The 56,311-nt window shown below is 37.4% G+C and overlaps 6 protein-coding genes and 1 pseudogene across 7 annotated transcripts; 4 read left to right on the forward strand and 3 right to left on the reverse strand.

The window, feature by feature from the left end:
* The first annotated feature begins 9,415 nt into the window (after nt 1-9,415).
* On the forward strand, nt 9,416-12,109 carry LOC125468766 (annotated as a pseudogene).
* Nucleotides 12,110-15,730: 3,621 nt separating this feature from the next.
* Nucleotides 15,731-18,773, forward strand: LOC103948411 (heat shock cognate 70 kDa protein 2). The gene is made up of 2 exons (XM_009359442.3): nt 15,731-16,073; nt 16,739-18,773. Exons 1-2 carry the CDS (start codon nt 15,860-15,862, stop codon nt 18,475-18,477), a joined length of 1,953 nt encoding a protein of 650 aa, XP_009357717.2. The 5' UTR covers nt 15,731-15,859; the 3' UTR covers nt 18,478-18,773.
* Nucleotides 18,774-19,175: 402 nt separating this feature from the next.
* On the reverse strand, nt 19,176-22,680 carry LOC103948409. The gene is made up of 9 exons (XM_009359441.3): nt 22,464-22,680; nt 22,314-22,375; nt 21,754-21,844; nt 21,414-21,500; nt 21,139-21,192; nt 20,366-20,550; nt 19,794-19,876; nt 19,598-19,698; nt 19,176-19,503 (listed from the first exon to the last, which is right to left on the reverse strand). The coding sequence occupies exons 1-9, from the start codon at nt 22,509-22,511 to the stop codon at nt 19,288-19,290; spliced, it is 927 nt and encodes a 308-aa protein (XP_009357716.2). The 5' UTR covers nt 22,512-22,680; the 3' UTR covers nt 19,176-19,287.
* A 2,104-nt stretch (nt 22,681-24,784) lies between these two features.
* Nucleotides 24,785-27,627, forward strand: LOC103948408 (geranylgeranyl transferase type-1 subunit beta). 2 transcript variants are annotated; one of them, XM_048565814.1, is made up of 11 exons: nt 24,785-25,002; nt 25,087-25,162; nt 25,294-25,358; nt 25,514-25,656; nt 25,752-25,807; nt 25,876-25,979; nt 26,099-26,144; nt 26,346-26,470; nt 26,713-26,780; nt 26,861-26,948; nt 27,378-27,627. In XM_048565814.1, the coding sequence occupies exons 1-11, from the start codon at nt 24,844-24,846 to the stop codon at nt 27,525-27,527; spliced, it is 1,080 nt and encodes a 359-aa protein (XP_048421771.1). In that variant the 5' UTR covers nt 24,785-24,843; the 3' UTR covers nt 27,528-27,627. The 2 variants fall into 2 exon arrangements, with proteins under 2 accessions (XP_048421771.1, XP_009357715.2); XM_009359440.3 differs by having other exon boundaries at nt 25,903-25,979.
* Nucleotides 27,628-29,267: 1,640 nt separating this feature from the next.
* On the reverse strand, nt 29,268-31,145 carry LOC103948407. The gene has a single exon (XM_009359439.3). It carries the CDS (start codon nt 30,398-30,400, stop codon nt 29,558-29,560), a length of 843 nt encoding a protein of 280 aa, XP_009357714.2. The 5' UTR covers nt 30,401-31,145; the 3' UTR covers nt 29,268-29,557.
* A 3,728-nt stretch (nt 31,146-34,873) lies between these two features.
* On the reverse strand, nt 34,874-42,219 carry LOC103948468 (E3 ubiquitin-protein ligase RING1-like). Its single transcript, XM_009359498.2, has 2 exons — nt 41,973-42,219; nt 34,874-35,274 (listed from the first exon to the last, which is right to left on the reverse strand). The coding sequence occupies exons 1-2, from the start codon at nt 42,217-42,219 to the stop codon at nt 34,874-34,876; spliced, it is 648 nt and encodes a 215-aa protein (XP_009357773.2).
* Nucleotides 42,220-51,895: 9,676 nt separating this feature from the next.
* Nucleotides 51,896-54,543, forward strand: LOC103948406. Its single transcript, XM_009359438.3, has 2 exons — nt 51,896-52,049; nt 52,529-54,543. The coding sequence occupies exon 2, from the start codon at nt 52,775-52,777 to the stop codon at nt 54,269-54,271; it is 1,497 nt and encodes a 498-aa protein (XP_009357713.2). The 5' UTR covers nt 51,896-52,049; nt 52,529-52,774; the 3' UTR covers nt 54,272-54,543.
* Nucleotides 54,544-56,311: the final 1,768 nt, after the last annotated feature.

Genomic DNA, 56,311 nt, shown 5'->3' on the forward strand with positions numbered 1-56,311 from the left:
AGATTAACCCCTATCCTCCTCCATTTTAGGAGAGATATTAATATCCCATAAAAATGTATAATAATAAGAAAATACAATAAAAAACGCAGGATGATTGTAAACATGAAAATAAAAGTAAAAAAGGGATGTGATGAACCCTCAATATAAAAAAATTCGAACATAGAAGATCGAAAAACTGCACCCACGTTGAGCAAAAAGTAATTTCCATTAAACTGAATTGCCGATATATCCTTCCAAAAATCTTATTTCAATCCAGGAATTAGAAAAAATAAACGTGCATAGAGTCTTCATCTTACAAAATTCTCAATTTCTTCTCAACGAGGTTTGCTACATATTATTTGATTACATGAATATAATTTTTTAAAATAGAGAATTATTTCTCTATTTATATGCCTCCGTAAATTTATTGTCTAAATTGGGTTATGATTTTTGTGTTTGTATAGTTTCAGTGGCGGAGCCACATAAAGGCCAGTGATGGCCTGTGCATATCTTGAAATTTCAGGTCTTATATATATTGTTTGCAAGCGTTTACAAAAAGGGATATGCTATCAACACACCCCTTTGTACTTTTCACACACTCCTTGTTAATTTCTGTCCGTTGATCTTCTTCAATTCATCTGATCCGACGGCTGAAAACTAAAAAGGTTTGGGAGAAGTAAAAAGAGGTGTGTGGATATCACACCCCTACAAAAATGAGCATGAAACTCATTGGATTTGTGTTTTGCATATCCAAATGGTCTCGGTTCGAGACTTGCTTGTGTTCCGACACTTTTTAGATTTTTTTAAACTGGAAGCAAAAATCCTTATCATTTTGCCTTATTTTTCCCCATAATAAAACTAACCTTTTTTTTTTTGGTTAGAATTTGCCTTATGTTTTACCATATAAAAATCATACTTTTTTTTTTTGGCTAGTTGATATAAATCAAAGGCCTAAACAGTCCAGAGAAAAATCTAATTTTAAGTTATGATCTTAGATTTTTGTTCGATTCTATTTTTTAATTTTTATCAAAACTCGAAACAAGTTTTGTTCATATGAAATTGTTTCAATACTAAGTTTTCCGTACAAAATGTAAAGCTCTACCATTCTTGTTTATTAGAATTTTCCATGCCAATACAAAAAACAAAACCTTTAATTTATCTTCATTAATTATATTTCAAAGGCTAATTTCTTTCTATGCCTAAAAGGCCCCTCATGTGACATCCCACATCGGCCAGGGGAGTGGAGTGGATCCTGTAAGCTTTATATGACAACCCATCCTGAAATTTACCTTCGATGGCGTGGAATGACGATTTTGCCCTTGGACGTTAGTTGGTGTTTGGGTGATTTGTTTTCTTTTGTTTTGGGTTGGCTGCCATCAGGACACACACACACACAGACACACCTAAACCAACCAATAGACCCTCCCTCTCTCTTCTGCCTCTCGGATTTTTTTGTAAATTCCTTACAAGTCGTATGGATAACCTTTGATTCAGCCATTTTCTGCACGGATCGAGACCTTGAAGGTGGATTTCATGTTCCTTGCAAGCTCCTGAGTACATCCATACCATTTTTAGAACTTGAAACCCTTAAAAACCCGAGATCTTCGTTCAAGGTATTGTTCATGCATACGTAAATACGAAGGTTTCAGAGGATTCTAAGGTTATAGTGAGCTTTAAGACACTCTCACGAAGCTCGGAGAAGAATTTTGGAAGAAATTGGACGTCAGGAAACTCGAGAATAGTGAGTTACAGAGGTGACCGAAATATCGTGATTTTTCCGGCAATATTCCATCGTTTTTTTGGGCTTCAAACAGGTAAGGGAATGTTCTACTCGTTGTGAGCTTCAATTTGGTACTGATTTCAAGATATTTGGATGAAAAACGACTGAGATATAAAGGTTTAAAGTTTTTCCCAGTTTCCAGCGACGGCAACGGAGTCCAGCGACTAGCCGAAGAAGAAAGGGGAATATTCCGTTAATCTTAACGGAATATTCATAACGGCAGTTAACGGTGTCAGGTTAATTTTAACGGAATATGCTTGCTTTTGGATGGAATATTCCTAACAGCGTTAACCACCGCCGTCAGTGTGCCAGGCACGTGCCTGTTCGTGGGCTGCGCGTGTGGCCATGCCTTGGCCGGCACGTGGGTGGTCGAAAAATTATTTTAAAAATATGGGGATGTTCGTGAGGTTAAGTAGATCACGTTGGTATATTCAAACACCCCATTTGAGCAATGTATGAGAAGTTATTACCTAGTTTTGGGTTATGTGCGTTAACTTGACGTTTATATAGTTGTTTCACATATAGGTGAGACCTATCATGAGGATGAGTGCAGTCACTCGAGGCTAGGAGGCTACGATCCTTCCATATACCAGTGAATGGGTCTTTTCCTTTTATCGTATGTATATATGACTGATAATTCCACAAACGTTTACAAATTGAATTTCATATAATTTCTGTTAATGCTTTGGAGGACTAGTGTGAACTACGAATGGCTTGATCTCTGTTTAAGGTACGTAGGCAGTCTAATGAGACTTTAGATGCAGCCATACAATAAACGAGACTAAATAATTGAGACAATAGCCTTGCTTGTGGAATTGAGCAGTGTGAGGGACATTGGTGAAAAATGTGAGATTTAACCTTAGGTTTTGGTATAACTAGTGTTGGTCATAAATTAAGATGTGAAGAATCAAGAAATTGAGGTAAGGTAAGGTAAGTAGTGATAGTTAATTTAATTGGTATCTATTTGGACTTATCACTGATGATTATTCTCGAAAGTAAATAGTTCGGGAGTGCGGCGTTACAGTTATGCATTTCATGCCATTTGTGTATATGATTATATATCTGGTAATATTATATATATTTGGAAGCACTCCGAAATGTTTGGGTTTAGATTGTATCATGGCATATTCATACATATATTACCTGAATCTAATTATTGTGAATGCTTTGAAGTGCCAAATGACGCTGCGGACGCTTAGGTAAGATTCAGGTATGTACACTTTGATGGTAATGATGGTAGTGAGTACGATTGTATTCAGATATGTTAGAGCTCATAAGCATGCACCCCAATGTTAGTGCTCCCGCCCATGGCTAAGGCCTAGCCTTTATGTGATCGTTCACCTCCTGCAGCACACGTTCACCTTGGATCCAAGGTAGGTGTCAGCCTATCGTACAGACCACTTTAGGTGGTTCCGACTCGTATGTGACTTGCGATACTTTGCACAGACTTCATGTGATCGTAGCACTTGAGCGTATTTATTTACACCCAAGCTATCGTACATACCACTTTAGGTGGTTCCGACTCGTGTGCAGGATTTGGTAGATGAGTTATTGGCTAGCATATTATTGAGCTATTAGCTAGCATATTGTTGAGCTATTGGCTAGCATGTTGATGAGTTAATGGCTAGCATGTTATTGAGCTATTGACTAGCATTGATTGATGAGATACAGATAAGTCGTACAGGTCACGATAGGTGACTCTGACTTATATGTTAGTATTGATTGATGTGATATTGTACAGTTGTACAGGTCACCATAGGTGATTCTGATTTGCATGCTAGTATGGTTTATTAAGCATGTGATTATTTGTATTGCTACTGAGATGCTGGATAGTGGTATATTTCCAGGTTTACTATTAGTATACTTTTGATTTCATACTCTTACATAGTATGATTTGTTGGAAACTATACAGGTCTTATGGCGAAGGGTTACTACATTTGATAATGGAAAATGATTTTGAAAATCCTTGTTTCGATCATTCACTCACATTTTCTATTTATGCACGCTTCCAGGTACTAGCAGCAGAGTTTCCGTATCGATGAGGATTTGTGGCACTTCCTAGTACATGTGGCTTCTTTTGATGGTATAATCATTATCTTACCTTACTGTACTATACCAATGCTCTGTATCACATGTGAAATGGGTCCAGACCCGCTCACCGCGCACTTGTGTACTTAAGCACCTTAAGATTTTAATGTATTCACATTTTTAGATTATCACACTTTATGGCTTCATCACCTTCCTCGTGTCGGCCAGCACGCCTTGATTTAGGGTCATAATGGACATTCTAGGTCGGGGTGTGTCACCTTATATGTATATTCCCATCTCTGCCTAGCACGAGACCTTTTGGGAGCTCACTGGCTTCGAATTCCATCGGAACTCCAAAGTTAAGTGAGTAGCACGCGAGAGCAATCCCATGATGGGTGTGACATCCCACATTGCCCAGGGGAATGATCCTTATATGTATATTCTCATCTCTACCTAGCACGAGGCATTTTGGGAGCTCACTGGCTTCGGGTTCCATGGGAACTCTGAAGTTAAGCGAGTAACGCGCGAGAGCATTCCCAGGATGGGTGACCCATCGGGAAGTTCTCCTGTGAGTTCCCAAAAACAAAACCGTGAGGGCGTGGTCGGGGCCCAAAGCGGACAATATTGTGCTACGGTAGAGTCGGGCCTGGGGAGTGATCCCGCCCGGGCCGGAATGTGACAATTTGGTATCAGAGCTTAACCCTGGTCACGTGTGTGCCGACGAGGACGTCGGGCCCCTAAAGGGGGTGGATTGTGACATCCCACATCGCCAAGGGGAATGATCCTTATATGTATATTCTCATCCCTACCTAGCACGAGGCCTTTTGGGAGCTCACTGGCTTCGGGTTTCATAGGAACTCCGAAGTTAAGCGAGTAGCGCACGAGAGCACTCCCAGGATGGGTGACCCATTGGGAAGTTCTCGTGTGAGTTCCCAGAAACAAAACCATGAGGGCGTGGTCGGGGCCCAAAGCGGGCAATATCGTGCTACGGTGGTGGAGCGGGCCCGGGAAGTGGTCCTCCCTGTCGAGATGTGACAATGGGTGACCTACTGGGAAATTCTCGTGTGAGTTCCCAGAAACAAAACCGTGAGAGCTTGGTCGGGGCTCAAAGCTTATCGTGCTACGGTGGAGTCGAGCCTAGGATGTGGTGGGGGCCTAAGCCAGGATGTGACACCTCCTGCTTTGGTTTTCTGGCTCCGCCACTGTAGAGATTTGTTGCGAAGTTGGAAACTTTACCTGATAGGACGGTTAATTTTGGTGTTAAATTGCATGATTCCTGGCAAGACCGATATTTTTAGTTTGTATCTCTTTTGATTAATTCAAAAGGTTGTTTATGCTCCTCTTGCGCATTAGTTTATTTTAATTAATTTAGTAGAAATTTTCATTTTTATGTTCCTTTTGCCAATGAGTTTATTTTAATTTAATTTAATAAATTTTCTATTTTTGGTTTCTGGGTAATTGAATGTTTTTTTTTTTTTTGTCAAACAATAGGTTTGGTTAGATTAGATCCTAAGTACACGTGTATGCTAAAATGAAACTCAAAATTGCTGATGCTAAAATGAAACTCGATACTGGATAGGACTCAGCTTTTGCAAACTGCTTGAGTTTCCCAAGCCAATATAGCATACATGTATACTTAGCATCGTTCATTTTGAGTTTCATTTTAGCATCTAAAATATGGATTACATATTTGGACCAGTAGTGGGTGTACGTTTCATTTAGTTCTTTGCATTTACTAATATTAATATCCTGTCTACATTCTCCTCATTTCTTTTTGGTTTAATAGACTTTGGTGCAAGTCATTTTGTTTGTATTTACAATAGGTTTTCTATTAACTTCTTTATTATATACTAATTTATTAGTTAAATAATGGTTTAATTTAATAGGCTTTATGTGTCTTTCTCTTTTCAAGATGAGAGGCTTGCAGTATCTTAATTTAAATTTAACGGTGCAAAAGTTCATACAAATTTTCAACTAAACAAATTAAGATGAAAGAATGTCTCTTCATAAGAATGTCTTTATGCGTGAACAAATGTAAAAAAATAAAAATAAAAAAAATTAACTCTACATGCCGTGCGTAGCGTGCCGTGATGTGAAAAAAGGTATTTCACCTTCACATGCAGAAAAAAGTAATGTTAGGGAGACCAAATTTATATATTAAATTTTGGAAACTAAAGGACATGGAAGTTGATGATTGGTTTATTACTTAAGTGTTGATAAATGTGTTCATTTTTATTGGTGACACATCATTTAGTTTACAAATTTTATCTCCAAATTTAATCTCTTAGCATTACCCTGCAGAAAAGGAGGGAAACTTTTACAAACTGATATTTCTTCCTAGCTAAGTTTCTTTACCTATCACCCAAAGCTCTCAAAAGCTCTCAAAAGCTCTTTACTTTTCTCTGCGGTTCTTTGCTTGTTTGATTGATTGAATCTCAACGGTTGCAATGACAGTCAAGGGAGAGGGGCCATGGATCAGTACAAATCTCGGAACTAATGATCGGAAATGCTTTTGGGGGATTTAAAACTTAAATTTTAAGTTTTAACCCAACCATTGCACTCGGACTAAAAACACTTGTATACTGACTTATCATAATGATACAAAATCTATACCACATTATTGAAACCTTCTTTGTCAACCAAAATAATGTGAAAAGACATTTGTTTTCCATCACAACAAAAAAGTTAAGGACAGTAACGTAATTTCACAAAACAAAATTTTGCTGTTTTTGGTTTAAACCTCACATACATATGATTTTATCATCTCTAAATTAAAAAAATATATAAAAAAAATAAACATATTTCCTTCTCTCCCCATTCCCACGTTTTCTTTCACCCTCTTCCTCTCTCCTTCAATTTTAAAAACAAAAGTAAAAAATTTCACAAATTTGTTTGTGGGCATATACTAGTATATGAAAAAAACGTAAGGGCAATTGTGTAAAGAAAAAGTTTTAAAATTCGTTTTATTGGAAGGAAAAAAAAAGGGGAAAAAAAAAAAAGGAGGGGGAGGGGGAGGGCCGGAGGGGGGAAGACGTGCTGATTAAGGAGAGATTGACCCTACTGCTCCTTCATCTAAGACGTGCTGATTAAGGAGAGATTAACCCCACTCCTCCATTTTAGGAGAGAGATTAATATCCCATAAAAATGTATAATTATGTATAATAATAAGAAAATACAATAAAAAATGCAGGATGATTGTAAACATTAAATTAAAATTAAAAAAGGGAAATCATGAACACTCAATAAAAAATAAAAAATAAATCGTGGAAAAACTGCACCCATGTTGAGCAAAAAGTAGTTTTTTTTCAAACTGAACTGCCGATATATCATTCCACAAATTTCATTTCAATCCAAGAATTAGAAAAAACAAACGTGCACAGAGTCTTCATCTTACAAAATTGTCAATTTCTTCTCAACGACGTTTGCTACATATTATATGATTGCATGTATAGAAAATTTTAAAATAGCGAATTATTTCTCTATTTATATGCCTATGTAAATTTATTGTCTAAATTGGGTTATGATTTTTGTGTTTGTATGGTTTCAGTGGCGGAGCCATATAAAGGCCAGCGGTGGCCCATGCATATCTTGAAATTTCAGGTCTTATATATACTGTCGGCAAAGATTTATGAAAATGGGCATGCAGCTCATTGGATTTTTGTGTTTTGCATATCCAAATGGTCCCGGTTCGAGACTTGCTTGTGTTCCGGCTCTTCTTAGTTTTTTTTTAAATTGGAAGCAAAAATCCTTATAATTTTGCCTTATTTTTCCCCATAATAAAACTAAGCCCTCTTTTTTTTTTTTTTTTGGTTATAATTTGCCTTATGTTTTACCATATAAAAATCATACTTTTTTTTTTGGCTAGTTGATATAAATAAAAGGCCTAAACAGTCCAGAGAAATATTTAATTTTAAGTCATGATTTTAGATTTTTGTTCGATTCTTTTTTTTTTTTTTTTTTTAATCAAAACTCGAAACAAGTTTTGTTCATATGAAGTCGTTTCAATGCTAAGTTTTCCGTACAAAATGTAAAGCTCTACCATTCTTGTTTGATTAGAATTTTCCATGCCAATACAAAAAACAAAACCTTTAATTTCTCTTCATTAATTATATTTCAAAGGCTAATTTCTTTCCATGACTAAAAGGCCCCTCCTGCTCTGGTTTTCTGACTCTGCCACTATAGAGTTTTGTTGCGAAGTCGAAAACTTTACCTTATGGGACGGTTAATTTGATGGTTTGAATTGCATGATTCCTGGCAAGACCGGTATTTTTAGTTTGTATCTCTTTAGATTAATTCAAAAGGTTGTTTATGCTCCTCTTGCGCATTAGTTTATTTTAATTATTAGTAGAAATTTTCATTTTTATGTTCCTTTTGCCAATAAGTTTATTTTAATTTAATTTAATAAAATTTCTATTTTTCGTTTATGGGTAATTGAATTTTTTTTTTTTTTTGGTCAAAAAATAGGTTTTGTTAGATTAACCATCAACGGGGTTCGAAGCCACGTTGTCGTGCAAGAGCTCAACTCATTTCCACCACTGTGGTTTATGGGTAATTGAATGTTTGAAAATTTTTAATTTGTATAATCAGTTTTGAAGTTGGTTTCACAGGAAAAATACGGAAGAAGTGCATTTTGCTCCATCCGACTATGAAAGGTTTCAGTCCTTTTCATTTGGTCTTCTTTGATGTATGCTGCAAGAAGTATATTTGAAATCCTAGTGTCTCCGAAACAGAGTCCTATTCAGTATAGAGTTTCTCAGCTTTTGCAAATTGCTAAAGTTTCTCAAGCGAAGACAACATACATGTATACTTAGCATCGTTCATTTTGAGTTTCATTTTAGCATCTAAAATAAGGATTACATATTTGGACTAGTAGTGGGTGTACGTTTCATTTATTTCTTTGCATTTACTAATATTAATATCATGTCCACATTCTCCTCATTTCTTTTTGGTTTAATTGGCTTTGGTGCAAGTCATTTGTTTGTATTTACGATAGGTTGCCTTTCTATTAACTTCTTTATTATACACTAATTTATTAGTTAAATAATGGTTTAATAGGCTTTATGTGTTTTTTTCTTTTTGAGTTGAGAGGCTTGCAGTATCTTAATTTAAATCTAACGGTGCAAAAGTTCATACAAATTTTCAACTAAAAAAATTAAAATGAAAGAATGTCTCTTGATAAGTACAAATATTAAAATTAAACATTGTACCTTTGTGTATTGTAACTATAAGAATGTGTGAACAAATGTTAAAAAAAAAAAAAAAAAACACTACACGTTACACGTAGCGCACCATGATATAAAAAAAGGTCTTTCACACGTACATGCAGAAAAGAGTAATGCTAGGGAAACTAAATTTTAGAAACTAAAGAAAATGGAAGCTGATGATTAATTTATTACTTCAATGTTGACAAACATGCTCCTTTTTATTGGTAATACATTATTTAGTTTGCAAATTTTGTCTTCAAATTTAGACTCTCTAACATTACCATGTAGAAAAGGAGGGAAATTTTTACAAACTGAGATTTCTTCCTAGCTAAGTTTCTTTACCTATCGCCCAAAAATCTCATAAGCTCTTTACTCTTCTCTGCAGTTCTTAGCTTGTTTGATTGATTGAATCTCAACGGTTGCAATGGCGGTAAAAGGAGAGGGGCCAGCGATCGGTATAGATCTCGGAACTACTTACTCGTGCGTCGGTGTTTGGCAACACGACCGCGTCGAGATCATCGCTAATGATCAGGGCAACCGCACGACGCCGTCTTACGTGGCGTTTACTGATACGGAGATGTTGATCGGCGATGCGACCAAGAACCAGGTCGCCGTGAACCCCGTCAACACCGTCCTGGGTAAGAATCAAGATACTTTCTTTTTCTTGCCAAATTTTTTTATGTGATCTTGTTTTTTTTTTTTGCCTTGTACTGTGTGATCTCTGCTTGCATGGCTGATTTTATGTATTTGACTGTCAATATTTGCTGGTTGTTTAAATTTTGTTGTTTTTCGATTTCTACTGCCTGAATTTCTGAGAAAAAGAATTCAATTTCCTTGAAAGTAATTATCTTTTTGAGGCTTGGTATGATAAATTACTATGCAGGTTAATTTTGCGCGGGGTTTTGTCGTGCCTTGAATATTTTTATAACGAATTGATCAGTTTATTTTTTATTTTTTATTTTTTTGCAGTATTTGTTTAGTTAATATTAATGGACTATCAAATATTATAATTGGTGGTCAAGGCTATGAGTTATAGTTAATCTGTTCAAAATTATAATTTTGGGTTTTAAGTTTCTTGTTAATTGTTGGATGAAATTTTAAAAAAGCTATCCAAGTTTTTAGTGTTTGTAGCCTGTTCTATGTTATGAATTATTAATAAATTAGTATTTTTAAACGAGCTTGGTTAATTTTTCAGATGCCAAGCGGTTGATTGGTAGGAGATTCTCTGACCCTTCTGTTCAGAGCGACATGAAGCACTGGCCCTTCAAGGTCATTTCCGGCCCCGGTGACAAGCCCATGATTGTTGTCACTTACAAGGGCGAAGAGAAGCAGCTCATTGCTGAAGAAATTTCCTCGATGGTTCTCTTCACAATGCGTGAGATTGCTGACGCCTATCTTGGCTCATCTATAAAGAATGCCGTTGTTACTGGCCTGGCTTACTTCAACGATTCTTAGCGTCAGGCCACGAAGGATGCTGGGGTCATTGCCGGCCTAAATGTTCTGCGTATTATGAATGAGCCCACCGCTGCCGCTATTGCATATGGTCTTGACAAGAAGGTAACCAGCGTTGGGGAGAAGAATGTCTTGATTTTCGATCTTGGCGGAGGCAATTTTGATATCTCACTGCTCATAATTGAAGAGGGGATCTTTGAAGTGATGGCTACTGCCGGAGACACCCACTTGGGAGGAGAAGATTTCGACAACAGAATGATGAATCACTTTGTTCAAGAGGTCAAGAGGAAGCACAAGAAGGTTATCAACAGCAGCCCAAGTGCTCGTAGGAGGTTGAGAACTGCTTGTGAGAGGGTAAAGAGGACTCTCTCCTCCACTGCTCAGACCACAATTGAGATTGATTCTTTGTACGAGGGTGTCGATTTCTACTCAACCATTACCCGTCCTAGGTTTGAAGAGCTTAACATGGATCTTTTCAGAAAGTGTATGGAGCACGTTGAGAAGTGTTTGAGAGATGCAAAGATGGACAAGAGCTCGGTCCATGATGTTGTGCTAGTGGGCGATTCTACTAGGATTCTGAAGGTGCAGCAGTTGTTGCAGGACTTCTTCTATGGCAAGGAGCTATGCAAGAGCATCAACCCAGACGAGGTTGTTGCTTATGGCGCCGCTGTGCAGGCTGCCATCTTGAGCGGTGAGGGTAACAAGAAGGTGGAGGACTTATTGCTTCTGGATGTCACTCCTCTGTCCCTTGGTTTGGAGACTACCGGAGGTGTGATGACTGTGTTAATTCCAAGGAACACTACCGTTCCAACCAAGAGGGAGCAAGTCTTCTCTACCTACTCAGACAATCAGCCTGGTATCATGATCCAAGTATATGAGGGTGAAGAGACAAGGACTCGCGATAACAACTTGTTGGGAAAATTCAAGCTTTCTGGCATTCCTCCTGCTCCAAGGGGGTGTTCCGCAAATCACTGTTTGCTTTGATATTGATGCCAACGGTATCTTGAAAATCTCTGCTAAAGACAAGACTACATGGAAGAAGAACAAGATTACCATGACCAAGGACAAGGGAAGATTGTCGAAGGAAGAAATAGAGAAGATGGCCCAAGAGGCTGAGAAGTACAAGTCAGTAGATGAGAAGCACAAGAAGAAGGTGGAGGCCAAGAATGCTTTGGAGAATTATGCCCACGACATGAGGAAGGTTTTGGAGGATTATGCCTCCAACATGAGGAAAAAGATTGAGAAGATCAATGATGAGATTGACCAGGCCATGCAATGGCTTGACGGAAACCAGCTTGCTGAGGCTGACGAGTTTGAGTACCAGAAGAAGGAGCTGGAGAGCATCTGCAATCCAAACAGTGCCGAGATGTACCAAGAAACAGGGTGCTGGGGGAACTTTCCTCCTGCTGCTGGCAGTGGTGTTGGTCCCTATATTGTTATCGAAGAAGTTGATTAAGTGGTTTTTGTTCATCCAAGATGTGTTTGTTTTGAAGAAAGTGGTGAATGTGTTTTTCTGTTTCGTAGTTTAAGGTTTGAAATTGGGTACTTTTTTATGGGATTCTAAAATCCAAGATGTAGGATGTTTGGTGATCTTGGTCATTTTGTTCAACATCGTATTCCGGTATTTTGCCAATGAAGCCTTTTTTTTTCCTTTTTTTATTCAAAATTCTCTCAGATCTCCCGTTTGATCTTGTTGAATTTTGTCTTTACTGTTCTTTTTATCTGATATGTTAAATAATAATGTCATTTAAAAAAAAATTAATCACTTTGTGGGGTCTATTTATGCATGCAACCAATCAAATTCTTAGAATACACAACGTTTATTATATTTGCATTAAATTTATTAGAAAAATACTAAATGGATTTGACAGCATAATATTTTGCCTTCAGTTGACTTAGCGCCACATAGGAAATTGAAGGCTCGGTTGGAGAGATTTTGTTACCAATTTTTATTGTTATATGTCTATGTGGTAGTTTTGACATGTGAAGCTCTAAGTCATCAAAGCAGCTGAGGCTACGGAGGCTATTAGTTCTGTAGCAGTAGTCCCTTGACTCCCTTCAGAGTACAAGTATGAGCATCTGTCTCAATCTAGCAGACGATGTGGTACAAATGCAAATATGGATAAGGATCACAAAACTCATCTAACTATATGGATAAAGAGAGGCATCAAGCACGTGATGATTTAGGAAGCACTTTCAAGTAAATTTTCAAGACGCATTTGAACATTCAATAAAGGATCAAATGTTTCTCTATGAAAGCACTTATAGAAGAAACACTAATGAGCATTATAAAATCAGTTGTAAAACTAGGGATGGTTTGGTATGGGATATTGAACCGAAACTAGTATCTTGAATCCCAAACCGAAATTTTTCGGGACGGGAATTTGAAGACCAATCCCAAACCAAATTTTCGGAAATCCCGAAATATTTTCGGGATTTCGGGACAAATTGGGAATCCCAAATTAAAATATGAAATTATGAATTATTCTTCAAAATATATAATTCAAGAACACATTCATGAACTAGGAATGTCATTTCATTCACACTACCATTTAATCGAACACTAGCATGCCTGACTGTTTTTATCAGAGTCAAAATTCAAATTAATTAAACCCTTTTGACAATCTGTTGAAAGACAAAAGAATCAAGCCTTCTGAAATCATCAGCCATGACAGCAGCAATAATAAAATCCAAATGAATATAAAATAGAACATGAAAAATATGCAAGGTGTAGGGCATTCCAGGTTGCAAAGCATGAATTAGAAACTACTAGCATCAATTATAAAAAAAATATATATATATAATAATTAATAATATTTATTTTCGGTTTGGTATGGGATTCCCGAAATATTGAGAGGCCAATCCCGAATTCCATACCGAAATTTAGGGATTGGTTTGGGATAACATTCCGAAAATTTTAGGAATTTCGGTTTGGGATCTGGATTTTTTCAGTTTGGTTCGGGATTTTGGGGATTTTTTTCCACCCTTATGTAAAATAATGTGCAATGGTGTGAGTTAAACATGAAATTTTAAGGCATAACCCATAAAAAGTTTTTTCCTTCCAATAGTTATGGCTTTTTTTAATCGAAGCCCCAAATTATTAAAAAATAATTTTAGCTTAATTTTTTTCTCAATAATTTTTTTAAAAAAAAAAATTTACATAGATTATACTAATTTATTTATATTTATATTTTAAGCTAAAAATATTTGAATTCTAATAAATAATAAAAAAAAATCACACAAATCCACCCCATTCTTAAACACAAGTTCATACACATATATGAAAAATCATTTCTACACATTATGTAGATTATCCTAATTTTGTGTGGATGTTTAAATAAATACATAGGTATTTATAGAGTTTGTTGTGTGAAAGTTGATTCACTATAGTTCATATGGTGTGTGTTTGTGCAATACATGATGAGTCAGTTTAGAAGTGCTTTTAGATCAAATGCAATGTCCCTCCCAAACATTTCCAATCATTATGCTTTATTAAGAGCTCTTTTGAAAGTACTTTTAAAATGACTAAAAGGACTTTTAGTGAAAACAATTTTGGGTTCTAAGGCCTCATTTGGCAGCCCGTATAAGGAATTGGATAGGATAAGTTACACAGAGCCAGGTGTTTGGTGCAACTATGTACTAAATAGTACTTGTATTACTTAAATTGGGCCACATCTTTTATCTGGTGTATGCCCGCTTATTTATCCTTCCAGAAACCTATGTATTATTAGTCGGGTTTGTGTCCTCGCTCTATCAATTTGGCTCTCTCACATCGTTTTGCAAACTCACTTCTGTTGCCATCGTCAATCCGAGGTTCTTCTTCCTCCTTCTCCTTTCTTCTTCATCTTCTTCTTCCTTTTGCACTCCATAGTTGTCGCCCTCCTCTTTAGTTTCTCGTCGCGACCGTCGCCCTCCTTTGCAGTTCCTAGTCGCGGGACCCGCTTGGGTTCACGTGCCATCGATCCTGGATTTGAACTAGATCCGACTGAAACCCACGTCGTCGGAGCATCGCCTGCATTCACCTACTGCCCAAAATCGCCGCATCACCGCTGGAATTGGGTTGACTCCTCATGGAAAGAAATGCGAGAGATCAGGGAGCAATCTCACATGCATAGAACATTTAGGAAGTAGTCTCATGCTATTGGGTATGTTGTCTATGCTGATTCTGTTGTCCATCCCATTTAGTGTGGTGAATCCTAGGGAATCCTGTGCAGTGGAGAAGATCTGGGGAAGAAATGAATTTTTTTTTTTTAATAGTTTGATTTAAATAAAGGACAAATAGAAAATGCAATATCAAGATTATTTTTATTTAATTTGATGCATTTGGTTGTTGTGAATTTTTATCAAAAAAAAAAAAAAAAAATCCTTTTTTTCATTAGTCATCAAATTTTTTTAATAAAAATAATATAATCCGATCTATTATCCGATACGGTAACAAACATATTATAAATAATACGGTCATTAGTACAATATTGCACCAAACATTCAATTAATTTAGTCAATATAATCCGGTGACAGATTATTCTATCCGACTGAAATAGTCAGTACAATTCGAACTGCCAAACGAGGCCTAAAAGCACTTAAAGTGCTTTCTCATGACTCACTTGCATTTTACCAAGGATTGATGCCAAAAAGATATTAAAAGAGAGTAATAATTGGAAATGCCTTGGGGGATTTAAAGTTTAAATTTTAAAGGACTTTCACAAAAAGCTCTCGGTACTGTTTACTTTAACGAAAAATCATATTTTTACACTAAAAAGTCAATCTTGGTAATCTTCATTTTACCCTTTATTTTGTCCTTATCATTAAAACTCAAAGTTTTCAAACCCTTTTCATTAATTTTCTTTAAATATTAAGCTTTAACTCAACCATTACATTTGATCCAAAAGCAATTGTAAACCGACTCATCATGTATTGCGCACACACACCATAAAGACTGCAGTGCAGCCCGATCCAAATCCGTTCGGATTCAAAGCCTTTCGAAAGCCCAAAAGTCAACTCACAGCCCAAACACAAAACGCCACCGTCCTGTGAAACGTTTTTCAACAAGGACGAAAGGACAAATTTCCGACGACCAAGGGAGTGGACACGAAGTTTCGATCAAAAAGTAAAGAAACCAACCCCGTGAAGCAAATCAGATCAGCACCGTCCACGACACTCAAATCCAACGGCCGTTATCAAACCGAACATTCTGGACACTCTCCCACCAAAAATAGTCAATTTCCTCACGAACATTCTAGACAAGTGTCCTACTATATAGCCCCCCGCCATTCACTACTCTAAATCCAACACCTGTGATTACGAACAGCCCGTCGCACAAAAAATCTCAGAAGCTCTTTGCTTTTCTCTGCGGTTGGATCTTTAATTTTCTCTACGGTTCTTTGCTTGTTCGATTGGTTGAATCCCTGCGGTTGCAATGGCGGGAAAGGGAGAGGGGCCGGCGATCGGGATCGATCTCGGAACCACTTACTCGTGCGTCGGTGTTTGGCAACACGATCGTGTCGAGATCATCGCCAATGATCAGGGCAACCGGACGACGCCGTCTTACGTGGCGTTTACTGACACGGAGAGGTTGATCGGCGATGCGGCCAAGAACCAGGTCGCGATGAACCCCGTCAACACCGTCTTTGGTAAGAATCGAAATACTTCTCTTTTCTTGCGATATTTCTGATGTTATGATGTTTTTTTGCCTTGCATGTTGCGTTTTTTGAATCAATTTTACTCTGTACTGTCTGATCTACATGCTTGTATGGCTGATTTTATGAATTTACTGTCAATATTTGCTGCTGGTTTAAATTTTGCTGTTTTTGGATTTCTATTGCTTGAATTTCTGAGAAAAAGAGTTCAATTTCCTTGAAAGTAATTATCCTTTTGAGGCTCGGTGTGATAAATTACGATGGATGCTAATTTTATGCAAGGTTTTTGTCTGCCTTGAATCTTTTTATAGCGAATTGAACAAGAAAAAATGGTTGATTTTCTTTTCTTTTTTTTTATTTATTGTTATTTGCAGGATTTATTTAGTTAATATTAAAGGACTATCAAATATTGTACTTGGTGATCAGGGCTTTGGGTTTTAGTTAATCTGTTAAAAATTATAATTTGGGTTTTGAGTTTCTTGTTAATTGATGATGAAATTTTAGAAACGCTATCTGAGTTTGTAGTGTTTGTAGCTTGATCTGTTTGGTTATTTATATTTTTGATCATTTTGAAAGGATTTAGCTTGATATTGGAGCTTGTTCTGTGTTATGCGTAATTAATAAATTAGTATTTTAAACGAGCTTGGTTATTTTTTCAGATGCCAAGCGGTTGATTGGTAGGAGATTCTCTGACCCGTCTGTCCAGGGTGACATGAAGCACTGGCCTTTCAAGGTCATTCCCGGCCCCGGTGACAAGCCCATGATTGTTGTCATATACAAGGGCGAAGAGAAGCAGTTCGCTGCCGAAGAAATATCCTCCATGGTTCTTGTCAAGATGCGTGAGATTGCTGAGGCCTATCTTGGCTCATCTATAAAGAATGCCGTTGTTACTGTCCCGGCTTACTTTAACGACTCTCAGCGTCAGGCCACGAAGGATGCTGGGGTCATTGCCGGCCTTAATGTTTTGCGTATTATCAATGAGCCTACCGCTGCCGCTATTGCATATGGTCTTGACAAGAAGGCAACCAGCGTTGGCGAGAAGAATGTCTTGATTTTCGATCTTGGCGGAGGTACTTTTGACGTCTCCCTGCTCACAATTGAAGAGGGTATCTTTGAAGTGAAGGCAACTGCCGGAGACACCCACTTGGGAGGAGAAGATTTTGACAACAGAATGGTGAATCACTTTGTTCAAGAGTTCAAGAGGAAGCACAAGAAGGACATCAGCAGCAGCCCAAGAGCTCTTAGGAGGTTGAGAACTGCTTGTGAGAGAGCAAAGAGGACTCTCTCCTCCACTGCTCAGACCACAATTGAGATTGATTCTTTGTACGAGGGTGTTGATTTCTACTCAACCATTACCCGTGCTAGGTTTGAAGAGCTTAACATGGATCTCTTCAGAAAGTGTATGGAGCCCGTTGAGAAGTGTTTGCGAGATGCAAAGATGGACAAGAGCTCGGTCCATGATGTTGTGCTAGTGGGTGGTTCCACTAGGATTCCGAAGGTACAGCAGTTATTACAAGACTTCTTCAATGGCAAGGAGCTATGCAAGAGCATCAACCCAGACGAGGCTGTTGCTTATGGTGCCGCCGTGCAGGCTGCCATCTTGAGCGGTGAGGGTAATGAGAAGGTGCAGGATCTATTGCTTCTGGATGTCACTCCTCTGTCCCTTGGTTTGGAGACTGCCGGAGGTGTGATGACTGTGTTGATTCCAAGGAACACTACTGTTCCAACCAAGAAGGAGCAAGTGTTCTCTACCTACTCAGACAATCAGCCCGGTGTCTTGATCCAAGTATATGAGGGTGAAAGGACAAGGACTCGCGATAACAACTTGTTGGGAAAATTTGAGCTTTCTGGCATTCCTCCTGCTCCAAGGGGTGTTCCTCAAATCACTGTCTGCTTTGATATTGATGCCAATGGTATATTGAACGTCTCGGCTGAAGACAAGACTACAGGGCAGAAGAACAAGATTACCATCACCAATGACAAGGGAAGATTGTCGAAGGAAGAAATTGAGAAGATGGTTCAAGAGGCTGAGAAGTACAAGTCAGAAGATGAGGAGCACAAGAAGAAGGTGGAGGCCAAGAATGCTCTGGAGAATTACGCCTACAACATGAGGAACACGATCAAGGATGATAAGATTGCATCCAAGCTCGATGCAGCTGACAAGAAGAAGATTGAGGATGCAATTGACCAGGCCATCCAATGGCTTGACGGAAACCAGCTTGCTGAGGCTGACGAGTTTGAGGACAAGATGAAGGAGCTGGAGAGCATCTGCAATCCGATCATTGCCAAGATGTACCAGGGTGGTGCTGGTGGACCTGATGTTGGTGGCGGCATGGATGAAGATGTTCCTCCTGCTGGTGGCAGCGGTGCTGGTCCCAAGATCGAAGAAGTTGATTAAGCGGTTTTTGTCGATCCACGATGTGTTTTGAAGGAAGTGGTGGGGGTGAAGCTAGTGATCGTGTATTTTAAGTTTAAGGTTTGAAATCGTTTTTACTTTTATGAGATTTTAAAAAATCCAAGATGTAGGATGTTTCTTGGTCATTTTGTTGAACACCGTATCCCTGTATTTTGCCAATGAAGCCTATTTACTTTCTAAATTATCTCTTAGATTTTACTGTTTGATCATGCCCTCATGGTCAAATTGCTGCTTGTTTGTTTGTCTTTACTATGTTATTTTTACCTGTTTACCGTCTCTGTTTTTCCTCTCGCTCAAGCAATTGGGATTTCTCGGAGGCTCGACTTTGCCTGCGCAAGACTTATATGGTAGTCGGGAGTGACGGAAGGAACCTGTCAATTACAGAACGAAGTCAGCAAAGTGGCTGAGTCCGCTGAGGCTAAGGAGGCTGTTAGTTCTGTAGCAGTAGTCCCTCGACTCCCATTGAAGTACAAGAATGGACATTCACCGGCCTTTGAGTCCCGCGTTTAGTTCTACATGCTTTAGTTGTTCGATACACATACATCCACCGGGCGCCTCATAACTATATTATGATTTCATGGTAGTCGGGATATAAACATTAGCAAAACGAGATAAGTCCGTCGCGGATTCAAGGACTTATTCTCGTCTCAAATTAGCAGACGATGTGGTACAAATGCAGGTATGGGAAAAGGATCACAAAACTCATCCAACTATAGGATTCATTACAAAAACAAGTAATGCGTGAATGGTTTGAGCAGTCGAGAAATCTTTCTGCTATGCCTTCTAACCTTTTTATGCTAAACCACCATGGCCTGAAACCTCCTTCACAGCCTCCTCTTCCATTTCCACAAGTTGACGGCAGAATGCTTCGACGTCACGTGCCTCTTCCGCCAAAGACAGTCTAAATTCCTTCCACTCGAACTGGCCAAATCCATCCTTAAACCCAGGACTCAGAACCTTGCTCAACACCTCAAAACCCTTACGGTCGATAGACAGCATGTATGCATCCTTCCATGACAACATGTATACAAATGAGTTAATATGTTCCCGATCCTACCTTTGATCTTATCAAAGAATTAGAAGTTAATAAAAGATTGTCTACCTTTGCATTTGCATTCAAGTATGTACAGCAGAAAAGCATTAGCGCTCTGCGTCTTGGTGCACTTTGATTTATCCCATCAATAAGTTTGGCAGACAAAGGAGCTACATCAAAATTTTATGCGTGTGAGTAAACTGACAAAAGTCGTATCTTCTCAAGCTATAGGAAACCTTTAAAAGCACTTTCAAGTAGGTTCTACCCAACAAATCTGCTTTAGACGCAGCCATATCTTCTGTATCAATCTTATGAGTGTCTCCACTGCCATCAACATACACACACGATCTGGACAATAAATATTTTGAGTCAGAGGTCGTTGGCGCTGAAACTCAGGTCACATAGTCTACGTGAAGCATAACATATCTCTCGTTTGAAGAGAGTACAGAAATATATTCAAAAAAACTACACGAATGATTGAACGTATAGCCATAACTGTATTAATGGAATGATGGGACCTATAGCCATAGTTGTATTAATGGAATGCAGCGTAATGCTCTATATGTTGTCCTTCTCTTAAAGATTGAAATTATTGAAACTAGCCAGGAGGTTTTCATATTATCAGGTTGGTTAGACGGCGACAACACAAAAAGTTTATTTGGTAATTCAGTTTATAAACAGATGGACCTGCTCCAATACTTGCTATGAAAATTGTCCAAATTCTAACCTGACCCTAGGATAATCACAATCAGACATACTGATGAAAACACTGGATTCAGTTACCAACAAAATTTAGACAAAGATTTCAATTAAAATTCCAGAAGGCAAGGTTCTTGCCTTTGATTGAACTTGTAAACTATGTAGTTTTCATCACCTTCCAAGAGCTCCTTAAGGCTTTCGCTTCGTGATGTACAGCTATGATCAGAAGAACTTAATACACCTGAAACTGTATAACTGGACTCACTCATTGCTTTCTGCTCCGACCGTATGACTTCTCTAAGGACTTTCGTTGCAGATTGAACCTATAACAAGAAGAATAACATATTATTAAAAGAAAACACTGTAACCATAATACTGAAGCAATTTGAGAGCTCAAATTTCCCGTTATTGCTTATTACTAATGAGGTCAGAAGTTTCAACCTAAAGCAGGATTAGGTGTAATTCAATCACATATTCACAACCAACATATGCTGATGAAAATCATCAATGAAGGTTAATATTTCCAATGTCCTGCTCCTTCAAAACCTGATGAATATCATCAGTGAATGAGGAGTTAATATTCTCAATTCCCCTTTCCTCCTTTGTTTTGATTTTCCTTTATCCAGTGGATTATTTCAGGAACCGGCCTAAAATAACCATGTTAGAGGTGGGACAATACCTAGTATGATTTCAGGCATAGTGAGTTAAGAATGTGTTGAAATTTTTTTTTTTAAAATAAAAATCAACGGTTGTAGAATCATAGAATCAAACAAAGCATTAAAGTAAACCTACACTTGTAAAAAGAAAAGACACGGTTTTGTGACAAAGAACATGGATCCCATGAGTTGGAAATCAAATCTATTCAAGTTCAGAATGTTCAGAAAAGTAAAGTGGGGGTAGAATAAGATTACCTTTTCCTCGGTTAGAGGCACAACTTCGCCAGTCAGGGCAATTCGAGACGGTGTCTGCAAATTTAGAACAATCAACTATTAGATTAATATGCACAATGGAAATACTTGCTCAAATACATGTACCTTATGCAGCTTCACATCGATACTATTCCAAATATTGACATGCTTTAAGGAAGAAAAATCTTTTGACAAATCTTGGGGTAGAAAAAACTGTCCTTAAAGTAGTTATAACTGGGGAAAGAGGGAAGGGGATCACAAAACTCAAAATTGAATACCTTTCTTAATGATCTAAGTAAGCTTGCCAGTGGACCTGGGATGGGATTGGTGACAGCAAATGAACTGCGCTCATCAACAACTACATTCTGCAAGAGAAGGAAAAGAAAATGAGGATAACAGCCTTAATGACTAAAGCTTCATCGCATGCACACGGTGCCTGCTACCAGACAATAAAATTATTTCTCTTTTTTGGAGGACGTGTGCAAATAATCTAAGAGAAATCTCAAGCACACACTACAGAGAAAATACAGCTTACCAGCAGGCAAATAAAGTGAAAACTTAATGACTTCATGTCCGAAAGTAAAAATCATCAGTCTAAACACTATGACATGAGCTTACCACATTATGCAACTCCTTTTCGGGCACCCAAAGGTATGGCTTCCCTCTTTTGCAGATGTACTTAACCTTTGATGTGTATATGTCCTCCTTGCTAACACAACCATACATAGCAAACAGCAAGAAATCCCATTAGTTAATGGATGAAAGTAGCAGTCTTTGCTGCTGCTTTATAGTATAAACATTTAACGGTTACTAACTAAAAGCCCACAAGAAGATGAACAGACACTAAACTTGGGAACTCATATCATTTTACTTACGTAAAACGAAATCTGAAACTCAACTCAATTCCAAACTACCATACAAGCTTATGAAGCAAAAGATAACCTACACGGGGTTGATCCAAATCAGTCGGGTTTTCAATGCGATTTCTTTTCAGTAATACAATCCTTTCGGTAACATCTTTGATAGCTAAATTTTTAACATAACCACCCAACATATAGTATTATACTCAGTTGAGTGAAGGCCTTTTGCAATCGAAATCAATGTAAAAAGCCCGATTATTTAAGTCTTGTACCCACTAAGCATAGCTGAAAAGGAAGAGTTTTGAGGAAATGGGTTACCTTCCTTTAGCATCAGCTTTGATGGTATTGAGTTGCCCTTGCCAATTGGAAGACAGTATACTCTGCAATTGTTTGAGGTCATGAGATTCTTGTAGCAACAAAACCATGAAAAATAAAATGAATTGAGAAAACTAGAGGGGAAATGAATACCTTGCATTTCTCGGCAAATGTTAAGACGGTTGCCTTGTTGGCCTTCATGGGTTCCGCAGTATTGCACCCCAAGTGCTCGAGGAAATTACTCAGGGAAAGAAAGTGTTCGCGCGAGAGAGCGAGTAAGACAGGCGGTGAGCTATGGTCAGGGTTTTAGGGTGGGTTTTGGAATTGAACGAATTCTTCAAAATAATTTGAGATTTTTATTCCGTCTTTTGGTTGTGGGTCCAATATATATGAAGTTGTACAATTATGGGATAATAAAAAAAATACTACCACACGCTTTGGTGAATCCGGATTCGCTTTGTGAGGTCACGGGGATCCATGAATCGTGTTCAATCATCATACATCGTGCGGTTATAAATTATTTTAAATATTTTTATTTAAAATTAAACACAAACAGTTACTGATCCCCAGATCCTCACCAAAAGGATCCGGAGAGGATCCTGTTGGTGCTTTGAAAGGATCTGGAGAGGATCTTGTTGCTGCTTTGGTATTGTTAATGCAGGGTGTTTTTGGACCCTCAAAATAGTACAAGTCCAAAAAAAGATCGAGGAAAGCCCAAGAATGGTCAAGGCCCAAAGAAGGAAAGGAAGTCCAAGGAATTAGAAAGGGACATTTTGGAGCGTTATAGTCAACTGCTCACTAGTCTTGTTTGACTAATATAAAGCACTTCCCAAACGTCAACGGTACATGGGCAGACTGACAACTTTATGGTACAAGACTCCAGGAATAGGCATACTTAGACACCAACCCAAGCAACGTGTCAATCACCAATAAAGATAAAAGCTTATGATGGGACATAAAGGATATCGGGCCATTGATCGAAAGGAACACTGTTGACTAGTCAAGATCGAACCTTGTGCTTGGTACGCGTTGGCCCATAAAAACATGTAACCGAGTTAAACGACTGTCACTTCACCACCACATGTCGACTGATGAACGAAAGGATAGTCAGCACTCCAATCTACGCTGGTAGCCCATTTAATGTCGGAATAATAAAGTGGATGAGCCTGAGACTTTGTGTGCTCATTGAGGGCATATATAAGGGGGTAAATACCTCTTGTAGCAGGTCAGACGATTGAGAGACAAGAGAACTTAGCCTATAGTCGAGCGCTTCTTATAATCTTGAATCAATATATTCTGAGCGTTATAATGGATGCAGCCCAGTTTTGAGGGATGAATTAGTTAAATCTTGAGTTCATTATTTCATATCTTTAAACCCGAGCCCATGAAGGATTAATCGTTTGGTTTTTTTTTTTTTTTTTTGAACAAATGATAAATTATCTACAATAAAGGAGTGAGCTAAGCCTCACAATGAGTTAGCAATAATTTGGTTCAAATTTTCTATTGGTGAGAATCGAACTTAAGACCCCTCACTTACAAATGAGGAAAAATATCATTAAACTGTTGTACTAAATGATAAATGTTTAGTTTATTAAGTTGCAAGTCTTAAACATTAAAAGATACATGTTTTTTTTTTTAAAGTTATGTATTGAAATTTTGGATATTCTTTTAAAAGAGTTACGTGCAAATAACACACAACTTTTTACGAGAAGAAAGTAAATTGAGTCATATTGCACTCAAATTTTAGTTTAGGTGACAAATGGAAATAGCTTTTTTTTCTGAAATGTGACACTGTTACAATTCCCTTTTGAAGTTGATAAACTCGAATGAGGATTCTTGTTAGATTCTCTTTGTGAGGATTCCGGGAATTCTCAAATCACATATGTTCATTGTATATCATGTAATCAGAAATTATTGTCAATTTATTTATTTAAAATTGAATATAAACAGGAACCGATGAAAACTGATCGTACGATGTATGATAAACGAATGTGATTAGAGGATCCGCCGATGATCCTCTCTCGATAAACTCAATCCCTTTTAATATTTTAATTTTACCCGTTGTCCTTCCATTACGTAGAATTATGTCCTTAAGTGTGATTACGAAGGAGTAATTAAATTGATGATTAAATTTCAGCAATCTAAGGGTGAATCTAATAGTTAATCTCCTACTAAATAAATCAGTATATTTTAAGTTTATATATATTCGTTTTTTTTTTTTTCGGTTTAAAGTTAAAATTGATGATGTATTCCACTTTCAAAAAAAAGAAAAGAAAATCATGATATATGGGCGTCCTTTATTATTTTCCGCGAAAAAAAAAAATGAAAAAAGAAAAAGGTTGTTTGAAGTTCGAAGATGAGTAGATGACGACATCCGAAAACGCTTTAGAAACGGACTCAACGTATCTCAGCCGTCGACTTCGTACGCCGTACACCTCCGCAGTTAAAAGCCAAAAGCTGGTTGGAGAAACCCAAGTAACCAGTAGGATCTCCGATCTCCAACTCCACCGTCTCCGTCCAATAAAATCGGGCCATGGCTTCGGAGATTTTCGAGCGTGACCGGCACGTGACGTTTCTTCAGATGATGTACCAGCTGCTGCCGTCCCCCTACCAGTCCCAGGAAATCAACCGCCTCACTCTCGCTTACTTTGTCATCTCCGGCCTCGACCTCCTCGCCGCCCCCAATCGCCTCGTATGTCGTCGTTAGTCAATTTTCGTTGTTGAAATTCAAATTTGAAATAAATGATTTAGAAAGTTGCAATCTTTGATTTGGTAGGTTGACAAGGAAGCAGTTGCCAAGTGGGTTCTGTCGTTGCAAGCTCACCCGAGAAGCCAGTCCGAATTGAACAACGGTAGATGGGGCGATTTGTATTTTTGAGTTCGAATTCGATAGAATCGAATCGAATTGAATTAAATTGTTTTCATTTAAGTGTGAATTCTAGTTTAAATGAATAAAAAAAATTGATCTTTTGATTTGTTGTAGGACAATTCTATGGATTTTATGGTTCCAGATCTGCACAATTTCCTTCAGAGGATAATGACAATGGGGTATGAAACTATGAACTAGTTTATTTATTGTTTAAGCTTTCTGTCGGGTTTTAACCATTTCGTGTAGTTTAAGCAAATTCTTAGTATAAGAGCATTGAATGATATACTTTTTTCGTGTTTCCGGTTAGTAATTATTTAGTTTGATTTTGATGTAGGCTTTATTAAGTCGCAGTGTCAGTAACTTGGCCAGCACGTATTGTGCTGTGGCGATACTTAAAATCATCGGCTATGACTTGTCCAGTATTGATTCTGAGTCGATACTAACGTCAATGAGAAACCTTCAACAGTCTGATGGGAGGTATTGTGGTTTACAGGAAAGCTTATAGCCATGTCTTAGGGGATGTTATGAGTTAGCTGGACTAATTTCCTGGTATTTTCGACTGATTTTGGCAGTTTTATGCCTATACATACAGGGGCCGAGACTGATCTCCGATTCATTTATTGTGCTGGTAAGACGGTAAAAGCTTTTATGTAGTTACTTTTTAAGCCGTTTAATTCAATATACTTGACAATGTAGCATCAATTGAGCTGATTGATGTACCAGTGGCCATTTGTCATATGCTGGGAAATTGGAGTGGAATGGACAAGGAGAAAGCCAAGGCGTACATAATAAATTGCCAGGTCTGTATGGCAAATGCGATCATCCTCTTGGGATATTATCTTCCATTTAATCAGTAAATTTCCCAATTCTTGATATATTTTGGAGATATACTTATACAGAAGTGACTTCGTTCTTTCAGTCGTACGATGGAGGCTTTGGGTTGACTCCTGGTTCGGAATCTCACGGTGAGTTCTAACAATTATGAATGTCCCCATTTTTCGATTTCCTTACCAGTTGCTTTCTTGTTAATATTTTACTCGATTGTTGTTTTTTGTATTTCTAAAGTAAAACAGCATAATTTCTTCTTAGACTAGCCCGTGATGTAAACCCAAAAAGTTTGAAATTTTCTTTTTCTTCTTGATACAATATTCATTTTAGTGACACAGGCGGTGCAACATATTGCAGTGTTACATCTCTCCGGTTAATGGGATTCATTGAAGAAGATATTCTTTCTAAAGATGCAGAGTCTTCCATAATAAATGTGCCATTGCTGCTGGATTGGTGCTTGCAGGTTTGTCTCCTCACCTAATATCTTCAAGCGTTGCCAGTTTTCCCCTTGAGATTGTAAAGCTTTTAACACTCCTGCAAGTAAACACTTGACAGGCATGTGGGCATTAAAAGCCTTAAAATCTGCCAAATAAGTAGATGCATCTGAAACAATGGTCCCGGACTTTGCATTCTGATAAGCAATTTTATGTTCTCGTCCCGTAATAAAGATTTCTCACTTTCAGTCATTCTTTTGTACCACTGCAGAAGCAGGCAGCTGATGGTGGATTTCAGGGTAGACCCAACAAGCCTAGTGATACATGTTATGCCTTTTGGTAGGTGGATGAACATCCTTTGGGCGTTTCATGCCGTGTTTGGAATTTTGTACCCTGACAATGGAAATTTGCTTGTGCAGGATTGGATCAGTTTTGAAGGTTTTAGGGGGCCACAAATTCATTGACAAGAAGGCTCTACATGGATTTTTGCTAACTTGTCAATCCGAGGTGCTTTTGCTTATCTCTCCTCATATTAACCTATGATACGATAGGGGAGAATGTGAAGTTTCTTTCAGATTTGTCATGGAAAATCCGTTGTTACTTCGGTCATGCATACAAATTTACAAATTTATTGGATTAATCTCCATAAACATAGAAGGATCCTAAGGCTATGATGATAGAAACTAGAAATGCAATTGGATATAAGTTCTTGTTCTTAGGAAAAATAACGGACCAATAAAATGCAGACGAGATAAATTTGATTTTTGTGCTTGATTTTTTTTTGGCAATAGTATCTTTTGTAAACAAGAGGAATGTTGTAATTAGGCTACTTATACAATATTATGGAAGTGCCCCGATTTCTGTCAAACTTTTTTCTAAGCTGATAGCACTGCTTATGACTCCCGACTTTGATGTTCGTATTTGTGTTTTCACCAGTACGGTGGTTTCAGCAAGTTCCCGGGGGACTTTCCAGATCTATATCACTCCTATTACGGGTTTACCGCATTCAGCCTCTTGGAAGAACCCGGCCTGAAACCACTCTGTGTTGAGCTGGGAATGTCTGCTATTGCTGCCATTGGAATCTGACCTGATATTTCTTCATATACGTTGGCTTTCTGGTTGATTTTTTTGTGCGTTTCCATGTATTCAACCGTGTTCTTCATAAATTAGAAAAAATTTACCCTTCCTTTTACTGCAAGTAATATAGAAATAGAGGTAAATTACTTGGCCACATGCAGTGGGTGGTAAATTTTCTTTCCAAGTGACTTGATATTTAGCATGTGATAGCATTTCCATCAATCATCATCACACGTTTTTACATTTCTATCAAGTGCTCATGTTTCAATTTTGTACACACAGAGTCTTTATGATCGTTATGGTTGAACAGTAAAGTTGTGAAATCAAAATTCACTCTTCTTTTTGTATTTTCTCGATTCTTCTTTGATTTATTTTATTTGAATACGAAAGAAAAATAGATTAGTATATGAGAAAAAATAAGAGTGAAAAAGATTTTCCTATAACGAAAGGTAAAATCATAAAAGGGAGATGACGGAGAGATGGACACAATAAAATATAAAATTGGTTACAACGCAGGTTATCTATGAGGTAAGGTGTTTTTTGGCTTTGATACCAAATTGACAAACCCCAAATTGGTTATCCACGTGGATCCCAAAAATCAAGGTATGCTAGCTGACATTCGAAAGATGATGAAGCTATAAGGTGAAAGTTCTGTATAAACAGTACGAATAAATTTAAAACCAAAGTCTAAGGTAAATTAAAGGAAGTGCACGCAGTGTGGGGAGATAAAGATTGTAGCGATGAATTGAGATTATGATCAGTCTAAGATTTGATTCTCTATAGATCATGTTTACTAATGGAAATGAGAGAATGAACGAATTAGACAACTTCGAAATAGAAAATAGGAATTTTATACTTTTTCGAGTCTATGTTAGTATTTATTAAAGAAAAGTTAAGTGAAGTGATTTTCCAACTTATACTTTAGCAAACGCACGAAACTCAAGGATTAAAACCTCTTAATTCTTGGTAAGTAAACATGTAACAAAAAGAACATACGGATTGTTTCCTTAGTATATGAGTTTGTATACATTGATGGCCATGATTTGAGCCACGAATCTGTCAGTCAGAACAGAAGATTACAAAGGGGATACTAAAAAAGTAAGAGCCTACATGATTCTTCAAGGTGGAGGTGGATGGATCGTTGCACCTTTCGGCAAATTCGCACAAGCCACTTTCACGGGGCAATTTGCTTATCTTTGTTGTTTGGGAAAATGCCCTAAGGCCATAAGGCATCACCTCAACTCTTCCCTTTCCTTTTTCCAACTTTGTCTTGTAATGCAGGTGGTTGATGCTTTCTTAATGTCATGTCACTAAGTCACCTGTACTAAGATATTGAATTCCACCTAGATATTGAGATTTACCAAAACAAGTGGCATAAACATGCCAGAAAACAAAGGCAAGGCAACAATGATTGTTTATGATAAGAGAATGACTTTCATGAAACGGGATGTTAAAAAGACTTGCATATGGTCTGCAAAGTGTTATTGCAGTGTTTTGGGCAAAAAAATAATATCATGTGTTTTAGTTCTCGCATGTTCATTGTAATATTGGTCCATAATACCAAAATGGTATCTTGAAGGTGCATGCAAATTTTTCTCCATTGTGGAGGTATTGTTGCCAAGTCCCTCTCTATATTGTGAGAGTATTTCAAGCAATCATGCGATGCATAATGTTTGGTGGCTTGAAATACCGACAAGGTGACATAGTGTGAGTTTCAACGAGAGAGAGAGAGAGAGAGAGAGAGAGAGAGGACAAGAACATCAGTTGTGTAGCATCATCACAGTCACAAGAAGATTACAGGTACGAGACAACTCAGGGGAACATGAAGGCTAAATAAAACAAAGCAACTTCACAGTCACGAGGTCCCCCACTAACAGGAAAACCCATCTCACACCATCATGTTCCTGAATATATGTCCCCCCCACCACCACTAGAACTCATTACATTCCACATTAACCTCTATTACTAATCAAATTTAACAAACTTACCCACAAATAATAATTTTTTTAAAAAAAGCAAAAAAATTGGTTCATCGAACTCTAATGTAAATTGGGTTTCTTCCCAATTGTTGATCTGAATCCTGAAGGTGAAGAAACTAAAGGAAGAACCTGTGAAGTGCTTGATGAATGGCACTTTTCGTTGTTCTTGTCAACAATGATTGTGATGAAAGAACCATCTTCCTCAGCATTTCCATCAATATTCTGAACTTTTTCCTGCAATTTTACTCTAAGTTTCTCCTCGGCAACCTGCAAGAACTTGAATTTTGGAGGAGGAGAGGACCTCAATCTGTTGAATTCTGCATCAGATTTTGACTCAAAGAGTGGGCTGAAACCCTGCGGGGGAGTGAGAGGAGGTGTGAAAAGTGTTGGAGAACCAAGAGGTGTCAGATATGGAGTCTCAAATCCCATAAGCAAATCACTAAGACTCTTACTCCTAGAACCCTTCTGGCTCCTCCACCCGCCATCCTCTGACTGTTGCTCCAAATCCTCCTTTGTTTCCTCCACAATTGTGAACAGGTGCCTTGGTGGGCCCCCACCAGCATTCTGCAGCCTCATGAGCTCAGCATCCAAATCATCCTCCTCAAATGATTTGAGCACCAGATTGTTGCTGCTTGGTTCATGGACTAGGGTTTCTGACATTCTCAAAGAAGCACAGATACCTGTGGGGTTTCGGGAGGAAGTGCAAGTGCTTCTTCTCCAGCAGAACATGTAGAAGATTTCCTTCTGTGGGCTGCTGCTGTAGCCACTGTCAATCTCTCTGCTAGTAAATCTCTTCTTCCACCACAGTAAATAGTAAAGCTCTGCAATCAGAGCCAAGAAAAGGCAGCCAAAAACCACACTTAACCCAAGTCCCACACTGCTCAAAGATTTCATCTTTGTCATCAAATCTCATCAGAAAGCTACTGATTTCACATCAAAACTACCCAAAAAAAGCTCAAACCAACCACAGTTAATTTTGGGCATTACCCTTTTACCCAATTCACCAGAAGCCCAAGAAACTGAAGGGAAAGGTTAATTTTCTGGGAAAATTCTGTAAAGTTCCAATCTTTTCCATGAACACAGGAGAAACCCAAAAACCGAGATAGTGGGAACTCAGTGACCAAACACTCCTTAACTTGCTGGCTACTTTAGGGGCAAATGAAAATACCCAAATGCCCACCAGCTAAAAATATCTCTCAAAAGACTTTATCTTCTGAGAAAATCACCCTTTAAATCATGAAACGTGATGACAAAAGCGCTTTTGAAACCCACCAATACTAAAAGCCCACCCGGATGTGGAAATCCCAGAAAATTGGCAAATTGCAGAGGACTAAACCAAAGAAATGAACAAACAAACAACAGGGAAGCTATGCAAAAATGCAGAGTAAGAGAGTCGGCAAATAGGCAAATATGGGTGAAGGAGAGGAGAGGAGAGGAGAGGCGTTGTTCGAGGGAAAGTTCACATGGGAACGCAAAGACAAGGAAAGTGACGGGTCGTTTTTTATTAGATGCTAAATTGGCTTTTGTCTAATCCATTCACGCAACTCAGCTCACAGGAAAAGAAGTTGAGTCGCTTTTCTGAGTCTTGAATTTGTAGAGCAAGGCTGGCTATGCGATTCTGTCTTTGACTCTTTGACTCCAAGTCCCAGGGGTGGAAACTGCGTCGTTTTTGTCATTAAATCATAGCTCGGTTGAAGAAATTTTTCATTGTGACAGAAATACAGATAGTACATCACGTGTTTTTATGCAAATGGTGTAAAATTCTAATTTTTAAGTTATTAATCTTTTAACACACATAACTCACCATTTATATAAGAACATATGATGTACCACCTTATGTCACAGTCATACTAAAAAATATCCCGCTTGGTTGACGGTTCTGGAATTAGCAGAGCTTGCAGAGGCTAATTCTCTGGCAAATGCATATTCCCTTTGCTTTTTATTAAGCAAATAAGTTATTCTCGAAGTCCAACTCCATGTGTTGTAGGAAAAGAAGTCTCTACGAGCTATTGGATTATTAAATTATTATGTCTTGTTTAACTTGGTTTCATGTTATATAAGTTGTTCTTACGTGAAACAATATTAACATACGACTTTAATTCAACTAAACTATATTATGTTTATCTTCAACTGGTACTGGCACTTAAAAAACGTTGTTTTGCAGTCGTTCACACTTGTTATTTCTAATATGTAATTTACAAACAAAAAAACAGCATGTGATCTTTGTAGAGTTCTAATAATTATTATTTTACTTGATATGATAAGTAAATACTCAATACTTTTCAGTATCTTAACTAATTATCATAAGATAATATAATGCTTGCCGAGATTCGTCATGCTGAGTCAGAAAAATGAGCAACAATTCAACTTAAGTTTGTTGTTCGAGTTTGTAGTCTCTTTCATAAATTTTAAATTTGTTTTTAGTTGATGGTGTTTGGTTTAAGTAAGCATATGGTTATCCGGATATCTTCCACCACGGTCATAGATCAAGTGATCTAAGTTTTTCAAATTTCATCTAACGGTCCAAAATTATCACAACTTCTAAGGAATTAAAACATGTGGGTCGTTTAATGAAATTTGAAATGTCTGAATCATCAGACCCATAAGGGTTCTGATACCAAATGTTGGAAACTGGAATTAACTTAAACGTAAAAAGGATGTTTGGACAAATGTTATCAACGAAATCTCAACTGATAAAAACTAAATCAATCAATCAATCAAGAATATTTTCTTGAAAGTTGGGATCCAAGGACCGTGGTAAAATAAAGAGAAATGTTAAAGAAACTCTTGCAAAGTTAGACTCTTTATAGCTCTTTGCCATCTTACAGTTAAAATCAATTTTTTTTATCAACATCATAAAATACTGTGCTAAAAACATAAGATAGCAGAAAGTCTATAAAAATTGAAGAGTTCTAATTTTGAAAAAGTCCCATTGGCATTTTTCAAACCATGCATGTCACCAACCATTATTTTCAGTAGTTTTTTTTTTTTTTTTTTTTTTCTCACAAGTAGACACATTATTTTCAGTATTTAATGGAGGTAAAAATACTCGTAAATATATGGCACCCTAGAGAAGCTGGAATTTTACCAGGATTCTGGCTTTCCACTGTACTTTTTGTTTTGGGTTGGATCTCCAAATTACAGGCCCATTTTTTGTGGCAACCTTTTAAGCCCAAAACAAAGCCCATTTGAGCAATCACCCCTTTTCATGGCCTCAATCGCAAGGTAAATACATTAATAATTAGAGGACAAACCTCACCATCATATCCAATAGTTAGATTGCATAACTACAATGTCCTTACAAATTATTGGCTGCTAAGGCCTCAGAAGAACTTTGATTGTGGTGTCACAACCACCATATCTTATATTTTGTTTTTATTTGACTATACACGACACTCAGATAATTTTACTAAAATTTATCGGCTCTCTAAGTTACCAGACTCTAAATCAGGCAAACACTGAACTACGAGGGATGAGAGTGTGGCGTCGGCACGGAAAATCGGGCAACTTGAATGAGAAAACAGCCACATGTCAATGCATGAAACGTGAAATGAGTGCTTGCATTCCGGCAAGGTACGAAACTCTTCACCTTCTTCAAAATCACTTATGCACACAGCACACATACCGTCTCCCACCAAGACCAAGCCAACGTCCCTTTGATACTTCCTGGCCGGAATGAGTTCAGATGCTGACGAAGGCCACATGCTGCCATCTGTGAGCCCCGTGGTTTCAGGCCTCAAACGGCGTCGTGTTTGTTGCGGTTGGGGTGTTGCGGTTGCAGCAACAAATGACTGCGCAATGGCAGAGTGTGACAACAAGCACAGCCGAGCTCAGAGCAACTAGAAGAATATATAATCTGGGATCAGAGACAAGGTTATGGCTTTCAGCCATGGTGGAAAGTCGTGTGTAATGCCAAGGAATTTAAATGGACGTTGAAATTATACGTAGAAAAGGCGATTATATCAAGGTTTGCACTTGTCTTATGTGCCTACACAGACAGATGAGAAGATGGAACGACCTGAAGCTCTGAGTCGGCCTCTTTTTTTATTGTGGAGCACTGAGTCGGCTTTTTTGAAGCACGCAAATTGTTGGTCCTAAAATTTTTCAGTTTTATACCAATAATATTATGAGAATTCATACATCAGGTGCAAGGGTAAATGTTCTTAACTAATTAAACTTGAAATAAAATTAGTGTACCAATTTCGTGAAAGTGATGTTAATGGAGGCAGCCGTAGCTAGCACAATTAATTTTATTGGGTTATCTGGTTCAGTTCTAGCACTAATGTGATAGAGCAAAATGGACTTCTTATGCATTAAACCATCTCCTACTTACGTGAAAGCCATGCAAGGCTCTCATAATGACACACCAGAATCCACAAATGATCATATGGGGACTAATAAGATATGGGAGATGTTAACGAGATTATCTACTTGAAGTATATTTTTTAAACTACATAATGCATGTGGCGGTTGATAAATATAGTACTATAAGAAACCAACCATCAACCACCACATCATATAATCTACAAAATACGGTTTATTTAAAAACATAGTCTTCCTAACATTTTCCCTAAGATATACATAAATACTGCTTATCTTGTTTTAGCCACTGATTATGCACCACCTAATGAAAGATTTTGGGGACTATAAATGGTCAAGACACTCTTAGGAATTATTTATGGTTCAAACTTCAAATACCATTGTCTCGTATTGAAGACGTGAATGTCCATACAAGAGTTTTAACTGTTCTTATTTGCAGAGACATAATAAACAAAGTCTGCGAAAGGAGAATCAAGAGACATAATATATAGAATGTCTAGAACAAAAAAATGGGTGCTCAAAAATCATACTCGTGAAATAATCTTAATTTGAGGCATTACCAAACATTTTTCCCTTGACCAGATACTGCATATATAGGTTGTAATAGACTAATAGTAGATGTTAACCAACCTTATGGTTTGAGTGAAGTTTTAGTTTGATCTATCATATGTGTGTGTGTGTGTATTTTTTCTTAATTGCGCCTGAAGTTTACAATTTTTAGTAAGTGATTTTCTCAATTTTGTGAAAGATGAAAGCTCTCAAACCAAAGCATTGTTAATGAAAACACATTTCTCAAATCATTCCAACAAGGCCTTCGTTTGATGTCTAAGACATCAGTTTCCGATGAACAAGTACGGAATACACCCAATAGTCACTCTCATGGAGGAATATCATGAGTTTTCAAGCTTCTAGGTATGGATTATATTTACCTTCCTCGGCACAAGCATAAAAAATTACTCGTACCCCGGCTGAAATTACAAAACAACGCAATGTCTTTTTTGTGCAAAATTTGGTTTACTCTTCCGTGGCACTATCGAGCTCAGATCAGAAACCCTACTACCGCTGAACGACAACCGTGAACAGTGTAGCAGTGGCGCGGCAAACTGGGCAATTCGGATGAGAATAGAGCCACATGTCAATGCATGCAGCGTGAAACGAGTGGTTGCACTCCGGCAAGGTACGAAAATATTCACCTTCTTCAAATTTTTCTATGCACACAGCACACGTACCATCTCCTACCAGGCTAACACCCTTTTCATACTTTTGGATTACCGGTGAAGCAGTAGTAGTCCTTGTGCTGCTTGCTGCTGTGGTCTTTTGCATTTCATCATCTTCCAATTGTCGTTGTGTCGGTTCTTCAGGGGGAATATTCTCGCAGCAGCAACGGTAACACCACCAGATGGCTATGATCACCACAAGCTGAATGATGAGAAAAAGTGCAGGACCATATTCAGACTCTCCGGAAACCATGGTAGAACTTAGAGTCTAAAGAGACTATGAATTTGCTAAAATGGCCATTCATGTTATATAGAATAGGCGGTTAATGCAAGGTTACCATTGTCTTATTCTCATTATTAATTTCACGAGCACAAAATGTAACGTCGAGTCCAAAGCTCTTTGCTTAGAAATGATTCTAATTGATTTCATTTTTTCCTATGCAGAAAATGTTATGAAAGTTCATATATCTAACCTTACTCCTGGAGCAGATGCTTCAGTAGTTGCAATAGAACGTGGACGTATTGAACCTCTAAATTAAGGGAATTTTAATTGGTGAATTCCATGTTATATGTGTTGAGAGTATGAATCTTACGTCGAAAAAATAAGGGATCCTACATGTAAAAGTAATAAAATTGGGTTACTTTTATATTGCAAATTAATTTTATAACGAAACCCTAATTTTCTTCATAGTGAATTAGGTTACCAGCATATTCAGGGATGGGCCTAGGCCTCACCTGACATCTATGTGACTTCGCCACTGCTCGAGCGGGTTTTCAAAATTTATTTTTAAAATTGACTACAGTTTTCCTTATTCATTTGCTAGTTTTTCGTGTTATGGGCATCTAATTAAGGCACATGCATGTTGTTTACCTAGAATGAGAATTGGTATAAATTTTGGGGTGTATGTTTTGTATATATGCTACTTACTTTTAATGAGTTAGGTTGTATGATCCACAAGTAAATAAACAAATATCGATGCAATTTCTGTTGAATTAAAGAAAACTATCGTATGAACCTAAATAATACTTTGACAAAAAAAAAAAAAAAAACTTCATTCAACTTGCATCATCATTCAACATACATATTACAACTTAAATACAAAAACGTAAAACAAATTGACCAAGGAAATAGGAACAAGCATTTTCACGACTCACATGATGTCTTCACTATTGGAGTACTCCTAGGCTGCGTTTGTAGCACCAGACTATCTTAGATTGGAGTAATTTCTGGAACTAAGCTAGACCGGCTTAGAATATATTAAACTGAACTGATTTAGTTTGCTTCAATCCAACACCAAAGTAGCATAATCCCAATCGATAAACCGAGGTACAAAGCTAAATATAAGCGATTCTTGGAAATTTTTTTTGAGAAATCAAAGAAACAAACCCAAAAAATATAAGAGGTGAATTTGAGCCACTTATCCTTTATACTCACAATTCTTGTAATCAGATTTCAACTTCTACCTACAAACTAAAACAAAGATGAAAACTTTATATTGGAACAACAAAACCAAACTAGAACGTGTTCTTTCTTGTTCTAGTTTTCCTTTACACTCCCATTTCTTGTCTTTTCTTTTTTGGGCTCATTTGAAATGGGTGACAAAAAAAGGAGACACAACCAAGAAGAACCCACAACAGCAAATCCTAATTCATATCATCCAACCTGTTATTTCTCTTCGTCTTATACTTCTTATTGCAACAATGAGCAAAAAGAATAAACAAATGCAATTCTACCAGCCTTTACATAATTACTACTTAGTAACTATACAACAATATGTATCGTCCTTCGCTTCCTTGTCCCCAAAGGCACATCCTCGTGTAACATCATTTCCGATTTGCAGCACTCTCAATTCGCTTTCAGAACTCAGAAAATCCGTAACTTCCTGCACTCTGCAACATTTTCAGTGGACACGGTGATTGGCTTTCGGCGGTTGCCGGCTGCCTTGTGTTCTGAAGAGAGTTGAGTTAGCTCATCAATAGATTTCACCTAATCCCAAAGACCAACAACCGCCGCTAACGGCTGTTAATAACGGTGGAGCAGCAGCTGTAGCAAGTAAAAGAAAAAGAAAATTTAATCCGCGGACAACAGTTGCAAATTTCCTTTCACCAATTGTGGCCTCTAGAAAAACAAGATTAACATTGAGAAGCAGTAGTGGCTTTAAAAGAGGGGTTGTCTCTTTTGAAAAATTGTGAACTTTATAAACAAAAAAGAGAAGGAAAACAAAACTAGTACAGCAGCAGAGTTGTTTCACAATATCAATCATTGGGAATTATAATTCCCACAATAGTTTATGAGGATAAATTGAATGTATTAAGAATAAAAGTACAAGTTTGAATATAAATAGAGACTGACAATTAGAGGGTTGGCGGCAACAACTCAATGGGCAAGATTCAAGAATATGGGATTCAGTTGTAGGAACTCAAACATGGTAGCAAAAGATCCCAACAGTTCTGCAATTTCTAACAATTTTCCTCGGCTGAGAAAAAGAACATTGATGCCATAAATATGTAATGTTTCCATATAACAAAAACCTGAAGAAGTATGATTATATAATACTAACATAACTTATTTAAGGCATCTTACCTTCAATTGACCTGTGTTATACTGTAGTGTGACTAAACCTAACATCTTTGGGGTTATCCACTTCCAGAAAACAATGTGCATTTGCTTGGATCTGATTTTACATCATCGGCCTGAGCAATCGTGGTCGTTGGATGAGTAAAGTTTTAGACCGCTGGATGATAAAGTGGTTGAGATGATTTTCAATTATTATTGAGGGATAATATTGTGGTTTTAATCATAATATTATCTCTTAATATATATTAGATTATCTAAGCCTAATATTAGCTATATCCAGCTGGTTGTTTAAAGATAAGTGATGAGGCAAATCATATTTCGAACTTGGAGGTACAGATCAAACGGGTTTGGGATGTTTGTACGACTCATGCGGCAATACAAATTATGAATGAATTAATTTCATTTAAAATCAATGCTTGCATTGGATAAAGGTGAAATGATGCAGTAGGTGGATGATGGTGATCAGGATCACATCGTGACATTTGATTTGCAAACGGTTTGCATGGATGAGACGGCATGAAAAAAAGAGCTTTTTATGTTCTCCACGTGGAAGTTTAATGAAGATTATCTGGAATGGTAATTCCAAATGCATGCACTTGGACGTGAATATAGGTCTAAACATTGCACGGTTATTTAAAATGCTATGGAAGAGTTCCTTGTGCTTGTAAATTGATATGATTGCATGGTTATCATAGGTGGATGACAGTTATCAAAGTGTGTTGCTCCTTTGGAATAATATTCATAGGAATAATATTTATTCCGATTGGATACTCCTAAGTCACGGCAACAAATTCACAGTGTGTTCATCAAGGCACGTCCATATAAATACAAAGCGGCAGAGGACATTCGAGGGACCTCCAATTCAACACACAACTGTCCTGCACAAACCTTTCAAACACTTTGAGATTTTTTTTATTTTCTTTTTCTGCCAACACACCTTCAGTTTGGATAAACAGCACTGTGAAGGCAATCGGCGAACACCTTCAGTTTTGATAAACAACATTGTTGTCGTAGAATCAGCCGACTGCGAAGCACCTTCAGTTTGGATAAACAGCACTGCGTCGAGGCCGACTAGTTATCTATCCAAGTCTCGGTCGAGAAGGATTTTTGAATCCTTATTGGCAGAGGTCATCTCATTAGCTTTCTCGACGAAGTGAGGTGTTACCAGGTTATTACATTCGACACCTTGAGAGCTGAATTCGATATTGAACTTCGCAGAACTAGCAGCCTTGTCTTCAGGCTCGAGAACCAAAAGGCTGAGATTTGTTCCTTCCTCGGCCGCAATCGTAAGATCATGAAGTCAGCAATGCACTCAACGCAACATCAACAAATTTTACTCCTCGGCCAAGCTCAACCGACGAGTTGGCACGCCCCCGTTCAACCGAAGGACGTAGTTAGCTTATTAGTTACTCGACCTGCGCACCACGTAGGCTTTGTAATTTTTAGGGTCAACAGCATTCTACAAAATAACCAATTGGAAAAATCGAATAGAGAGGGAAAGAAAACAGTAAAAGCCTTTCATTGCCTGCATATTGAAGCCATAAACTTTTTAAATTAACAATGTCTCCAATTAGAAGTGAAATCTTTTTTAAATTTAAGATGCCTCCAATCCTCACTGGCATCACAGCATTGTCCGAGAGGTCTCCCTTCATCTCCCTGTTCTCTTGGCACAAGGCGCACCAATGCAAGCAGCAATGTGTCAAGCATGGGTCACACGGCGAGTTCTGCAATCAACAACGCAATCAAGCATTCAGCAAGCTTCAATTAAGAAAAATATATTCCGCATGACATAAACATAAGCTAGATTGATTAAAACCTCGTAGAAAACGAGACCCGCATATTCTTATGCAATATATGAGATATGAATCGTGAAACCATTAGTCTATGACCAAACTTACTGCATACTAGCGAGTAAAGTAAGTTGAGGTTCAAAAAGTTGGTGCAATAGCAGCACACGCATGATGACTCGAAAACCTTAGCCTGAGGTATGACCAGAGAAAGCCCAAGCATGGTAGAACTTGGAGTCTAAAGAGACTATGAATTTGCTAAAATGGCCATTCATGTTATATAGAATAGGCGGTTAAAGCAAGGTTACCATTGTCTTATTCTCATTATTAATTTCGTAAGCACAAAATGTAACGTCGAGTCCAAATCTCTTTGCTTAGAAATGATTCTAATTGATTTCATTTTTTTCCTATGCAGAAAATGCTATGAAAGTTCATATATCTAACCTTACTCCTGGAGCAGATGCTTTAGTAGTTGTAATAGACAACGTGGACGTATTGAACCTCTAAATTAAGGGGATTTTAATTGGTGAATTCCATGTTACACGTGTTGAGAGTATGAATCTCATGTCGAAAAAATAAGGGACATTGCATGTAAAAGTAATAAAATTAGGCTACTTTTATATTGCAAATTAATTTTATGGCGAAACCTTAATTTTCTTCATGATATCAGGGTATGTTGTCCCTTGTGTGAAGGAAACAAAAAAAGCAAAACCATGATAACTAGGTATAGGTTACCAGCAACATTCAAACGAGTATTTATCAAATATAGCCAAATATTTGCTTCTAATTTCAAAAATGTCAGTCTTTATAAAACTTTCCAAAATATCACTTAAATAGACATAAATATCTTTAAACTTTGAACCTAATAAATTAAAAATAGAATATATCGTCGCATTAAAAACAAAAAACCAAAACCCTATTAGATGAATGAGTTATCATGGAAAACCTAAAAATGGTGTTTTCTCTTATACTAGTCTTTCGGCTAATAGTAACTGAATAAGTTTCCCTTTGAAAATCTAGTAGTTGAGAGGAAAGATGGAACAATACATCAAGTTGTGGTAAAGATAATCAGGAATAGATGAAGAAGTTGATGTCACGTGGTCTATGTACTCGCAACTGGATATCTTGAAATAATAGGCTGATCATGTTTTCTTATGGTTAGGCCAATTTTGATTAGAAAGATATCTGGAAATAGGCTAATCATGTTTTCTTTCTGTTGTAGTGAGCAATTTTCAAGTGGTGCCTAGCTTACCTTGATTATAACCACCCAATGTTATTAGAATCCGTCATTACCTGTAGGTCCGTTAGATTAAAACGGGTGAATGAACCATAAAATAATGCAAATGATCCCGCTAAAATACCTAAATGACGCAAACGGTGAAAGTGATGTCATTTGTGACTTATAAATAAAAGAGAGAAAAAAATTGTATAGGTTTGTAGTGTGGATTGTATGCTTGAATGATAAACTCAACTCAATGAACCACGAGCTGATGGTCCAGTGGTAAATGGCAGATTGCGAGGCTTCCTTCAAACTAAAATTTGGAGGTTTCGAGTTTGAAACCCGATGTTGGTATGGAAGCCAGACTTGTAGCCAGGAAAATGCTGAAATGTCTCTATGAATCTTCCCGACCCCTGAAAATAATGGATAAACCCCTTTTATTTTAAAAAAAAAGATAAACTCAACTCAATGAATAATGAGTGAGGCTGCGTATTCATTAAATAGAGTTACATCATATCAGGTTTGTTACATTTGAGATTTATGTCCAATTACAAATAAATACAAATAGTCGCAGGGCGGAATATTTGAAAAACCTCACTATCATACGCTACTCATCCAAGCTTAGGTTGCCATAATGTGCATAACACCAATGCCTTTTTTTTTTTTTTCGTTGCAAAATTCTTGACCCTTCTAAGACCTCTCCGGCTCACCCAACCCGAAACTCTACAACCGTTGAACGACCACCGTGAACGGCGTTGCATTGGCCTGACAAACCGGGCAAGTCGGAAGTCGAATGAGAATAAAGCCACATGTCAATGCATGGAACGTGAAATGAGTGTCTACGATCATTATTTAGCTATAAATTTGTTGAACTCTGTTTTCCCACTCTAATATTTGACATGTGTTTTGGGTTGACCTCCAAACCGCAATCCCATTTTCTTTTGACATTGCATTCAGTACCGTTGTGTATATAGGTTGCAGGCACGTCGGACTGTTGTCACTTGTCACCATATGTTAAGACCACCCCAAATCAAAAAGCAAAAACCATTAGCATAAAAACCACACCATCCTACAATAATCCTGGCTGGGTTGCAATGTGCATAACAACAATGCCTTTTATTTTTGTTGTAAAATTCTTTACACTCGTGACACTACCCCGGCTCGCCAGACCCGAAACCCTACTATTGCTTAACGACCACTGTAACCAGCTTGGCATTGGCACGGCAAACCGGACAACTCCGTTGTGAATAGAGCCACATGTCTATGCATGGAACATGAAACGAGTGGCTGCACTCCGGCAGTGTACGAAGATATTCACCTTCTTCGAATTCGTCTAGGCACACGGGACACGTACCGTCTCCTACCAAAACCAGACCCATACCCTTTTGGTACTTCGTCTGGACACAATTGATTTGTGTTTCCATGTTGCTTCCTGCTGAAGTCTCTTGCGTTTCGGGGCCCAAACGACGGGGTGTTGCTTCTTCTTGGGGGACGTTTCTGCGGGGTGAGCCACTGCAACACAAACATATGCCTACCACCAGCAGATATATACCGGAAACAATTACAAAAGCCAACTCAGAACCTGTGTCCTCGAAAACCATGGTAGAAAATTAGAGCCCAAACAGAGTATGAATTGGAATGTCCATTGAAATTATATAGATTAGGCGGTTATAGCAACGTTAGCATTGTCTTATTACGTGCCTAATTTTGTAAGCTAAACACAAAAAATTATCGTCATGTCCAAAGCTCTTGCCGATCGACACCATTATTTTCTGGGTTATTCGCTTTTCAATTTTACATTTTAATTATAAACAAGTAGCAACAAGCTACAAATGACAACCTCGTTCGATATTTTCTTTTTCTTTTTGGTAACAAGAGCATTAAGAAACATATTTCTTCTTGGCTAGATGCTTTAGTACTAGCTAGTGGACGCATAATCAACCTTAGAACCCAAAGTTCGAATATAATATATACACACACACACATAAAGCCCTTTATGCAAGGGGATCTTCATTTTTTTCAAAAAATTGGGATTAGGTGTGGGGCTCACTCCACATCGAACTTCAACGATTTGAACCGTCTATTTTGTGAGTCTCGATTCATAGATTATCCTTACAAAAATTCAATTCAATCCAAAATCATTTGTATATTTAATTATTAAGATAAAATTTCATTTTTCTTATATAAGAAAGTATTCGTTAATTTCTTTGAAACCCAATTAGATGTCTTAAACATTTTCGATTTGGCTAATATTTTGCAAGAATGATCTATGAGGTGCAATTTGAAAAATAGTCAGTTCAGATCGTTAAAGTTCGATGTAGTGTGGACCCCAAAACTAATCTCCATTTTTATAAAAAAAATGGGGATCCCTTCCCTTAAAGATTATCTATATATATATAATTTTTTTAATTTTTAAGGTAAATAGATGTAGATGCGGGCTTATGGTTAGGCCCATTTTGATTAGAAAGATATCTTGAAATAGGCTAATCATGTTTTCTTTCTGTTGTAATGAGCAATTTTCAAGTGCAAAGTTTCGAGTCAACATGGATGCCTTGCAAGTGAAATGACTTTAAGGAAGAAAATGTAACCATTATTTTGGTTGATATAATGATTTTGTTGCTACAAATTTTTCTATTGATTGAATAGTTTATTCTAAAAAGGTCTCAAACTCTCGAGTTTGAATTAGAGTTGTCAAAAATGGAATTAAGATTGGTTTTAGTGTGTAGGCTAGAGGTAAATAGATGTGTAAAAAAGTAAAATGTCTACCGTACCCTTGAATTTAACTGGTTTTTAGCGAAATGGAGTGAAGTGAGGCCAAAAGATAAAAAAATGTCAGTTTCAGAGGGTAAACTGAGACAAAACCAGTTTTATGAGGTAAACTGAACTAAATGACAATTTCATGAGACATTTCAATTAATAAGTCTTTTAATTAATAAAAAGTGGTGCATTATTCAACTAATACTATTTATATCACATGTTTGACACCGGCCATTATTTCTTTTAAAATTCAATATAACTTCATATGGCCTCTGAAAAATATTTCATAAAGTACTACGAACTCGTAATCATTTGAACTTTCATCTCATACCATCAACATCACCAAAATACTAAAGCAAAAATTCTGATATTTTTGTAAGTTATATGTTGGATAATGAACCTAATTAAAATAATAAACTCAATTCTCAATACAAGTATAATTTTTTTAAGTGTATAGACATTTATTTATGGAACGGATAACAAAATTACTTAAATCCATCTAATTCACCTAAGCCGCATCTAGGTACATAGGCGCTACGCCTGACGCTCAACTGGTGCCTAGCTTACCTGTAGGTCCGTTAGATTAAAACTGATGAATGAACCATAAAATAATGCAAATGATCCCGTTAAAATACCTGAATGACGCAAACGGTGAAAGTGATGTCATTTGTGACTTATAAATAAAAGAGATCAAAAAATTGTATAGGTTTGTAGTGTAGATTGTATGCTTGAATGATAAACTCAACTCAATGAACCACGACCTGGTGGTCCAGTGGTAAAGGGTGGATTGCGAGGCTTCCTTCAAACTAAAAACTGGAGGTCTCGCGTTTGAAACCCGATGTTGGTGTAGAAGGCAGACTTGTAGTCAGGGAAAGACCGAAATGTCTCTGTGAATCTTCTCAACCCCCAGAAAGGGGTAAATAACCCCCTTTTATTTAAAAAAGGATAAACTCAACTCAATGAATAATGAGTGAGGTTGCGTATTCATTAAATAGAGTTACATCAGATCAGGTTTGTTACATTTGAGATTTATGTCCAATTACAAATAAATACAAATAGTCGCAGGGCGGAATATTTGAAAAACCTCACTATCATACGCTACTCATCCAAGCTTAGGTTGCCATAATGTGCATAACACCAATGCCATTTTTTTTTTTTCGTTGCAAAATTCTGGACCCTTCTAAGACCTCTCCGGCTCACCCAACCCGAAACTCTACAACCGTTGAACGACCACCGTGAACGGCGTTGCATTGGCCTGACAAACCGGGCAAGTCGGAAGTCGAATGAGAATAGAGCCACATGTCAATGCATGGAACGTGAAATGCGTGTCTACGATCATTATTTAGCTCTAAATTTGTTGAACTCTGTTTTCCCACTCTAATATTTGACATATGTTTTGGGTTGACCTCCAAACCGCAATCCCATTTTCTTTTGACATTGCATTCGGTACCGTTGTATATATAGGTTGCAGGCGTCGGACTGTTGTCACTTGTCACCATATGTTAAGACCACCCCAAATCAAAAAGCAAAAACCATTAGCATAAAAACCACACCATCCTACAGTAATCCTGGCTGGGTTGCAATGTGCATAACAACAATGCCTTTTATTTTTGTTGCAAAATTCTTTACACTCGTGACACTACCCCGGCTCGCCAGACCCGAAACCCTACTATTGCTTAATGACCACTGTAACCAGCTTGGCATTGGCACGGCAAACCGGACAACTCCGTTGTGAATAGAGCCACATGTCTATGCATGGAACATGAAACGAGTGGCTGCACTCCGGCAATGTACGAAGATATTCACCTTCTTCGAATTCGTCTAGGCACACGGGACACGTACCGTCTCCTACCAAAACCAGACCCACACGCTTTTGGTACTTCGTCTGGACACAATTGATTTGTGTTTCCATGTTGCTTCCTGCTGAAGTCTCTTGCGTTTCGGGGCCCAAACGACGGGGTGTTGCTTCTTCTTGGGGGACGTTTCTGCGGGGTGAGCCGCTGCAACACAAACATATGCCTGCCACCAGCAGATATATACCGGAAACAATTACAAAAGCCAACTCAGAACCTGTGTCCTCGAAAGCCATGGTAGAAAATTAGAGCCTAAACAGAGTATGAATTGGAATGTCCATTGAAATTATATAGATTAGGCGGTTATAGCAACGTTAGCATTGTCTTATTACGTGCCTAACTTTGTAAGCTAAACACAAAAAATTATCGTCGTGTCCAAAGCTCTTGCCGATTGACACCATTATTTCCTGGGTTATTCGCTTTTCAATTTTACATTTTAATTATAAATAAGTGGCAACAAGCTACAAATGACAACCTCGTTCGATATTTTCTGTTTCTTTTTGGTAACAAGAGCATTAAGAAACATATTTCTTCTTGGCTAGATGCTTTAGTACTAGCTAGTGGACGCATAATCAACCTTAGAACCCAAAGTTCGAATATAATATATACACACACACACACATAAAGCCCTTTATGCAAGGGGATCTTCATTTTTTTCAAAAATTGGGATTAGGTGTGGGGCTCACTCCACATCGAACTTCAACGATCTGAACTGTCTATTTTGTAAGTCTCGATTCATAAATTATCCTTACAAAAATTCAATTCAATCCAAAACCATTTGCCTATTTAATTATTAAGATAAAATTTCATTTTTCTTATATAACAAAGTATTCGTTAATTTCTTTGAAACCCAATTAGATGTATTAAACATTTTCGATTTGGCTAATATTTTGCAAAAATGATCTATGAGGTGCAATTTGAAAAATAGACGGTTCGGATCGTTAAAGTTCGATGTAGTGTGGACCCCACAACTAATCTCCATTTTTATAAAAAAATAGGGATCCCTTCCCTTAAAGATTATCTATATATATATATATATATATATATATATATTTTTTTTTTTAATTTTTAAGGTAAATAGATGTAGATGTGGGTAATGTTAGTTACTCAAATAGTGGTCGAATATTTTAAGGTAAATAAACGTAGATGTGGTAATGTAAATAGACATGGTCGAATATTTTTCTGTTTGACAACATTTATAAAATACAGACCTCTTCAGGTCATAACACAGAGGCTAATACATAGCTGTTAAAGTTAATTACAAATTCTAAATAAAAATAATTTTCGCACACCTTTTACTTTTATGCCTGTGTTTAGTACTATATTCTTTAATTCTCCGGATATAATTCAAATGGCACAGATAAACAACATTGTGCATAAATCACTCTCTCAAACTAATATAATTGGAAAGTTGACGAAATTAAGCAATCCCTCTTAAATCGCAAGTAAACCACGCTTAAATTTCAGTAAATTATATTACATGGATCTGACGGTAGATGTTTTAAACTACTCTAATCTATAACAATGATTCTAAATTACATGTTGAGTTCGAGGAGGAGAACACACTTTCCTAACCAACTACTTATTTGCAGTCATAATATATGAAGGTTCTACAAAGCTAGAGGTTTGGTGCGGAGTGTGTAGGGCGGATAGATTAAAACAGAGGAATGAACCATAAAATAATGCATGGTACAAGCAGGTCGAACTGATCCGCGAAAATGCATGAAACAACGCGAACGATGAGAAGTGGTGTCGTTGTGTGACTTACAAATAAAAGATATTAACAAATTGTATAGGTTTGTAGTGTAGATTGTAAGCTTGAATGAGATACTCAACTCAATGAATAACGAGTGAGGCTGCGTATTCATTAAATATAGCTACATCCGATCAGTTTTGTTACATTGAGATTTATCTCTAATTACAAATAAATACAAGCATTCGCTGGGCGGAATATTTGAAAAACCTCACCATCACACACTACTCATCCAAGCTTTGGTTGCAATAATGTGCACAGCAACAATGGCACTTTTTTTTTGTTGTAAAATTCTTGACCCTCCTAAGACCTCTCCGGCTCACCGAACCCGAAACTCTACAACCGTTGAACGACCATCATGAACGGCGTTGCGTTGGCCCCAAAAACCGGGCAAGTCGGATGCCAGATGCCACATTTCAATGCATGGAACGTGAAACGAGTGCATGCACTCCGGCAAGGTACGAAAAATTTTCGCCGCCTTCGTATTCGCCTAGGCACACTTACAATCTCCCACCAACTCTAGGCCCACAATCTTTTGATACTTTCGTTGGGCCCAATTTCTTTGGGCTTCCTTGCTGCTTGCGGCTGGGGCCTCTTGCATTACAAGACCCAGACGACGCCGTGGTGATTCTTCTTGTGGGGTTTTCCTGCCATCGGAACATAAACCGAGTCCGGCAAGGGGTCAGACTATCACGAAATCCATGGTTAAAATTTAGAGTTTGAACAGGACTGTGAATTGGCTAAAATGGCCATTGAAATTATATAGAGTAGGCGGTTATAACAAGGGTACCATTGTGTTATTATGTGCCTAATTTGGTCAATATGCACAAAAAATTAACGTTATGTCCAAAGTTCGGAATCCATTCTTAATTTCATTGATTCCTATGCAAAAAATAATATTAAGAAAGTTCGTACATCTACGTTGCACAATGAGCAATTATAATTGTTTGATTTGAAATTTATATTGATGAGAATCAAACCTATATGTCAAGTGAAATTTTCACAATTAATTAAGCATTAATCAATTAATAAGACACTAGAACTCATTTGGACCTACCCCACAATGTTTCTCATGATTTAAATCAATTATTTTTTGGTCATCAGTAAAAGACTATTCTTGTAATAATTCACTCGAACCAAACTTTTAGTTATTTCATATTGGTTGTGACCAACTAAATAGACAAAAAATTTATAAACATAATATCGTTGATGAACAATAAAAGTTTACAACAATAATTAAGCTGCTTAACAAGATTTGATTTAAATGAATATTTGTAAGTACGATATTTGAACTAGACTATGAACAATTCAAATGATATCAAACTATACAGTGAGCTCAATTAACCAGTTAGTATCGTATTAACTCACCAAATTTATTAGGGTTTATCTTGTTATCAAACTCCAAAATCTCTGGATAAGTACGCTTATCTTTTTTTTAGTCAATGATTATTGATTATGAAATCAATTAAACAACATCCAATGGTCCGAATTCAATAATTAAACATCCAATTGGGTATACAAGTGGCCAAGATACAGTCTCCACACAGGAAGTGTCTTGACTTATAGGAAGGTGTTATCCAATATCCATGACAAAAATGACAGCCTCATTCTTTCTTTTCTTTTGAAAACATTGAGCATAAAACAATTATAGTTCTTCTTGGCCAGCTGTTTGAGTGGTGGTAATAGTATTAGGGGACTTAATCAACCTTAAAACCCAAGTTATCAAACAATTGATTTAATATATTAATTCAATTAGATAAATGATTCACATCCGATTGCCACTTAGTACTACGGTCTAGTGATATTTCTTTTCACTTATAAGTAAGAGGTCTTAGGTTTGATTCTCACCAATGGTTAATTTGAACCATATTATTGCTAACCCATTGTGAGGCTAAGCCTATCGCCTCTCTCTTAGTGTAGATAATATTGCTTGTTCAAAAAAAAAAAAAAGTTTCACATCGGATCATAACACGAAGACGAATGGTAATGAATGAATAACAGAAGGAGAAAATTGTTTAAATGTCTTAGTGAAGTTGATTGACGATTGAAATAAGTGAGCAACTTGTTGACAGTTGAAACAGATGTTTGTTTATAATTTTTCTTTTTCAGTTTTTGTATTTAAATAATAGGATAAACATTTTCACTTTTATCTTTTCTCAAAGTATTTGAAAAAGAAAGTGTTCACTTTATCACTGTTGATTACGATGTATAAGATGGTTTCACTTTTAGCACTGTCGAGATTTTTTTTGTGTAAACCCTCAAACATGTCGTTTGGTGGAGGTGACAAGATGCAAGTTGAAAAACACTATCAGTGCAATTAAGAGCGGATCAATGGTCCGTCTTTCTGAATATCTAACCGCTACAACTTATTTCAATTAAAGTTGATTCAAAATGCAAACTATTTGTTTCCCACGAAGATGTTTGTTTTAAACTCACTAAAATAATCATAATTAAGAATGAAACAATGACCCGTCTCTTTAAATATCTCACAGCTACAGGTCTTCAACTTATTTCGATTGAGGATTGGTTCAAAATACAATCTCTAAGATGAGCGGTTTTAAAGTCACTAAAGGAATCAGATGGTAATGAGGTCCAACAGGTGTTATCAAATAACTGGTTGGTGCTTGGTGATAGCTGATAAGTAGAATTGAGAGACGTTGGTCGGTTGGTCATGAGAACAAGAGAAGCATCGTCTTGTGAACACGTGTGTGAAACTCTCTTCTCTGTTGCAATTTTTCCGTGCATTTAGAATATAAGTCAAATTTTTATTTAAATAAAAACACGTAAATTTATTATGATATGTGAAATAATATCCAATGATGATTTCAAATACGTTCAAATCTTCCGTATCTAAAATTTTATGTGATTTCTCAGTCTCTTATTTAAAATTTTAACATCTCTCCACCTACTTTAGGCCTAACAAAATTAACTTTAAATAAAGAGAGAGAAAAAAAAAAGTGATAAGAAAATCAAAGAGACAACAAAAAGCAGTCCACCGTACCCTCCCGTCCCTCTCCCGCTGACCACCGCCACCAACCACAACCCCCTCCCTTAAGATTTTATTTTGGGAATCTTATCGAAAACAGTTCTAGTACTGTTAATTTTTAACGTTAAAAATATTTTTATTCTAAAAAGTCATTCATAATACTATTTACTTACAACATTTTTCTGTCATTTCATTAAAAATCAAGATTTTTAAACATTTTTCATTAGTTTTTTTTTTTTTTTTTTCAAAATTTTCAGATGAGATAACGTTGTCTAACTAAGTTAGCAGTGAACATGTATTACAATTTGAAAAGTATCGCATAAAATTTTGAGTGCAGAAGATTTGACGTGGATCCAACTGCCCTATCATATCTCTTGTCTCGCTATAATTGCTTTGGCGGTGGCTCCAAGAAGCAGCACCTCCTCATCCTTGAAAAGTATATGCATGTCATGTGTGTACGATACGTGTGAAATGAAAAGGTAATACGTGTAACGTGTGAGTGATGATAATTGATAAGTTTACGAATTTCCCAATTTTCATGTGTGATAAGGATAATGAGGAATCACACTGACTCAAACACCGTCTGTTTCCCCAAACGGCAATGTTGTTGACTGTCTGGTGGTCGTTTGTGGATGCCAAATACTATTTTGCATCATCTTTTCAACAAGTTAGAGAAGGGGTTGGAATTTTGGATATAAAAAATAAATAAATTATAAGAAAAAGTCACGACAACAATCTGATTCTAATCGTTCACAAAAGTCGAAGAAACAAAATAACTGACCACATAACAAATTTAAGTTTTCCCATATTACTGAAATTTACTTGTACTAGTATATGCTTCGTCTACAAGATCATTTTTTTAGCGCAATGATAAATATTTTTGGACTTCTTATTTTGTTGTAGTTGTGAGAATCAATACACTTGTTAATTTTGCATCGTGTTAAACGATTATTAAATGCTTACGGATAAATTATGATTTCGGTCTTTAATATTCAATTGCCTTTATTTAACCCTCGTAAATGTTGCATTATAAGAACAAAAATATGTGAAGTGATTTTAACACATCTTTTTTAGTTTCTTATACATTTTTGTTTAATCATGGCAGTCGGTTCTATTTGACTCATTCATTCAATTTGATGACAATAAATAAAAAACAGTTTGTAAAAAGCTAAAAAAATAATGTGGAAATCATTTCTTGAAATTTTTTTTTAAATAAACAATATTATTTACACTAAAAGGTAAGGTGGACTTAGCCTTACAATAAGCTAGCAATAATGTGGTTCAAATTCGCCTTTGGCAAGAATCGTATATAAGACATTTCACTTACAAATGAAGAGGAGTATCACTAGAACGTAGTAATAAGTGACATTTCCCAAAACACATTTATTATTGGCTGATATGTGAGGGTAAACTTGACTTTTTGAAGTAAAAACACCCATATGGAAAATGACAAAACAGAAAAGGTTTTACAATTTTCAGGAAAATGAGCAAATTTATATCAAAAGATAAAAAGCATATCTGATGTGGCGCTACCATAACCGTCAAACCATGATTCAACGGTCCTGATCGGTTTAAACAAAGTATGGCTTTACCCGGTTGAGGATTATCCGCGTCTATAATCGTCCATCACAAAAGGTCCAACTCCAATAGACGGAGAGATTTTTCCAAGTGACGGGAACACCATGACACGTGGTGTTCCCTCACACATTAGGATTTAGTTTTTTATATTTATTGAAATATAAAATTGAAAGATATTCAAGATGTCAAATCCTAATGTGTGAGGGAACACCACGTGTCATGGTGTTCCCGTCACACCTAAAAATTTTCCCAATAGACGCCTGTTTTGACGCATCTCGGACACATAATTCACCGCTACCGCTAACAAACGCCGTTTGGTTTTACACCGTGATGTAACCGGTGGAGGTCTTTTCTGATTAACTCCGTCTCTTTAAACAGACTCCGTTATCTCCCCCCCTTCTCTCTCTCTCCCCCTTTCCTTCTCTCTCTTTCTCTCTTTTCTCCAAACTGGGGCTTTGATTGCAGTTCTCTCTGTAGCTGTTGCTTCGAGGCCTTCCCTTCTAGGTAACCTAACGAATATCTCTTTGATTTTGTCTTTTTTATTTTTTTTGGAATTTTTTTTCTAGGGCTAGGGTTTTTTTTGCCTGATTTTATCCTTTGGGATATTTTATTCCGATTGACATTTTTGGTACATTTTATGAGATACTTGGGTTTGCTGTGTTTCTGGGTCGCCTTGTTTGGTTGCTGAGAAAGTGTAGGAAAATAAAATATTACTAAAAATTGGATCTTGGAAACTTATTGATTTGGATATTGGGGATTTTGAGCTCTGATGCAGCTGAGATGTGTGGTTTTGTGAAAGTAATGGAATTTATTGAGCAGGGATAAGAGAAATTTTAGGCTTAAATCATGTTTAATTTTATTTTCCTTTTTCTCAGAAACCAAACAAGGGATAAGCTTTTCTGAAGTTAATTTCTTGCATATAATGGTTTAATTCTGGGAGTAGTAGTCCTGATTGATTTTCACTTTTATGATACGGATTTCAGGTTGTTTTTGTTTTGAGAACAATAATTGTAGTTCAATGTGACATGGATTGATTGATGGGCCTGCAAAAATTTGGAAGATCTGTTTGTGGGGGTGAGTCTTAAGGATTAGTTGAAGTTGTGGAATTTAAGATGGATTTGTTGGCTCATTTCTATATGCTGAGATGTTTGTGAGGTAATTCTATTTGAAAAGCGGGTTTAGAGATTGAAACCTGGAAGCAGGAGAGAAGGGAAAGGTTGTGGGAAATCATGGGGGAAGCTCTTCTCACTACCCTGTCCATAGAGAATTCTCATTTGTCTACATTATTGTCTATGGATTCAGGTTCTGTGTCGCATGATGAATTGGAAAGAGAGATGAATCGAACTTTCATACTTTCTCGTCCTCCTGATATCAATCTCCCGCTACTGTCTGAGCCTAGCCCACCTCCCCAAACTTGGAATGATTCATGTGACATCTTAGATGTAGGCCTTGGGTCTCAAGTTTATGAGGCTGAGGCGACAATCACTCTCCCCAAAGTTGCAAGGAAATGCAACAAGAGGCTTGATAGCGTTTGGGGTGCATGGTTTTTCTTCAGCTTCTACTTCAAGCCTGTCTTGAATGAGAAGTCCAAGTGTAAGGTCATTCGGGACAGTAATGGGGTCTCTGGGTACGACAAGACAGACTTGCAGTTGGATGCTTTCTTGGTTCAGCATGATATGGAGAACATGTATATGTGGGTTTTCAAGGATAGGCCTGAAAATGCATTGGGGAAGATGCAGCTGAGGAGCTTCATGAATGGGCATTCTCGCCAAGGAGAACGTCCATTCCCATTTAGTGTGGACAGGGGCTTTGTTCGGTCTCATCGTATGCAGAGGAAGCACTACAGGGGTCTTTCTAACCCGCAGTGTGTTCATGGGATAGAAGTTGTTCGGTCACCCAACCTCATGTGTCTTGATGAAGAAGAGAGGAAGAGGTGGGCAGAGCTTACAGGCCGAGATATAAATTTCTCAATCCCACCTGAAGCAAGTGACTTTGGTACCTGGAGGAACCTTCAGAACACAGATTTGGAGCTTGAAAGGCCTGCCCCTCCAAAGAACAATGGAAATTCACAACCAAGAAAATTGCTTGATGGTACGGGTTTGAATTTGTCAACTCAGCCATCAGAGCATGTCAACCACGAGGGAATGGACCTGTCACCGGTCTGCAACAAGCGGAAGAAGGACTTTTTCCCCCATGGGAATGACAATGACTGTTTACCTAATAACCCACATTTCGACAGAGCTGGCACAGTCCACCCAGTTGAGTCACATTGGTTTAATGAGTTCAGTGGGGTGATGAAGAAAGCATCCGGCCCTGTTACAGCTGCAAAAACAATTTATGAGGATGAGGAAGGGTTTTTGATCATTGTCAGCTTGCCATTTGTAGATCTTCAGAGGGTAAAAGTTACTTGGAGGAATACTCCTTCACGTGGGATTGTAAAGATATCTTGCGTGAGTACAGCTTGTTTGCCATCCATTAAGAGACGTGATAGAACATTTCAGCTAACAGATCCAACACCGGAGCACTGCCCTTGTGGGGAATTTGTGAGGGAAATTGAGCTTCCTACCCGCATTCCAGAAGATGGTAAACTGGAAGCGTACTGCGATGAGACAGGTACAATGCTCGAGATTATGGTGCCCAAACGTCGAGTGGGACCAGAAGAACACGAGGTCCGTGTGTGCCTTCGTCCCTCTCCCTGGAACGAAAGAGAGCATCTGTTGACCTGATGCAGGCATTCAGATGATAGATGCAAGAAACATTTTTTACTGTTTCATTGTTTATTTTAACTAGATTCCATCGAGGAAATCTATTGAATGAAATCTGATTTTTTTTTTTTTTCTTCACCCCTTTAGGTATTTAAACCCCCACCCTAAGAAAAAAAAGGGCAAAAAGATAGCAGCCTTCCCCTTTTCCTTTTTATATTTTCATACAATTTATCAGATTGATATGTTGATTTTTATAGATGGTATGGTAAGACTGCTCTGTATCTTATGCTTTATTTGGCCATATGCCTTTTGCTTGTTCTAGCTTTGCACTACAAATCTCAGTGCATAGCGGTTTCGGGAGTTCGACATTATTATGAAGTTTGCATTCCCATGTTATGCTTTGGATTGAAGGTTCTTTGTATAAAGGAAGTAACTTGTAGCCTATTTTCTTCTCTATGAAACTTCATTGTTTTCGCTCGGATTTTTTATTAGGTTTTACGAGCAGGTTCGATTTGATTTCGAAGATAAAACACCAGGGAACTCCATCATTGTTCCTTCTTCATAGCTGCTCTGAAAACAGATTCAGCAGCAAATTAGGAAACATGAACATCAAACTCGAAAATCCGGAAAATTCATCAAACCTACCGATCTAATCCAACAAATGCATCTTCTGCAGCTTGCTAATTCGTGTGCGTGCTCCACCAACCTCACGCGCAGATGGCAGTTTCAGATTTCCGATAGGCTTCAGCCCGGACGGAATTTTGTGAACGGTATGAGGTTTAACCACCTTTATGGAATTGAGCTACTTCCACAGAAACAAGACAGTTGTTCCATCATTACTTTAACAATGGTTAAATTTGGCTGACCAAAATGTAAATGTAAAGAAAAAAGAATCGGCAGTAGCTGTCGCAGTAGCAGTACCAATACTAGGGCTTACCCAAGTAGCTAACATGAATCCTGTGGCCACCAAACTATTTCTTGCCGGACAAGTTCCGAAATCAAGCACTGCAGATCATGTTCTTCGATTCAAAATCGATGTACCAGATTATTCAAACATTTTCTTATACTCTTTGAGTCTGAATCTGCATCTTGAGCTACAAGCATGAGCAGTTACTGTCAAGTATTTCACGATCTAAGCGAACATTTTAACGCTCAACCACAACTGATGTACCGTACGAGAGACTACCTTGTTTGACACACGCAACCATCCGTTTTGCTCCTGCAGGACACGACCTTTGGCAAATGGCATAGTGGACTAGCATGGAATGTGAGTTCTCCATGAATTTTAGGTTTCCTTGAACCATTAACTGATACAACATGATATGTTTTCGGCGTGAAAGAAAGAAGCTCCTCCACTTCCTTTGAGATGACAAACAAGATATATTGCCATATCCTCGGTCTACAAATTAATGACAAGAAATCAAAGCCAATCTCCATTGTTTTGAAGAGAAATTGGGACATCCAAAGGAGGTATAATAATCTAGCGGTATACAATTTAGCAAACACGTGAAAGTTTCCCAATAACAATAAAGTGATGCCCACATTGCAAGTTCTTTCCATTTCCCACCACACTTCGTATGCTAGGTGCTTGCCAAAAAAGAGGGATTTTGGCAAAGCGCTTGTGGCTTACATGATTAATTTGTTTTTTTTTTAAATTCCTATTTTCAGTAACGCTTCAAAACAGGTGCTAGCGAAAAGACAAACGATTATAAGGTGTTTGCGGATTAGGGGACTAACTTGTCTCATCAAGTTTTTTTTTGTTAATTTTTTTTTTCCAGTAATGCTTTAAAATAGGTGTTAGTGAGATTTTTGTAAGGCGCTTGGCAGCTCACGTGATTAACTTGTGCCTCAAACTTTTATTTTGTTGATTTTCTCTTTTTAACGTTTAAAATAAGTGCTAGCACAAAGACAAGGTTTAAAAACCTTGTGGCTCACGTGTTTCTTGAGGTTTCAGTAACGCTTTCAAAATATGTACTAGAGAAAAGACAAACGTTTACAAGGCGTTTGACTCACGTGATACACTTGTTTCTCCAAATTGTTTTTTGTTAAATTTCTCATTTT

Source organism: the organism of the source record quoted next, unplaced genomic scaffold, assembly GCF_019419815.1.
Source record: "Pyrus x bretschneideri cultivar Hongxiangsu unplaced genomic scaffold, Pyrus_bretschneideri_v1 Contig4, whole genome shotgun sequence".
Classification (NCBI taxonomy): Eukaryota; Viridiplantae; Streptophyta; class Magnoliopsida; order Rosales; family Rosaceae; genus Pyrus; species Pyrus x bretschneideri.

Coding starts and splice junctions, on each gene's coding strand:
- LOC103948411 (XM_009359442.3), top strand. CDS start 15,860: ATGGCGGGAAAGGGAGAGGGGCCGGCGATCGGGATCGATCTCGGAACC. Junction 16,074..16,738: donor CCCCGTCAACACCGTCTTTG/GTAAGAATCGAA, acceptor TTATTTTTTCAG/ATGCCAAGCGGTTGATTGGT.
- LOC103948409 (XM_009359441.3), bottom strand. CDS start 22,511: ATGAAGGCCAACAAGGCAACCGTCTTAACATTTGCCGAGAAATGCAAG. Junction 21,193..21,413: donor TACTTAGATCATTAAGAAAG/GTATTCAATTTT, acceptor CTAAATTTGCAG/ACACCGTCTCGAATTGCCCT. Junction 19,504..19,597: donor ACTTGAATGCAAATGCAAAG/GTAGACAATCTT, acceptor TTGTCATGGAAG/GATGCATACATGCTGTCTAT.
- LOC103948408 (XM_048565814.1), top strand. CDS start 24,844: ATGGCTTCGGAGATTTTCGAGCGTGACCGGCACGTGACGTTTCTTCAG. Junction 25,359..25,513: donor CAGAGGATAATGACAATGGG/GTATGAAACTAT, acceptor ATTTTGATGTAG/GCTTTATTAAGTCGCAGTGT. Junction 26,781..26,860: donor GATACATGTTATGCCTTTTG/GTAGGTGGATGA, acceptor TTGCTTGTGCAG/GATTGGATCAGTTTTGAAGG.
- LOC103948407 (XM_009359439.3), bottom strand. CDS start 30,400: ATGACAAAGATGAAATCTTTGAGCAGTGTGGGACTTGGGTTAAGTGTG.
- LOC103948468 (XM_009359498.2), bottom strand. CDS start 42,219: ATGGTTTTCGAGGACACAGGTTCTGAGTTGGCTTTTGTAATTGTTTCC. Junction 35,275..41,972: donor TCTGGTTTTGGTAGGAGACG/GTACGTGTCCCG, acceptor TGGTTTCCGGAG/AGTCTGAATATGGTCCTGCA.
- LOC103948406 (XM_009359438.3), top strand. CDS start 52,775: ATGGGGGAAGCTCTTCTCACTACCCTGTCCATAGAGAATTCTCATTTG.